We start from the raw sequence: 72,089 nt of genomic DNA, 5'->3' as shown, positions 1-72,089 counted from the left end.
GTCACCAGCAGGGGGCACCACGTGCAGGTAGTCTCTCACTTCACACCCCTCCCTAGCCACTTACCCGATACTGCATACTGGAAGCTGCAAAATAGAAAATTAAAAACACAAACACTGGTGCACATGGCAGTGAACCCGAGAGACACCAATAGTGAACACTGGAATGCATTGTTACACGAGTTTCTGCTAATGTGTATGTAAATGATAGTTTTGCACGGTAAAGACAGAAAGCCAAGTTTCACACACTGTAATATATGCCATTCTGTATAAGTAGCTGATTGGTCTTTAAAGAGAAACTCCAACCTAGAATTGAACTTTATCTCAATCAGTAGCTGATACCCCCTTTTACATGAGAAATATAATGCTTTTCACAAACAGCCCATCAGGGGGCGCTGTATGACTGATTTTGTGCTGAAACCTCTCCCACAAGAAGCTCTGAGTACCGCGGTACTCTGGGCAAACTGACACAATGTAACAAGGTTCACAGACAGGAAATAGCTGTTTACAGCTGTCTCCAATGGCCAAAACAGCTAGCAGCAGCTACATAACCTGCCCACAGTAAAAATGTCACCATGTGATAAATGTCAGAATGTAAATCGGGGAGAGAAAAGATTTTACAATGAGCAAACACTGACTAAATCATTTATACATAATTATGGTAAAAATGAAGCACTTTTTTTACTACATTATTTTCACTGGAGTTCTTCTTTAAAATCCAGCATAGTCTGCCTGTCTATATATATCCTGCTTAATGACATAAATCAGAGCATTAACGTTGTACTTAGGGTGTGCACCAGTATTGCTCTCCTGCACAGATTACACTCACCTACTTTTCTGGGAAACTTAGGTTGGAGGCCTGGAATGAATATTTTCACTTTCCCAGCATAACTTAGTCGTGGAGAGGGCTGTTATCTGATTTTTATTATCTCAACTGTAATTGAACTGTTTACTTTTCCTCTGCTAGAGGAGAGTTCATTACTTCACAGACTGCTCTGAAAACTCATTTTGAATGCTGAGTGTTGTGTAATCTGCACATATTATAGAATGATGCAATGTTAGAAAAAACACTATATACCTGAAAATAAAAATATGAGAATATTTTCTTTGCTGCTAATCTTCTAGTAATTATTCATAGTACACAACCAATTCATTATATCATATATTTTTTTTCGCTTCAGTGTCTCTTTAAAGAGACTCTGAAGCGAGAATAAATCTCGCTTCAGAGCTCAAAGTTAGCAGGGGCACGTGTGCCCCTGCTAAACCGCCGCTATCGCGCCGCACAAAGGGGGTCCCTTCACCCCCAAACCCACCCCAGCACGACTTGGTAGTGCATTTGGTCGCTCCTGGAGGTAGGGCTAACGGCTGCAGCCCTGCCTCCAGTCGCGTCTGTCAGCGGCGCATCGCCACCTCTCCCCCGCCCCTCTCAGTGAAGGAAGACTGAGAGGGGCGGGGGAGAGGCGGAGATACGCGCTGACAGACGCGCGTGGGGCAGGGCTGCGGCGGTTAGCCCTGCCCCAACCAGGAAGCGCTCCCCCGCATTACGGAGGGGGATTTGGGGGTGAAGGGACCCCCGTTAAGCCGCGCTATAGCGGCGTTTTAGCAGGGGCACACATGCCCCTGCTAACTCTGAGGTCTGAAGCGAGATTTATTCTCGCTTCAGTCTCTCTTTAAGGCCGCTATCGAAGCATCCCGGGCCTCCATAACACCTGAGCAGTGCCACAGGCTGATTGCCTCCATGCCACACCGCATTGAAGCAGTCATTTCTGCAAAAGGATTCCCGACCAAGTATTGAGTGCATAACTGAACATCATTATTTGAAGGTTGACTTTTTTGTTTTAAAAACACTTTTCTTTTATTGGTCGGATGAAATATGCTAATTTTTTGAGATAGGAATTTTGGATTTTCATGAGCTGTATGCCAAAATCATCAATAAGAAAAACAATAAAAGGCTTGGAACTACTTCAGTTGTGTGTAATTAATCTAAAATATATGAAAGTCTAATGTGTATAAGCACATTACAGAAAACAATGAACTTTATCACAATATGCTAATTTTTTGAGAAGATCCTGTAAAGGGTCATAGCTAGGTTATAGCTAAGGTGCAAGGTAAAGTTAAATAGGAACTATATTGAAAATAACGTAATGATTAAATAGCATATTTTTTACAATATTAATTGATACGTTTTATTTAGAGTTTGTCCATTATAAAAAATGTAAACTCTTTCCTCTCCCTGATTTACGTACTGAAATATATCACAGGTGCTGACATCTTTAGCTCTGCTAGGTGATGTCTGTGCATAAAACTCTCAGTAAGTGAACGTTCTGCAAATGGAGATACTGGTTGCTTGGCAGCTGGAAACAGCTGTTATTTCCCACAATGCAATGAGGTTCACAGACAGAACTGTCAGGGCCATGGTCCTGACATCACACTGTGGGAGGGGTTTCACCACAATCAGCCAACCAGATGATCTATTTGAGAAAAGGTAAAGATTTCTCATGGAAAAGCGTTTATCGGCTAATGATTGGGATGAAGTTAAAGTTCCTTTTTATGAAGCATGTAGGAGGTTAAAAGGTTATGGTTAGACACAAGGGTAAAGACAGAGCTATCTGCATGGTGGGTACTGGAAAGCAAGGAGTTATTATTAGTATAAATCTTTTAGGCAGGATTCACTCTTATCATTATTAAAAGCTGAAAGTTTTTTTGCATGCGGGTTTTTAACGTTAAAATTTAACTTCGAATGAGAATTTTCACATGTGGTTTTTTTTCCCAACTACAACTAATGAAAGTCAGTGAGAACTTGCATGTGATTGGCAAATTTACTGTATGCTGCAGGATGTGAAGGTTTTAAATTTAAATTTTAGCAGAAGTGTGATTTTCCATTGACTTTCATTAGATGTGCAGTAAAATAATTTTTGCACATTTGTAATTCACATGCAAATTTTAATAAGTGTGAAACCAGCCTTAATGCTCTTTTACACTTTCTAATGCGTGCACAAACCTGATTTCATGCAGGCGTTGCCAAAGAACAGCATGCACGGAGTGGGTCCATTTTAGCACGAATATGGTAGGTCTACCACAAATTAACCCGATGGGAAATCGTGTGCGTAGTGCGATACAGTGTTCCCGGGCGCGTTACACTGCAACACGCAACAATGCTTTCTTAACTGTGAATGTTAGCATGAAAGTCAAGGAGGGGCCACAAAATGTATGGATATCAGGCCTGCTCTAGAAACTCCAATGCCCTGCTGTGAGAGATCGCGAAAAAGCCGCCGCATGTGTTACTGAGCAGGCGGCTGATTCCGCGTCCAGTGCGGCGGTTTGCACGCAGAGGCGTGTGTTTGGTAGCAGGGCAGAACGCAGAAAAGCCGCCGCATGCAACAACAGTAAGGTGGCTGGTTCCGCGTCCAGTGCGGCGGTTTGCACGCGGCAGCGTGTGTCTGATGTGGCTGAGTCTGTTAGTGCACATAGGCTTAGGAATACACGCGCGCGCGCTGAGAGGCAGAATTCTTATACTAAGCAGGAAGAGTCAGCTGACCACGCCGATCAGCTGACTCCAGAGCAGGATACTATTGGTTGAGCGATTAGGGGTGGTGCTGGAGAGCACTACTCCATATATAGTTTCTGCTGGTCACTTGCAAGTTGTCTGCCGTTGCGATCACTACGTGGAAGCACTCAGACCTAGTCAGATCCTTCAGTGTGTTTGAACCAGGTGGACCTGGAAATTCACACTTAGCCAGATTATTTGAATTGTATTCTGTTTATGCTTAAGCTAGTTCCAGGGTGTAGAGACCAAGGACCTCACACCCAGCTTAGGGAACTGTGTTATCATCTGTGTTATACCTCAAGCTAGTTCCAGGGTGTAGAGACCAAGGACCTCACACCCAGCTTAGGGAACTGTACTACCATCTGTGTTATCTTTCAGACTAGTTCCAGGGTGCTGAGACTACGGACCTCGCACCCAGTCTAGGGAACTGTATTATCATCTGTGTATACTTCAGACTAGTTCCGGGGTGCTGAGACCAAGGACCTCGCACCCAGAATAGGCATTGTTTGATATATGTTATGACTTATAGCTTTTCTGACTACTCCTCTGTCTTCTGATTCGGTACCTCGCATATCTGATATTCCGTTGCCAGACCCTGCTTGACTTGGATACCGAATCAGCCTTCTGTCTTTGTACCTTATCTGTCAGTGTGTTGCCGACCAGGCGTGCCCGACCTCGAGAGCTATCTCTCCCCTTAAGAGATAGTCTTCAGATCAGATAGTGACATCCACCTTTAGGTGTCACTCACTCTCTGGCCCTTCCTGTCTCCAGCCTGACTCCTCCCCTTGGAGAGCCTCACGCTGCTGGAAGGTTCCTGTGCTCCCAGAGCAGTGTCTCTTTACTGTTATCGCCTGCTCAGCAGGTGCATCACTCAAAGTATTACTGTTACACCAGACACTCACATACCTATAGGTGTCCAGAGGTTAGCAATATATCTGTATTATCGGTGATTCTGCAGATCATCAATAATCGGGTATATATCTGCATTCTTGGTGATACTGTAGACCACCAATAATCAGATTCTCTCTGCGTGCTGACACCAATCGTTACACCTGCATTCAGAACATATACTTACCTACTGTATTTCCCCTGAAAACAAGACCAGGTCTTATATTCATTATTTTCTTCAAAAAACACGTTGGCTTTATTTTCAGGGGATGTTTTATTTTAATCAGTGCTGCCTCTGTCCAGATGATACGCAAATCTGAAAGTGTCACCTGTAAACCACTGTACAAATGTTGGGTCCTCTGCATGCAACCTCCGAATGAAGCAGGTGAGAGGAACTCCCTGGACTAACACAGCAGCAAGTTTGTGGAACTATAATGATGTATTCCCCAGATTTACCATAAGGAGCTGTAGGCACTTGCCTACAGGCGCCTGAGGATGAAAAGGCGTCTCACTCCCCTCCTCGAGCCGTTCCTTCCCTCCTTCCCTATGCAGAGTCCTGATGAGGGTATAAATTCCACTGACTAGATCTCCCTTCTGTCAGGCAGGGCCGGCGCTACCATAGAGGCAGAGGAGGCAGCTGTCCCAGGGCCCCAGAGCTTGTAGGGGCCCCCAGTGGCTACAAGAGGGAAAAAAAATTTTTCAAATCGGCCTTATAGTTTTTGAGAAAATCGATTTTAAAGGGAAGGTTCAGGGACGCTGTGAAAAAAACAAAAATCCAAATCCACTTACCTGGGGCTTCCTCCAGCCCGTGGCAAGCAGGAGGTGCCCTCGTCGCGGCTCCGCAGGCTCCCGGTCTCCTCCGGTGGCACGCCCGACCTGGCCAGGCCGGCTGCCAGGTCGGGCTCTTCTGCGCTACAATGTGCGGCTCACTGGTGCGCGCTGACGTCATCGGACGTCCTCCAGGCTGTTCTACGCAGGCTCAGTAGTTCTGAGCCTGCGCAGTACAGCCCGGAGGACGTCCGATGACGTCAGCGCGCACCAGTGAGCCGCACATTGGAGCGCAGAAGAGCCCGACCTGGCAGCCAGCCTGGCCAGGTCGGGCGTGCCACCGGAGGAGACCGGGAGCCTGCGGAGCCACGACGAGGGCACCTCCTGCCTGCCACGGGCTGGAGGAAGCCCCAGGTAAGTGGATTTGGATTTTTATTTTTTTCACAGCATCCCTGAACCTTCCCTTTAAAGTTTCAAAGGAAAAAAAATACACATTTAAAAACCTGCCGATTTTAATGGTTGATAGCAAATCCACCTTAAATGCTAGAAACCCTAAATTTGCAGGATATGTTAAGGAGATCATTAGTAATAAGAGGAAAAAACAATTTTTCAAAAAGACCTTATAGTTTTTGAGAAAATCGATTTTAACGTTTCGAAGGAAAAAAGTATACTTTTAAATGCGGTAAATGTCACTTTTAGTAGCAAACCTAACGGTAGCGTAATTTTACATGCATCAAACGAAATTTCCTGACGGGGTTTCCAGGGGGTCTATACGCAGCCGCAGCGCTTTGGTCAGAGATCGCTATACAGCCGCAATATGGCTGTATGAAGATCCCTGGCATTTTTTTCTATTTTTCCAATTTTTTTTATGTTTAGAGTGTGGGAATTTTTAAAAAAAAAAAAATTATGTGGGGTCCCCCCTCCTGAAACTTTTTAACCCCTCGTCCCCCATGCAGGCTGGGAAAGCCAAAATGTGGAGCTCCGACCGATTGGGACTTCACACCCTGACTATACCAGCTGTAAAAAGGTCCCCTAATGCCGATTTTTGTTCCGGGGTATATGTTGGGGGGGCCCCCCAGGTTTATTTTGCCCTGGGGCCCCATTGTTGCTTAAACCGGCCCTGCTGTCAGGGGCACCTCTAGTTACTTAATATTGAGGGAATTTCTTGCTACCTAATACTATGGGGCACCTGTAGCTACCTATGAGAGGGAAAGAAAGTAATGGTGAATGACAGCTGGGACAGCCAGCACACTGGCAGTGCGGTTCGGTGGGGGTTTGTAGGTTTATGGAGGGCGGGTCTAGGGTGCCAGGACATCTGTGCCTATAGGCTCCTGTGAGGTAAATCCGAGCCTGTTTTTCCCTAGTTCAAAGTAACATTGGTCACACATGGCTATTTTGGAGTGAAACAAAGGAAGGAATTTGACCTGTATTAATTTTCCCCAGATATGCACTTTTCGTTTTACTCTAGGCACAGGAGCAGATGGGAGCCAGAGGTGCAACTTCTTTGTAAAACTCCACACTTAAGTGATCCCACAGAGAACACATAATTAAGCTCTACTCCCCACATATAAATGTATAACCTCCAGTACCATATCACTATCAGAATATCTTTGATGTTGTACAGATAAATAATGAATCAATGAATGTATGAGATGCAATTACAGGAGCTGGGAGAGAACACCAGGGAGTTTAACTCTCTTTGAAGAATTTATCTGAACACATTTTGCACCACTTGCAGTTTTTGACCTCTTTAAAGGTGAACATTTGCTGTAATGTAAGTATTTAATGGAAGTGGAACTTTTATTTAGTACATTGTAGAGTTTTCCTTCAAAGCAAACCAAAACTGAAAAACAAAAGTTAAAAAAAACACGTCATACCTCCCACATATTCTATTCTTTAATCTCTGCCTCCTCTTCAGAGCTCTGTTCGTCCACCTTGATAGACAAAATTCCCCATCCTCCATTTTAAAAATGGCGTCAACCCTGTGACCGCTTCTGGGTCAGCACTCTGCGAACCTATGATATTGTTCACTTTAGCATGCATGTGCATGAGCCCATCGTGGATGAGCGTGAGGAGGGAAACGGTGCAGGAGACCTGTGCAGGAGGCCTGCAAGGCCGTGGGCTTGCAGAAAGTCAAGTACGACTAGTTCTAGTCAGAACTGGAACTGATCATTGCCAGAAGTAGTCCGGGGACTTCTGAAAGAAACTAACGACGAGGTAAGTATGTAATCTTTATTTGCAGGTACATTATGTGTAAATGTATTATTTTTAAACTCAGTTCAGGTACCCTTCAAAGCAGGGTCGGGCTGAGGCAGAAGCGAGAGAGGCTCCAGCCTGAGGGCGCAATGTAGGAAGGGGCGCACAACTCACTCAGCTATCATTTTCCTATTGTGTTTGAAGCAGAGAGAAATAAGAAAAGAGGATACATGGCAGTGACTGCAAGCCAGATAACGAGAGATTAAGGTGTTGGGGGCCCTGGAACGCCTCTTAGTATAATAGCAATAAGTGTGTGACGCCTGTGGTGGGAGGGATGGAGGGGCGCACTTTGATATCTTAGCCTTGGGTGCTTAAACAGAATCTGTATTGTAAAAATTGCACAAAAGTAAACATACCGGTGCGTTAAGGGACATCTCCTATTCCCCTCTGTCACAATTTCGCCGCTCCCCGCCGCATTAAAAGTAGTCAAAAACAGTTTTAAAAAGTTTGTTTATAAACAAACAAAATGGCCACCAAAACAGGAAGTAGGTTGATGTACAGTATGTCCACACATAGAAAATACATCCATACACAAGCAGGCTGTATACAGCCTTCCTTTTGAATCTCAAAAGATCATTTGTGTGTTTACCTTCTGTCCCCTGCAGCTCTCATGCACTGAAGAGTGACAGACTGTGAGGCTGATTGTTTCTTCCTGCAGACAGCTCTGCCCCTGTCTGTAATTCCTCAGCATGTGTCAGCCCAGCTCCTTTCACAGCCTAACAGAGGAGGATTTTTATCCAGCTCTCTTCTCTCACTGATATCAGAGAGCAGAGACGCTGCTGGCTTATGTAAATAACACACACACACATGGGAGTGTGCATAGAGGGGCCTGGAGGGGGGCGTGCATAGCAGATCACACTGAAGAGTTGGCAGCCTTCCAGACACAGGGTGACAAGTCAGACAGAGGAAAGATACATTGATTTATTACAGAGACGGTGATAGTAGAAAGTGCTGCAGTAAGCCAGAGCACATTAGAATAGGTTTAGGAACTTGTAGGATGGTAGAAAACAGGATTAAATTTTTGTTACAGAGTCTCTTTAAGGACCTTGTTCCAGCTCTGCTTCAAAGAGACAGTCCATAAAAATCTGATACTTCAGTGTCTGGTAGATGTTAAAGAAATACTGTATTTCCATAAAATAAGCCCTACTTCAAACCTCCTCCCCTTCCCCCAGTTTATAAAAGCTCTATTTAGGGTAATATGTACCGTATCTTGCAACACGTGGGGACAGTATTTTATCTAGGTATGAGCGAAATCGTCCCTGGTAGTCTTACATCAAACTTCTGATCAGTGGGTAGAGAATCTCACGTAGTTAAAGTGAACCCGAGGTGAAAATAAACTGAAGAGATAAACAATTGTATTTATCCCCCTACTCCTAAAAATGACTTTTTAGCTACCCCATGGTTTTATTATATACTTAAACATTTACAAAATAAATTGAATGTTTTTGTAATGATCTGCTCTGCTGTCTGCACAGGCAGACAGCTTTTTGACCATTTTGTAAGTCTGAGTGCTGCAGGTCCCTGGAAAGGAGACCTGCCTTCACTCTGCAACTTGCTAAGCTGCTGCTCTGGTGAGGAATTTGCATACACTTGTCATGCACATTGCTTAGCTGCTTCCTTTGATGGTTAGCAGTATATATACCATTTCCTCCCAGGATCCCTTGCTGGTCAAGATGGTTTGTTCCTGCTAGACTTACCTTGAGTCTCAGCCCTCTGCATATTGTTTGTTAAGATTATCTTAGAGTAACCCTTGGGAGTGCACTAGCATTCCATCTAGCATAGTTAGGTTGTTGATTATCTGTATTGCCTAGTTCTGTCTTGTCTGTTGCGATTGTCTTGTCGCCAGCGGCGGTCGACAGGAAATCGTTCTGTCTGTTGGGATCACATTCGCCCTAGCGGTAGTGGCGGTGGTTTCTTCTGTATTCTGTCTTAAGGGTGCAAGCCAGAGTAGCGGTTGCTACTGGTTGCTCCATTTGTCTGTCTGTCTGGATCGCATTCGCCCTAGCGGTAGCGGCGGTGGTTCCTTCTGTACTCTGTCTGGGAGTGTAGGCCATAGCTGCGGTTGTGTTAAGCTTGGAGGTGTAATCTCCACAGTCAGCATACAACACATAAGCTGACGTGAAGGAGGTACACACACCAGCACAAGGGATCAGAATATCCCCAGTTTAGTGGAGGAGAGGACTGACTCCAATAGGAGATTGTGGCGCACAGAGCCGGTGCAGATCCGAACAGCCACAAACAACACTTACGTAATAACGTCTCAGCGCAAAGTAGCGCTGAGCGCATAAACCAGGACTGAGGAGATAAGAATAAGTAGACAGAATGAACGCTTGCTAGCTAGCGATTACTTAGCGACAGCAAGCGTCCAAAACCAGACAGACTGGAATGAGGCAGCCAATGCGTTGCGGCGATGGCGTGCCTCACAAAGACAGGACAGGAGAGACAGGAAATAGCAGGATCGAGATAGATGAACGTAACACAGATAAATATACAATAAGTATGTTTTCCTAGCGTATTACAATTACAGCTATCAATGAAACTATTTGTAAGGTCTGACTAACATATGTATATATCGGCAATGAACCGATATATGACATAAGCAGGAACGCTGACTAGGACTGGAGTAATACAGGGAACAGGACTCAGAAGGATTCGCTATCTCTTCGCAGAGATGAACGCAATCCACAAACAGGACCAGGAACAGGATAACTAGCTCAGCACGGGTGTTCACGATACGCGCAAACTACCAAAACGTGCTGGAAAACTGACTAACTGAACACAGGAAATAAACAGTTCGTGTACGTATATATCAGCAACACTGATATATCAACGTAACACGGATACAAGGAAAATAACAAAATGCGCAAGTATGCGTATATATTGGCGATGAACCAATATATGACACAAGACAAGCAAGTAGCAACTTCTAGAACAAGAGCAGAACTAGGAGGACTCGCTGACCCCTTCGCAGGAGTCAGCGCAGTCCACACGGACCAGGAACGAGGTGGGGCACGAGCAGAGTAACAGATACAATCTGAGACTATGATAGCCCATGAGGCATTGCAGGAAGCAGTTCTTTATACTGAGGTCATCCAATGGGAGCAGACCTGCAGATTCCCACACAAGTGAATGGTAATTAATCACAGGCTGATAGCAGGAAAAGGCAGACAATGATATGCAGCCTGCAGGAAAGGGACCGCCCCTCCACTGCAGCAGACAATGTTTGTTTACACAAAAGCATATTAAACTGTCATTAACTTCAGAGCGACTGCAGATGGAATCAGCAACTAGTTTAAGTGCAAACCAAACTATGCAAGCAAATGCATGTAATGACATTAGAACTGCTTGGTTTGCAATACCACTGCAGTCAGCAGTAAACGCTGCAGAAGTGATCATAACAGTACCCCCTCCCTTAAACGCGGCCTCTGGACGCCTATGAAAACTGACATATTTCTCCTGAACCACCCAAACCAAAAAATCAGAAGTGGGAAATCCAGCAAACTGATCTGACTGAAAATTCATGAAGGTCGGATCCGTCCGACAAAACCAAATTCCCGAATCAGTCTCACCAAAACTAGACCAATTGGAACCAGAACCTACCGAACCATGCCTGTCAGCACCACAAGCCTCAGTGTGATACCCATCAGAACCACGACTTCCAGAGAAAAGCCCCCAGAAACTCTCTGAGCGATACCCATCGCCTTCCCGGGACCGTCCAAAAACGCCAAAGCCTTTGCAATGCCCACCGGAACTGTCCCCACCAACACAAAACCCACCGTTGAACCAGTCCAAGGTACCAGGACAAGTTTCCTCAGAGATCTCCCAGAACACTTGGAAGCTCCAAAGAGATCCCCACAGGTCAGAACGCCCCTTAGGCTCACATGGAGAACCATCAAGAACCCCTATGGAACCCAGGGCAACTCTAGAGTCAGGGTCACAAGGATAAACATCAAGATCAGGGTTTTTAGGGACCAGAACCATCTCCGGGCATGCAGGCCAACCGGCAACATCAGAACATGTCTCCACTAGGGAAGGGTGTGAGCACGCCAACACAGACACACTTGGGCACTCTGGCATACGAAGCACATCTGGGCACACCGGCACAAGAGAGACTTCTGGGCATGTCAAGGAACTGCAAACCTCAAAGTCAGTCAAGGTAGGACCGAAACCAGGACTGGGCAAAAAAAAATCATCATGACTAGACTTCACAGTTACTGGATTCTCACTAAAAAATGCAGGATCAGACTTAGATGTCTCTGATTCCAGCAAAGTTATTAACAAATCATGTTCAGGGGCATTTACAAGACAGGACAAATCTTCTGATGTATGCACCGAACTAGACAGGGTTCCCATAACTTCTTCTGGACTAGACAGAGACTCATCAAATACACTGGATTGGAGCTCATGAAGGGCTGCAAAACAAGTCAATAGTGCAGCAATCCCCACTGAACTAGGCAAAACTGAGTAACTCACTGGACAGGAAGGGAATTCAGGAACTTCTGCCACACCGGCCAGAGAACCAGAATTTTCCAGGATACAGGGCTGGGTTTCAGAAACACTCATTAACCCGGACTGAAATTCTGATATTTCTATTATTTTTTCCAGCGAGTCAGAATTATCCATGTTACAGGGCAAGACTTTTGAAACATTCAGAGGACAGGGCTGGAGTTCCTCGGCTGTTACAACACTGGAGAGGGACTCAACAACATTGGTTAAATCAGACTGTGTACAGGGCAAGGTATCTAACACACTTGCTGACGAGGACAATATTTCAATGGCTTCTGCTTCGCTGGGCAGAAATTCATCAAGTTTTATTAGAGCAGACTGTAATTCCAAAACAGCTGCTAGACAAGTGAATATTACTGTAACACCAACTGAGGTAAGCAGTGCCTCAGACTGTTCTGCTAGAGGGTTTGAAGTATCCAAAGTACTGGGTGAAGCATAAGACTCTGTGACCACAGCTTCACTGGACAGGATCACCGAACAGTCCACACTGCAGGGCAAAACCATGGAAGCACCTGCTGGACAGCATAATGATTCTGTGACCTGAGTTTCATTGGAGAGATCTACTGCACAATTCATGGTACAGGGCAAGTTCACTGGAACATTTTCTGAACACGGTAATAATTCTGCGATTTCGGACTCACATAGCAGACGCTCTGAGTTATTCATGAAACTAGAGTGAGGTGTAGAAACAGGAAGATCAAAACACAATGTTTGCGCATCTAAATCACCATTCAATTGTGAAATTGGAAAATTCAGATGCTGGGGTTCTGAGATTTCTGGACAGGATTGCTGGGACTCAGAAACTGATGTAGTGCATCTATTGGCATCTGCTGGATCAGACAGGAGTTGAACTTTATTAACACAGGTAATTTCTGCAGAAGTGTTTGCAGAGACAGGCAAGATTTTTCTGGTGTCTGTTTCACTGAACAAAGACTCATGAGTACTGGCTAGGCTGGACTCAGAAGTCAGCAGGACCTCTGGGTCCTCTGCTGAGAAATTTGTGCAGGGCAAGATTAAGGAAGTATTAGTAATTTCTGTCTTACTGGGAAGTAACACTGAGTTATCCATGGTACAGGGTGGAATTACAGGAACTTCAATTTCACACAAAAGGAGCTCTGAATCACTCGCTGAATCAGCCAAAGGTGCTGAAGCAGGCGAGTCCTCAGGAACTGAGGAAGTGGAACAATCTCCACTTGACAGTGTGTCTTCCCTGGTATCAACTGATTGAATCGCATAAAAATCGTCCAGAATCATTCTCCACACATCGATCAATGGAGCCACAAAGTCATACCCACACACACCAGTTTTTATTAGGTTATAGGCAGACTTAATGCATGCATTCAATACTAATTCACTTTTTGCACTGTAAAACTGACAAAATGAACTTGCATCTTTCTTCCATTCATAGACCAGGGCTTCCATCTCTCCTCTCTCAAATGGAGGATCCCATGCATATTTAACAGCTGAGCATTCCGGCTGATCATAGTTTGCAAATGTGTTAGTGGCAGAAACACACATTGGGTTATTTAGCAGGTGATTGGCCGATTTCTTATTCCTAAGGATCTCCAATACCTGTAGCAAGTGTTGAACTGTAGTGTATGCAAATTTCCCTTGCTGCACGAATAAATTGATCTGTTCAATACTCTGTAATATATCTTCATAATCATATTCAGATAATTCATTTAAACAAGAACTTTTATTTTCCCTGGCTAGCAATGAAAGTTCATTAGTAGTTTCATAGGTCCATTTGACTCCCCTGAATGGTGACTGAATTTCATTATCTGCTACTGGCGGAGTCTCATTACAGATCTGATGCGCAGTCGCTAAGGGCAACGACTCCGCTGATTGTAACGCCTTTCTTTTGGAGCGTTTACGTTTGGCTTTAGACCCTGCTGCCTTAGCAGAAGAAAAGTTATCAGAACAATTATCTGCTTGCTGACTATTTTTGTAGGCAGTAGAAGGAGCAGCTGATTGACAAGCTGCCAGGAGCTTATCAAAAGGGCTAGGCAAATCGGTTTTGCGCAGCCAGTTATGGATCACAAACGCTAGAAATTCCAGTGGTCTTTCTTTTAAATTGGTATGATCTAAGACATCGTAGGCCCACTGAAACAATCTTCCCTTAAATAAAACATAAACTAGCTGGGAGGCCCACGTTGAAACAGGAGTAGCCTGGAGCTCGGGATTGGCCAGGAACCTGGTACATTCAGAAAAAAACTCATTTTCTGTTTCAGAATTGAGCTTCTCAAATTTCTTAAAGGAACAGGAACCATAACAAACAGTGTCATTTTTGCTGGGAACCCCCCCCCACAATGGGGATTGGTAATGGGGCTATCATAATGTTAAGCTTGGAGGTGTAATCTCCACAGTCAGCATACAACACATAAGCTGACGTGAAGGAGGTACACACACCAGCACAAGGGATCAGAATATCCCCAGTTTAGTGGAGGAGAGGACTGACTCCAATAGGAGATTGTGGCGCACAGAGCCGGTGCAGATCCGAACAGCCACAAACAACACTTACGTAATAACGTCTCAGCGCAAAGTAGCGCTGAGCGCATAAACCAGGACTGAGGAGATAAGAATAAGTAGACAGAATGAACGCTTGCTAGCTAGCGATTACTTAGCGACAGCAAGCGTCCAAAACCAGACAGACTGGAATGAGGCAGCCAATGCGTTGCGGCGATGGCGTGCCTCACAAAGACAGGACAGGAGAGACAGGAAATAGCAGGATCGAGATAGATGAACGTAACACAGATAAATATACAATAAGTATGTTTTCCTAGCGTATTACAATTACAGCTATCAATGAAACTATTTGTAAGGTCTGACTAACATATGTATATATCGGCAATGAACCGATATATGACATAAGCAGGAACGCTGACTAGGACTGGAGTAATACAGGGAACAGGACTCAGAAGGATTCGCTATCTCTTCGCAGAGATGAACGCAATCCACAAACAGGACCAGGAACAGGATAACTAGCTCAGCACGGGTGTTCACGATACGCGCAAACTACCAAAACGTGCTGGAAAACTGACTAACTGAACACAGGAAATAAACAGTTCGTGTACGTATATATCAGCAACACTGATATATCAACGTAACACGGATACAAGGAAAATAACAAAATGCGCAAGTATGCGTATATATTGGCGATGAACCAATATATGACACAAGACAAGCAAGTAGCAACTTCTAGAACAAGAGCAGAACTAGGAGGACTCGCTGACCCCTTCGCAGGAGTCAGCGCAGTCCACACGGACCAGGAACGAGGTGGGGCACGAGCAGAGTAACAGATACAATCTGAGACTATGATAGCCCATGAGGCATTGCAGGAAGCAGTTCTTTATACTGAGGTCATCCAATGGGAGCAGACCTGCAGATTCCCACACAAGTGAATGGTAATTAATCACAGGCTGATAGCAGGAAAAGGCAGACAATGATATGCAGCCTGCAGGAAAGGGACCGCCCCTCCACTGCAGCAGACAATGTTTGTTTACACAAAAGCATATTAAACTGTCATTAACTTCAGAGCGACTGCAGATGGAATCAGCAACTAGTTTAAGTGCAAACCAAACTATGCAAGCAAATGCATGTAATGACATTAGAACTGCTTGGTTTGCAATACCACTGCAGTCAGCAGTAAACGCTGCAGAAGTGATCATAACAGGTTGCTACTGGTTACTCCTTCTGTCTGTCTTGTCTGGATTGAACGCTTGCTGTAGTCTCCGTGAGGGAACCGTTTAGCAAGCGTTCGCGTTCTCTTTTGTTTTCGTGTTTCTTTGGTTAGTCAGGGTTGGTACGCTTTGTCGCTATTGCGCTTAACGTGTGGGGACCGCGTGTAGTTAGTCCTGTCTGTTCCTTTGCTCTGTCTTATTGTGTGTTCACCGTCGCTGGGTGGCGACTAAATTGGTGGACACACATACATTCTGTCGCTGTGCTCACTCTCTCTTTCTCAGGGCTGTCTTGCCCTGCATTGTTGCAATTCGTACAATTCCCGTCTGGCATCTGTGGTAGTGCCGAGGGGTTGTTCCTCTCCACTCCACAGCTCCATCTGCCGGTGGGAATTTCCCTCTACAAGTGCATTACACCAAAGCTGGGTTCTGTTGTTTCGTACGCTTGTGGAGGATTTCTGTAGTGTCAGCGCGCATCTTGTGCGCTGACCTCGGAAATAATTCCGCAACCGTTACAGTTTTGTTGCCTCTGCTCAGTGACAATCTATTAAGTGTCCCAGAACTAAAATACATGAAATATTGACCTTTTTTTAATCTGCTCTCAGAAGTTGTATTCTGGTAGGAAAAAGTTTTATGGCTGTAATTAGCTTATCAGTGAGGTTTACTGTATTCTTGACAAGGTACCAACAAGACAGAAGCTGTCACTTCCATGCCTAAAAATGAACTCTTTCAGGCAGCAAAATACAACAAGTAAAACAGCCTGGTTATTTATAGGTTTTGCACTGTACATACTAATGTTTATTTCATCATGTCACACGTCGCCTCAGGTCCACTTTAAGTGTAACAGGTTCAATCAGTAAATGTTCTCAATAACATGTTTTATTGGGTCATCCTTGATTAATTCTAGCACAAAGGGAATTAGAGAGAATGGGGGAACCACCGAATCAGTAGCGTAGCTAAGGAGCTGTGGGTCCCGATGCAAGTTTTACATGGGGGCCCCCCAAGCACTCTATGCACTAACATAACAATTAAACATAGCAAAGAAATGAACAGCGCTACTTAAAAACAGATGAGTGCTTACCTGCAAAAAAGTGCAAACCCCACTCATGGGATAAAAATACACAATGAGCATACACATGACCTGTCTACCACTTGGAGGATGTTAGTTTCCACTAACAGCTTGCATGCAATTTGTTAGGTACTCGTCCCTCCCACTGTCGAAGAAGTCTTTCCTCCATGGGAGGTGACCTAACACTAACTAAATTCTACCTATGCATATGCATAGCCTGGGCGCGCTACCAGTAAAATTGAGAATTGCGCAAAAAAAAAAGTGGGATCAGCGCATCACCAGGCCGCCTCCGAATGGCCTCAGCTCAGAGATGCGCTGAGCCCCCGCAGAGACTACAAACGCACCTTGAACCCAAACAGAGGCTCTGCATATACACCAAAGGAAAACTATTAAGTGGGAGCAGCTGACCAGAAATAAATCAATCAAACATAGCAAAGAAATGAACAGCGCTACTTAAAAACAGATGAGTGCTTACCTGCAAAAAAGTGCAAACCCCACTCATGGGATACAAATACACAATGAGCATACACATGACCTGTCTACCACTTGGAGGATGTTAGTTTCCACTAACAGCTTGCATGCAATTTGTTAGGTACTCGTCCCTCCCACTGTCGAAGAAGTCTTTCCTCCATGGGAGGGGACCTAACACTAACTAAATTCTACCTATGCATATGCATAGCCTGGGCGCGCTACCAGTAAAATTGAGAATTGCGCAAAAAAAAAAGTGGGATCAGCGCATCACCAGGCCGCCTCCGAATGGCCTCAGCTCAGATATGCGCTGAGCCCCCGCAGAGACTACATACATAACATATACATAACAATTGATACGGTGCACTAAAACCTGCCAATGGCAACTACAGTGTCAGAGGTGCAAGAAGGGGATGGGGAACAGTTTATTAATGATTACCACTATTCAAAGTATCTATAGAAGAGATTATTATGAGTACAGGGCCAATAGAGAGCTAATACTTTGGTTGAGGGTGGGCCCCTCTGGCCCAAGGGCACCGATGCCGTTGCAACCTCTGCACCCCCTATTGCTACGCCACTGCACCGAATTGCGCATGTATAGCATGGACCAGCTGCATATAGCAGAATCTCTGTATGTATGGGACTGAGTATTGCAGGGTTAGGTCCTGAAAGGGAAGGAGTCTCTCCTGACGAGTGATATGGTGAAGAAAGACTATCCTCTTTCTAATCCAGAAGTGAGTATCTGGGAGGGTCAGAAGCATCTTTTACAAGATCAGTAATGGCACATTCCTCTTGGTTTCAGGTTTCCATTGAAAGGCAGTAAGAGATTCTGTCTAGTATAGCATGTATGTCAGCCCTCCATAAAGCCACATTAATCCGTGTGTTTGTTCCTCTGTGTGGTTTTGTAAGAGTCTATTGATCACGTTCTAGAGAGAGATCCTGCAGATGGAAAGTGTGGCTGGAGCTTCATACGTCAGTATCGCTCCATTCTTTGGTGAAGAAACAATGGAGGCTGAATGTTTTTCAACTAATTGTTGATGATGTCATAATAGCAGTAGTTATTCCTGTACTGAAGATCAAGACTTAGCTTTGGACATTTGTGGGACAGCACAACGCAAGTAAAAATACACTTATATAGGAGTATATCTGAAGCCCAGAGTTGGCCATACTAAGAGATCTTCCCTCAACAGTTCTGCAAGTACATTTAAGGGGCACTATAACTCTTAGAACTGTGCTCATCTGTGTGTACCCCTCATGTACAGCAGTACCCTCTGCCACGTAAATAAGCCCCCCCTCTTCTATGTGCTGTAGTGTTCCCTTGTGGCCACCATTCCATTTTAAGATCTTCCATGTACACTCCACTCATGTCCAACGCTTCCCCTTTACATGTGCATCTCCCCATGGTCATCTGCCCCTCTTTTTCATATGCAGCCCCCACCACCACCACCACATGTGCAACATCTCCTAAAAAGAAAGACAGTTAGTCATATAATTTAACTAAGCCCAGCTTCCAGTTATTTTTGGGGAGCAGCAGCAGCGGGAACAAAGTTCCACCTGGGACCCATTTGAGTATCTGGCTTGGAGCTACATATATTGGTTGACCAGGTTAGCACCCGAGAGCACCCAGTTTTGAGAAAGTCTCCCTGACTCTTGCATCTGCCCTCCCTACATGCAGACATTCTAGTATCCCATGCAGCTGCCCACTACGTGTGACGTGCCACGGTTTTCTAAAGGGCAGTAAACAGAGCACACCACGTGTCAGCCGTGTGGGTATAAACACTACCATTCACTTCCATTACATATCAGACAGATGGTGTTCAGCAGATTGGCAGCTGAACCATGCAGCAAGTGTGCAGTTCAGCCACCCATGTGAATACAGCCTCATGGTGTTACAAGTATCTTAGCCATAGTTGGGTCATAAGGTTGTCAGCAGTGGGGGCAACTTGAAATATAATGCGGCCTGATTATTTCAACGGCCTATCTAATGTCTATGTATGTAACGTGTAGTATATGTATCATAGTCTAGGGCCCGGAGGATCCCACGCAGACATGGGGAGAACATACAAACTCTGTGCAAATAGTGCTCTGGCTGGGATTTGAACCAGGGACCCAGCGCTGCAAGGTGAGAGTGCTATCCACTACGCCACCATGCTGCCCATACTATGCCACTGTGCTGCCCGCATGCCACCATGCTGCCCATTTCTGGAAAGGCCTCAAGGCCTGGGTCTTGGGCGGCTGGTGCTTAAGGTGTGGCTAGACATGGAAAAGAGGTTGCTGATTATGGATTAAAAAACCTGCAATTGGAAACGAGAGGCTGCATATGGGGAGCAACACATGAAAGAGGTGAAATGCTGTTCAAGGTAGCTGAACTTAAAACATAGGGACTGCTGTACATGGATGATACACACAGAAGAGGGGGCTACGTATGGAATAGGGGGGGATTGTTGAGCATGGAACTGAAGTCACAAGAGAGTTGACCTAGGGGCGAAAAAAAAGTATAAATTCCACCTTGGAGACATTTTGTGATGTGAATTTTTCAATGATGCCTGTAAAGTACAGTCTTCTATTTTGGAGCTATTCAAATCAGGGATGGTCGTAGTCAGCCAACTTTGCTACGCTGGAAATACGCGTAGTTTTACGCAATTACGCTTCGCCAAACTACGGCTTCGAAAACAAATATTCGTTTCGTATGCATTTCGTAGAATATGCATTAAAATACGCAATTACGCGTAAAGCGAATCGTAGTGTATGCGGATACTTAGGCCCGTATGCAGAAAATTGTACGCATTAATTTCTTTATTAATGCATATAATGGGAACCCTTCTATGCGTACATTCCCTTTTCCAATGCGTAAATTTGTATGCATACAATCGCATGCGGAAAATTAGCTGCAAGTAACGCATTCGTAGTTCACTACGCAATACACATGTTAACTACGCATAGTGGGCGTAAGCTACGCGTAGCGGTACTTCGCTACGCGTAAATTCGTAAGCAAAGTTTTGAAACTTCGCCTATGAACTACGATGCGTAGATGCGAACTACGATGCGTAAATTCGCACTGGCGTAGTTTCTGCTCATCCCTGATTCAAATGTGGAAAATAATTACAACTACTGTATGGCAAGAGTGTCCATGTGATGTGCTTACTGTTTCTCCACTCCAAAGGGCTTTTCCAAACTTCATTTTAGGTTGCATTGCAGACTACAATAAGACTACAATAATAACCAGGGGTAGAGACGAGAGTGCTGGAATTTATCTTGTGTGCCGATAGCGTGATATTGTCATTCATGGAAATATTTCAGGCAGATTTTCTTTTTTTGGAGAAGTTTTCTGAGGACAATGATTGTGTTAAATGGATGCTCCATATATATTTATTAAACATGGAGTGAGTTGGAGCGGCAGTGTCACTGTCTTTTGGCATCACACCGTGTAGATAACATGCCAGGTCTAAGTCAGTGCTCAGTATTTTCCAATCAGCTCTTGGCGCAGGTTGCCGGCGATCTGCATGCCAATTGTGTGCAGAAACAGATGCGTGAGATCATAAGCTCCATTTCAGCTGGGAATTTTTGGATAACAACAGTAAAAAAACAATTTGAAAATATTTGGACTGAACCTATTATTAATCTCCTCCAGTAATAATATCCTTCAAACTTTACTCCTAGCAGTGAGCTACACATTAGTAAAGCATTAAAAGGAATGTATAATAAAATGTTTTTTTGTTTTTTTTTTACTTTAACTGTACTAATCTATTAGGTTTAGTAATAGTGAAATAGTTCTGTAAAATATATTTCTGTTAGATTTACCTGCCAGATCAATTTTTCCAACATGTCCAATCTTAACTTTGATTTTCCGATCGAATTCTGTAGAAGTGAATGGAAATTGATCAGAAAATCGATTGAGATTAAGATCGGACATGTTGGAAAAAAATGGATCGGCAGGTAAATCCTAACAGAAAATTGTATCGTGTGTACCTAGCAGTAAACAGCCAAGACACAGCGAGAGACAGCTTGAGATAAGGTTTTACTGCAGGAAATTTTAAAGAGTCATTAGCTCTGATTTGTTTTATAGCTTAAAAGATGGTGTGGTTTTAAATAGACACTGAAGCGAAAAAAAACCCTTATGATATAATGAATTGTATGTGTAGTACGGATACCTAATAGAACATTAGTAGCAAAGAAAAGAGTCTCATATTTTTATTTTTAGTTATATAGCTTTTTTTTTATAACAATTGCATCATTTTCTAATATTTGCAGTTTACAAACTACACTCTGCATTTTAAACTATGAAACAGAGCAGAGCTGATGAATCTTTGAACTCCCTGCAGTAAAATCTTATCTGAAGCTGTCTGTTACTGTTTCTGTGGTGTATAAGTGCTTCAGCAAATAGTCCTGTAGCTGACTGAATTAGTCGGAGAGCTCAGAGAAGCTCTTTTGCATAAATAACAAGTGACGTTTCCTAAATCTTCCTGTACTGAAAACAATATGAGACTTTTCTTTCCTACTAATGTTCTATTTCTTAACTGTACTACACATACAATTCATCATCTCATAATTTTATTTTCACTTCAGATATCCCTTTAAAACTGTAACTGTAACAGTATGATGGAATGTTATAAAAAAAAAGTTACGGTATATAACTGAAAATAAAAAACTAAAAAAATATGAGACTGTTTTCTTTGCTACTAATGTTCTATTCATTACCCGAACTACACATACAATTCACATTATCTTTATTTTTATTTGTTTGCTACAGATTTGTTTTAAAGTGTACCTGAACTGAGAGGGATATGTAGGCTACCATATGTATTTCCTTTTAAACAAAATCAGATTTCCTGTCTTGCTTATCCTCTGCATTTAATTCTTTTAACCATAGACCCTGAGCAAGCATGCAGATCGGATGTTTCTGACTGAAGTCTGACTGATTTATTGCATGCTTGTTTCAGGTATGTGATTCAGACACTACTAGTGCCAAAGAAAGAGATCAGCAGGGCGCCAGGCAACTGGTACTGTTTAAAAGGAAATAAATATGCAGCCAGCATGGCACATGATAAGTTGACTGGCAGGAAAGAAAGGCTGTTTTAGGACATCGTAGTGCAGACAAGATGGGGTGCAGGCTGATTCACAAAACATACCTCATGAATGATCTCACCTCACTTATTAACTCTTGGTTTATCTCTCCTTATATGACTTCATTCATCATTTATCTTATCTGTCTTAAAGAGAAACCGAGGTGGGTATTTTAAACCTTAAAAGGACACAGAGGCATGTTCTGTGCATGATGACATGCCTCTGTGTCTCTCTATTGCTGCCTCTAGTTCCCCCGGGGTCTGCTGTGCCCCTCTGTAAAAAGCGCCTGGCTAGTGACAATCTCTTTGTAGCTATCCTTCTATTTACCTGTGGCATGTCATTCGCTCCGCGCTCTCCCCCGCCTCTGTCCCCACCGCTGCCTGCGCTCCCCCGCCTCTGTCCCCGCGCTGCCTGCGCTCCCCCGCCTCTGTCCCCGCCACTGCCTGCGCTCTCCCGCCTCTGTCCCTGCTGCTGCCTGCGCTCCCCCGCCTCTGTCCCCGCCGCTGCCTGCGCTCTCCCGCCTCTGTCCCTGCTGCTGCCTGCGCTCCCCCGCCTCTGTCCCCGCCACTGCCTACGCTCCCCCACCTCTGTCCCCACCGCTGCCTGTGCTCTCCCGCCTCTGTCCCCACCGCTGCCTGCGCTCTCCCGCCTCTGTCCCCGCCGCTGCCTGCGCTCCCCCGCCTCTGTCCCCACCGCTGCCTGCGCTCCCCCGCCTCTGTCCCCACCGCTGCCTGCGCTCCCCCACCTCTGTCCCCACCGCTGCCTGCGCTCTCCCGCCTCTGTCCCCGCCGCTGCCTGCGCTCTCCCGCCTCTGTCCCCGCCGCTGCCTGCGCTCCCCCGCCTCTGTCCCCACCGCTGCCTGCGCTCTCCCGCCTCTGTCTGCACTCCTCCGCCTCTGTCCCCGCCGCTGGCTGCGCTCCCCCGCCTCTGTCCCCGCCGCTGCCTGCGCTCTCCCGCCTCTGTCCCCGCCGCTGCCTGCGCTCTCCCGCCCAGGGCCGGATTTGTACTTTCCAGCGCCCTAGGCTGGCTGTCACCAACCGCCCCCCCCCCCCCATTCTGTCCAACTCTGACTAGTTTGAACGGGCCCCCCTCTGTTTTGCTGCTTTGCCCTGTTCAAGTTCAACAAAAAAGCAGTGCATGCTCTGTCCACTCCATGTAATTTTGCGCTCCTGTCTGCACAGCAGGCGATAGTGTTCTGGGCTTGCATACTACAGAAATGATGCTCATGTATGAGCACTCAGCAGCACTTGTCAAGTACACATACCCATAACACTCCCTCGGCTCCTGTGCACCTGCATACAGGAGTGCAAAATCACAAGGAGCCCCAGTGGACAGCGCTGCTTCTTTGTCCTCTGTGCTACTTGCTGCCGTCAGAGCCACAAATAGGGGACAGTGCAGCACAATGGAGAAAAGCCCATCCAAAACAGAGAACAGTTAAGTAGAAGGATCCGACACTACACACACTGGCATAGATGTAGTGTAATGCTAGGTACACATGATGCAATTTTCTGACAGATTTACTGTCAGGTCGATTATTTCCATCATGTCTGATCTAATTTCAATTTTTCGATCAATTTGCTGTTCACTTCTATGAAAAATCATTCAGAAAATTGATTGGAAAGCAGATCGGACATGTTGGAAATAGTCGATCTGACAGTAAAGCTGTCAGAAAATTGCATCGTGTGTACCCACCATAAACTCAGGTGTACTTTACACAGTGACAATTTAGCACTTAAGACAGATTTTAAAATCAGTCAGCAGGAAGTTTTGTAACAGAATAACACTTTTTATTGGCTAACCAAAAGAAAAACAGTGAGCCTTTGGTTAATGAGCCATCTTTAGACTGTGTTACTGTATACAAGATGTTAGGCACTCAGCTATATATACAGTCAGCAGGAGATGCATTCATTGTTTTGTAAATATAAATAAATGTAACACAGTTGTCATTCTATTTCAAAACATCCTGCTTTCACTGATGGTCAACACAGTACTTTGCTGGCAAAAAAAAAAGCCAGAAAAGAGTTAAACTGTAGCAGAAAGAATGTTGTTGTCATTCTCTAGGAGGAAAAAAAAAAGCCATAAATTCAACAGATCTGAGGACTTTAACAGCACTGACCTACTAGTAATAAACTATCATCAGTCAGGGAGGGGGAGAGCTGCTAATTCCTGCCCATGAATGCGTGCTGCATGAAAAAAACGAATCGGAACTCAAGAGTTCTGCTACTTGAGACCATATATTTTTCTTCTCACAGCAGATTGTTTGTCCCCTCTCATCATACAGGTGACAGCAGATGCTGACTGCCATAACACACACTTTGTACAAGTAAGAGAGATGCAGGGATCTCTGGAATTCAGGCAGACCAGAGCAAAGCAGGAGAGGTGATTTACTTTGACATGTGACCTCTTATCTCTCCAAGTCCTGCGCCCTGCTAATTTTTATCGCCCTAGGCCATGGCCTCTGTGACCTTCCCAGAAATCCGGGCCTGCTCCCGCCTCTGTCCCCTCCGCTGCCCGCCTCCGTGAGCTTACTCCAATCGGAAGCTAAACCGTAACCCAGGAAGTACCTCATAGGTCGCAGCTTGGCTTCCGATTAGAGGAAGCTCACGGAGGTGGGCAGCGGCGGGGACAGAGGCGGGGGATCGCGGATTGAATGACAGGCTGCAGGTAAATACAAGGCTAGCGACAAGGAGATTGTTGCTAGTCTGACGCTTTTTACCAGGAGGCACAGCAGACACCGGGGAGAAGGGGGGGTGCTAGAGCTGGCAATACAGAGACACAGAGGCATGTAATTGTGCACAGGACATGCCTCTGTGTCCTCTTAAGATTTAAAATACCTTCCTCTGGTTTTCCTCGTCTAAAGGCCTGATTTAAGTTGGCTGAGGTGTCCCATAATGACCACCTCAGACAATAATCAGACATATGTATGGCAACCCACAAGAGATCAGCTGGGTGGATCTACTCACCCCCACCAATCCCATTGTTCGCACCACTTCCCCTCCCGCCGTTTGACATCCCACATGTGCCGCTCGTTGTCCCTCTGTCATCCTTGGTAGTGGGAAATCTCTGGGTGGTCTTGAGGCTTCCTGGATCCTCATACAGGCTAGAGTTCCCAGCGAAGGGTCCCTCTTGAGCACTGGTCAAGGGCATTGACTTCCTTGTTCACCCTGGCTGCTCTGTACACTCTGTCGTGCGATGTTATCGGCTCTCCTCATCCCTGCATCAGGGCCAGATTTACCAAACGGCACTGTAGGCACATGCCTACAGGTACCTGATGATGGAAGGGCAGCTCACTCCTCTCCCCAAGTGCTTCTTGCCTTGCAGAGTCCCAAGTGGGTGTAATTGAGAGGTTACTCACCCGGGTCTTTGCATTCCACTGACCAGATTTCCCTTCAATTGGGGGCACCTTTAGCAGCCTAATACTTGGGGGCAACTATAGCTACTTAATACTGAGCATAGCTCTGGCTACCTAATACTAAGGGGCACCTGTAGCTAACTATGATGGGCAAGGGAACTAAGGGAGGAGAGGAGTGACAGTTAGGTCAACCAGCACCCTTGTGGTGTGGTTCAGCAGGTGTTTATAGGTTCATGGATGGCAACGTCTAGAGTGCCAGGACATCTGTGCTTATAGGCTCCTGTGATGTAAATCCAGGCCAGCCCTGCATAGCAACAAAATACAGTGCTAGCCAAGAGGCTAGTAACTAGTTTTTTCAGCCTAAGCCACAGCCTAAGCCACTCCTCTTGGGAGTACTCACCTCGGGTGGGGAAAGCCTTCAGATCCTATTGAGGCTTCCCCTGTCCTCAAATCAGCTATTTCCGCCTATTTCTGAGCGGAGAGCTGCAACAGCGCCCCCGCTGGAGCCAGAAAAGGTAAATATTGCACAGCCTGACAAATTGTTGGCTGTGCGTTCCGTGGGCTGCAGCGAGACTGCCGTGGGACACAGGAGGACGGGGGAAGCCTCGATAGGATCCAGTCCAGAGGCTTCCCCCTACAGAGGGGAAGTTCCCAGGGAAACTTTTTTTTCGTAACAGAGTCTCTTTAATGAATGACGCATACTCAGAACTCTCTTGGCTGTGGGAACGGGTGATGTGCGCAGCCAGGTCTGCGTATGTGCAGTAGTCTGCGACTCAGCCAAGTCGTGGACTTTACGGGGCTGACAATAGAGTTGGGCCGAACGGTTCGCCTGCGAACGGTTCCATGCGAACTTCCGTGGTTCGCGTTCGCGCCCCGCAGGCGAACTTTTGCGGAAGTTCGGTTCGCCCCATAATGCACCATGAGGGTCAACTTTGACCCTCTACATCACAGTCAGCAGGCCCAGTGTAGCCAATTAGGCTACACTAGCCCCTGGAGCCACTCCCCCCCTAATAAAAGGCAGGCATCGGCGGCCATTAAGGTCACTCGTGTGCCTGCGTTAGTGAGAGTAGGGCGAGCTGCTGCACACTCTCTCTCTCATAGGGAAAGATTAGTTAGGCTTAGCTTGTTCCTGGCTGCATACCTGTTCTGTGAACCCACCACTGCATACCTGTACTGTGAACCCACCACTGCATACCTGTTCAGTGAACCCACCACTGCATACCTGTTCTGTGAACCCACCACTGCATACCTGTTCTGTGAACCCACCACTGCATACCTGTTCAGTGAACCCACCACTGCATACCTGTTCAGTGAACCCACCACTGCATACCTGTTCTGTGAACCCACCACTGCATACCTGTTCAGTGAACCCACCACTGCATACCTGTTCTGTGAACCCACCACTGCATACCTGTTCTGTGAACCCACCACTGCATACCTGTTCTGTGAACCCACCACTGCATACCTGTTCAGTGAACCCACCACTGCATACCTGTTCAGTGAACCCACCACTGCATACCTGTTCTGTGAACCCACCACTGCATACCTGTTCAGTGAACCCACCACTGCATACCTGTTCTGTGAACCCACCACTGCATACCTGTTCAGTGAACCCACCACTGCATACCTGTTCAGTGAACCCACCACTGCATACCTGTTCTGTGAACCCACCACTGCATACCTGTTCTGTGAACCCACCACTGCATACCTGTTCTGTGAACCCACCACTGCATACCTGTTCAGTGAACCCACCACTGCATACCTGTTCAGTGAACCCACCACTGCATACCTGTTCTGTGAACCCACCACTGCATACCTGTTCAGTGAACCCACCACTGCATACCTGTTCAGTGAACCCACCACTGCATACCTGTTCAGTGAACCCACCACTGCATACCTGTTCTGTGAACCCACCACTGCATACCTGTTCAGTGAACCCACCACTGCATACCTGTTCAGTGAACCCACCACTGCATACCTGTTCAGTGAACCCACCACTGCATACCTGTTCAGTGAACCCACCACTGCATACCTGTTCTGTGAACCCACCACTGCATACCTGTTCTGTGAACCCACCACTGCATACCTGTTCAGTGAACCCACCACTGCATACCTGTTCAGTGAACCCACCACTGCATACCTGTTCAGTGAACCTGCCACTGCATACCTGTACTGTTCAGTGAACCCGCCACTGCATACCTGTTCTGTTCAGTGAACCCGCCACTGTATACCTGTTCTGTTCAGTGAACCCGCCACTGTATACCTGTTCTGATCAGTGAACCCGCCACTGTATACCTGTTCAGTAAACCTGCCACTGCATACCTGTTCTGTGAACCCACCACTGCATACCTGTTCTGTTCAGTGAACCCGCCACTGCATACCTGTTCTGTTCAGTGAACCCGCCACTGTATACCTGTTCTGTTCAGTGAACCCGCCACTGCATACCTGTTCTGTTCAGTGAACCCGCCACTGTATACCTGTTCTGTTCAGTGAACCCACCACTGTATACCTGTTCAGTGAACCTGCCACTGCATACCTGTTCTGTGAACCCACCACTGCATACCTGTTCTGTTCAGTGAATCCGCCACTGCATACCTGTTCTGTTCAGTGAACCCGCCACTGTATACCTGTTCAGTGAACCTGCCACTGCATACCTGTTCTGTGAACCCACCACTGTATACCTGTTCTGTTCAGTGAACCCGCCACTGTATACCTGTTCTGTTCAGTGAACCCGCCACTGTATACCTGTTCAGTGAACCCACCACTGTATACCTGTTCTGTTCAGTGAACAGTTTGGTGTGTCAGTGTGAAGCAGTACCTTAATTACACTACCTGATTGATGTATACACATGCAAGATGTTTTAAAGCACTTTAGGCCTGTCATTTAGCATTCAATGTGATTTCTGCCCTTAAAACGCTGCTTTGCGTCAAATCCAGATTTTTCCCGGGGACTTTTGGCGTGTATCCCACTCCGCCATGCCCCCCTCCAGGTGTTAGACACCTTGAAACATCTTTTCCATCACTTTTGTGGCCAGCATAATTTTTTTTTTTCAAAGTTCGCATCCCCATTGAAGTCTATTGCGGTTCGCGAACTTTAACGCGAACCGAACCTTCCGCGGAAGTTCGCGAACCCGGTTCGCGAACCTAAAATCAGAGGTTCGGCCCAACTCTAGCTGACAATGGCACAACGGAGCAGACTAGGAGGACAGCGAGAAAGCAAACGTACTACAGGGGGCTGGAGGAAGCCCCAGGTAAGTATAAACTCTTGTGACTGATTCTGCTCAGGTATCTTTCTAGAGGACCTCTGTTGCAAGAATCTTAAAATTTAAAATACATGTAAACACTTGCAAACAAGAAGCATGTTTCTTCCAGGGTAAAATGAGCCATAGATTACTTTTCTCCTATGTTGCTGTCATTTACAGTAGGTAGTAGAAATCTGTCAGAAACAAAAGGTTATGAACTACATCCAGCACACAGAAAAAAACAGGGTTTTATATAAACAGTTTCTCTATTTATTCTTCAATCACTATGGCCTCAATTCACTAAGATTCTGCTGGAGCTGATAAGGCAAGAGAAAACTTACCTCCACACAGTGAGAGAGTTATCGTATCTCTTCATTCCTTAAGTTACCCCCTCTGTAGTTAAGTTACCTCCTCTGTAGTTAAAGGGACACTGTAGGGGGGTCAGGAGAAAATGAGTTGAAGTTACCCGGGGCTTCTAATGGTCCCCCACAGACATCCTGTGCCCGCGCTGCCACTCACCGATGCTCCGGCCCCGCCTCTGGTTCACTTCTGGAATTTAAGACTTTAAAGTCTGAAAACCACTGCACAGTATGGTCTGTGTCTGCGGCGTGCGCTCCTGGTGACATCAGGGGAAGCGAGGAGACGGCAACGCAGGCGCTGTGGTTTTCAGACTTTAAAGTCTGAATTCCAGAAGTGAACTGGAGGCGGGGCCGGAGCATTGGGGAGTTTCCTCCTCTGTAGTTATTTTCACACGCAGTTAATTAATGGCCTGTCTTTAACTTAAGAATTCTGGAGTTATTTTAAAGACAGAAGAGTTAACTTTAATTTTGCCTGAGGTAAAATGTTTCCTGAATACTACATGCCTTATCACCATGGTGATAACTCTAGAAACGTAATTGAAGACAGGAGATAAGCTTTGTGAATTGAGGCCAATGTCTTCAAAATTGCGGACAGGTTGCATGACTAAAATCTCAGAGTTACAATTCACATCATAAAATGGATTAGTCCATCTCTTCATGGGGGATTTTCAGCAAGGCTCTTAATCTTTATAAAGAAACTCCATGAAAAATATTGATACAAAGATGCTGGCATCCTCCCTGCTCATTGCACACATTTTTGGCAGTTGGACGGAGCAGCTGTCATTAGCAAAGTGCTTTTGCAAATAAAGAAAACCCTGAGAGCCCCCCATGAGGAGATGGGTTAGTCCAAAATTTGTCAGTTCTGTCAGATTTCTACTGCTTACTGTAAGTGACAGCAACATAGGAGGAAAGTAATTTATGACTCTGGACGAAACATACGGTACTTCTTATTTGTATGTGTTACATGTATTTTACCTTTTAAGATCTTGACGACAGTGGTCCTTTAAGGGTCATACAACAAAAATATACAATTCTCATAGGTTCTTGGTGTGTCCGCCTGGTGGATCGATAATTTATTTATATCAAAGACAACTGCACTTTTTAAGGGGCATGTCTGTACATTTGTATGGTCAATAAACTCCAAAAGTAAACAATGATATCCATTAGTATGTGTATAAGCCCATATATAGTATACATTATAGTTTTCATCTGCAAGTCGTGGAACGGCCGATGTGTCTGGTATGTAGCTGAACTTTTCTCATTTTCTTGGCTTTTGTAGAGGAGATTTTTCTTCCACATTTGGACAGAATCCTCAGCATTGTCTTTACAGAACAAGGCAAACAAAATCCAACATTTTTCCAAATCTACAAAAAAATTTGATGATGTATCTGTTTGGAGACGTTGTCTGTCTTCATTGTATCCATTTTTAGTTATTCTACCCAAAATAAGTCTTCCCTGTGCTCTCCTTCCCCCTGCAAATGTGGTGGAGTGTTATTTATGAATCCCAGCTGTGGAATGTTCCTTTATAGGTTGTCTTAATTGCATTAGTTTTATTAGCTGTTAAGCAAGTGACAAGCTGACAGCAAATAGCGGGTCTAGTGCAGAGGTGGTAGGGTAAGCTCTATAAGACTGGGAAATTACCGCTGTAATGCAGGGGCCAAGCACTGCGCCCAACACATGGCCACCTCCGCTGATAGACTTAAACGAAATCCAAAGCGAGAAGAAAACTGAGGCTTCCTACTCTGCAGTGGCAGGATAATGTGTTGGTTAAGGGCTCTGCCTCTGACACAGGAGACCAGGGTTTGAATGTTCGACTCTTCCTGTTTAGGAAGAGTACCTATTCAGTGAGAAGACCTGGGCAAGACTCCCGAAAGGCTCATACACACGTCCTAACTATCTGCCCAACTATCTTCTAAACCAGATGTGTTGGAAGATAGTTGGGCATGTGTACGGCTGGCAAACCACCAACTGATAACAGGTTATTTGTCAGATCCAACTGGTGGATCAACCTGCCCAACTATCATGCAGGTTGTAATGTGTGTACAAGTCTTTTGAACAACTTTGTGTTGTGCAGTTTTTCGTTTAGCTTGCACGCATAGTATTTAAGTGAGTTGCTTGTTTAGTTGATTGGCATGTGTGTCTTTACTTGTTGTTTAAACAACTTGTTGTACTGTATGTTTTTTGTTAATTAGTGGTTAGGGTCTCTTCCATTGGACTACCTCACCGTGGTGTAAGAGTCAAGTTTGGAACACTCTGTGCAAGTGCCTATATTTAGGCTCTGCACACAGGACGGGATTCTAGACTTTTTGCTGCCTGAGGCAAACTTGTGAACAGCTATGAGCTCCGGATTAATTCCGAATGGGTTTCATTCGGGATTCAGCCAGATAATTAGTGCAACTCAACTGAACGGGTGGGTGAGCGGGGGTTAACTTACCCAGGCTGCAGTCTTCTTTAAAGAGACACTGAAGCGGAAAAAAAATGATGATATTATGATTTGTATGTGTAGTACAGCTAAGAAATAAAACATTAAGATCAGATACATCAGTGTAATTGTTTCCAGTACAGGAAGAGTTGAGAAACTCCAGTTGTTATCTCTATGCAAAAAAGCAATTAAGCTCTCCGACTAACTTAGTCGTGGAGAGGGCTGTTATCTGACTTTTATTATCTCAACTGTAATTGAACTGTTTACTTTTCCTCTGCTAGAGGAGAGGTCATTACTTCACAGACTGCTCTGAAAGACTCATTTTGAAAGCTGAGTGTTGTGTAATCTGCACATATTATAGAATGATGCAATGTTAGAAAAAACACTATATAACTGAAAATAAAAATATGAGAATATTTTCTTTGCTGCTAATCTTCTAGTAATTATTCATAGTACACAACCAATTCATTATATCATATATTTTTTTTCGCTTCAGTGTCTCTTTAATCGGATAGGACTTTTATAAATGTTCATTTTGCAAAAGGTAGTTAAAGGATACAGTGCCCAAATGAATATGAGAAGCGGGAAGAGCAGGCATGCATGCTGAGCTGCCCTGATGCTCACTGCTCCCCCCATTCTCCATTCTGACCCCTCCCCTGCCTGTAATTGCCCTCCGGTCAGCCGGGTTGGGCATCACTGCGCCTGTGCTGGCCCGGAAGCACGCATTCTAAAATATGCAACTGTGGCCGGGAGAGCTCTGTACATGTGTGTGACGTCACAATGACACCATGTGCATGTGCAGACTGCTCTCTGCCGCGGTTGCATACTTTAGAACGCGTGCAGCCGGGCCAGCACAGGTGCAGTGATGCTCAACCCGGACGACTGGAAGAAAGTGCTGGAGGGCAATTACAGGCAGGGGCAGAATGGAGAACAGGGGAGCGGTGAGCATTAGGACAGCTCACCATACATGCCTGCTCCCCCATTTCTCATAATTATTTGGGCTCTGGTATCCTTTAAGTAAATCTGAGGCAACTTAGTCTGAGTACTTATTTGCTTGCATGGAGCAGAAAAGAAATAAGGAAAAATGACTGGGTCTCCACCTGGATTTTATGCAAAAATTCTGGAATTTATTATACCATAGTACAATATTACACATGACGTTTCGGCCAGCGGCCTTTATCAAGTGTTAAAACAAACTGAGCAGATGCTCAAATTTAAATCACACAGTATTTCACAAAACACACCCCAAAGGGGTGGGCACAAGCTTAACAAGAGAGATTTAAAGGGACAGTGTCCTAAAACATCATAAATTACAAAAAGCATTTTAAACTAAATTCCTCATTAAGTCCATTTGGAACAAGCGTATCCAACCTATTAATCCATCTACTTTCCCTTTGAAGGAGTATAGTCTTGTTGTCCATCCCTTCACCCACTGTAACCTTGTCCAATACGCACCAGCGTAAATCGCCAACCACATGATTGAATTCATAGAAATGCCTACCTATGGGAGAATCACATTTTTTTTCAGGATCATTCACATATTTCTTATATAACCTAATGTTACTGCGATGCTCATTTAGCCTTACTCTGATGGGTCTAGAGGTTTGCCCTACATAACCCATCCCACAGGGGGACGTAAAAAAAAAAGTAAGACATGAAAAATTCCCATTCAACCTAACCTTTGTGCCCCTCCTGGGATGGGCCATGCAGTCTCCCTTAATGATGCTGGGCGTAACTAAGACCCACAGTGCCCCCCTGCAGAAATTCTGAGCGGTTCCCCCCCCCCCCCCCCCCCGGGGCCCGCTCAGGGCCGTTTTGGGGTGCTGGATGGGGTCGCAGCATGAGGGGAAAGCTATGGCCACACTCGGCGGGGAGGGCTCCCCTCACCTCGGGCTCTCCCCTCTGCCCTTCCCTCCAGTTTCAGTAACTATGTGTGCAACGTCGGGCAGCGGCAAACATACCTTCCGTGTGTTCCAGCGCGGATGCTTCTCTCTCTAGTGTCTGACACTACTTCCTGTTTATACAGGAAGTCGCGTCAGAGGCTAGAGAGAGAAGCATCCGCGCTGGAATGCACTGAAGGTATGTTTGTCTGCCGCTGCCCGCTGCTGTACACATATAGTTATTGAAGCTGGAGGGGAGCGCAGAAGGGAGAGCCCGAGGTGAGGGAGAGGACGGACGGACTGTCCCCACTCCCCGACGAGTGTGGCCATAGCTTTACCCTCATGCTGCGACCCCATCCAGCACCCCAAAACGCCGGGGGGGGGGGGGGGCTGCAGGCCCCTATTGTTACGCCCATGACCCCAAACATGGGAATGTGCCAAACTTTTTTGGTAAAAATGTCAGTGTCTGCTTTGGATTTTTCTTTAAATCAGCCCTAACCAACCTGTCTCTGATACTGTTACCTTTTCTGTAAACAAAACTTGGGGGAGAATAAAAAACTTTCGATAAAAGAGGATCTGCTTCTATCACTGACCAGTTGTCCAGTATAGTTTTTTCACTAATTGGGCATGATTATCATATGTGGAAATGAACTGTACACCTATATCACGATCCTCTCTCCGTACTCTCCATCTCAAACTTTTTCTGTCTAGTCTTGCCACTGCATCCGCTATCTCCACTACCTCCTCCCTCCCATAACCTCTTGCAACAAAATTCTCAATTAACCTATCTGCCTATGTATAGTAAGTCCCATCATTTGAAGTAATTCGTCTGGAGCAAATAAATTTGCTTTTTGGGAGGCCCTTAAGCAAGGGATGGGGATGGCAACTACTCGCTAGTAGGTCATTGTTTCGATCAGTAGTTTCTCTGAACAGATCAGTATGAAAAAAAATTCCATCAAAAGTAATATCTACATCCAAAAAGTGGAGATTGCAGGGATGAAACTCCAGTGTAAATGTAATGGTTTCATGGCATGAGTTTAAACCATCAAAAAATTCCTTCAAACTTTCCCCAGGGCCTGGCCAACAAAAAAATAAATCATCAATAAAATGACAGTAGCCTCTGCCATATTTCAAAAAAATGTCATTGGCCAAAATAAACGATGGTTCAAATTCCCCCATGAAAAACATAAGCCAGCTCGCCAGCAGAAAAGATACAGGCCCATAGCAATTCCCTTTTTCACCTGAGTTTTCACCTAGGAGATCATTTTTCATGTTCTATTTAAAATAACTTTCCAGTACTTCTCAACTGAAAAAGTACTGAGAAGTAAGTGAAAAAGTACTGTCAAAATTATTTTGAGTATTTTCTTGCTTTCTGGTGGCTTAAAAGGCATTTTATTGACAAATTTAAAAATATCACCTAGGCGAAAACTCAGGTGAAAAAGTGAATTGCATATGGGCCACAGTATTTTGATAAGGTGTGAAAACATCTCCTGTGAGAAAGCTTAGAACAAAAATTAATTGAATAAGGGCCAATGATGCACTATATGCGGTAATTTTACCGTATCTAATGCCTGGGGATTACTGCACATTAACCCTTTAGTGCTGTGGGTGGTGAACTGCAGGTTATTATAGCAATGTGTGTGTTACTGCGGTAATGCCTGTGGGGCTAAAGGGTTCCTAAGGGGTAATCCCCCAGTGTTAGTTACAGTAACATTTTTGTGTACTCCCTGCACATGGCAGCTTTACCACAATATAGTGCATCAGGCCCAATGAGTTTGGATGGGTTGCTGTGAGTTACTACACTCTGTTCTCATCATCTTATGGAATAAGCATGAATGTTTGTGAAGAGCCAATAATTGCTGGATTCCTCCCAGCATCCCACACGCTCCTCACTTGTATTGCGTGTTCTGGGTCAAGTCTTCCAACAGATGGGTTTGTTTTTCCATTGTGTAGGTGCTTTGCTTAGTATAATGGGACACACAGCTGTCCTGCCAGCCTGTCTCTCGTTGACTTTCACAAACATCACTTGCTGATCGCTGACATGTATGTTCATCCCTGGAGGAGACAATGCTGTCGTGATGAGTGGCAGAAACTGGGATAAAGCAGAGACATCACTTATGGCAAATAGATGCCTCATTTCACTTCAATTATATAATCACTTTCATGGTGTCTAATGCAACACCTTTTCTCTTATGCAAAATTGAGTGATGTATGGGCACCTTAATCCACACATGTCCAGTAGTGTACAGGTGTCTTCATTCTACTGGGCATGTGTAGATTTTCTCACGCATGCCCAATCTGGTTGCGTTCATCCACGTTTGAGAGCATGGGCAGGAGATGAAAAAGGCTTGATTGTTGGAATGACGGAATGTGTGAGGGCCCAGGAAGCCTTTGGATAATATAAAGGCTTCAAACAACTAAGGTAGGTATCTGTCAGACTTATCGCTCTACCAGCGAATGTCGGCCCAGCGGACAACCAGTTATTTTCCCTGGCGCACGCGCGCGCTCCTAGCCCTTTTTATATGTGCAGCGGGGCTGTAGCTTCAGCACTGGCGCGAAGGTCAGGGTATTTAAACCCTGACCAATCAAGTGCCCAGTGCTGTTGCATGGAGTCACAGCCACGTTTCCATGCTGTTCCTTCAGCTCTGTCAGTCAGTCCTGTCAGTTCTGTCACGCCAGCCCTGTCAGTCAAGTCCTGCAAGCCAGTCCTTTCCCGCTAGGCCTGTAAGTAACGTAAGTCCAGTCAGTCAAGTCCTGCCAGCTAGTCCTGTCCTGCCAGTCCTGTCTTGCCAGGCCTGTAAGTGACATAGGTCCAGTCTGTAAAGTCCTGCCAGTCAGTCCTGTCATGCCAGTCCTGTCAGTCCTGCCAGTCCGTCCTGTCAGTCCTGCCAGTCAGTCCTGTCACGCCAGTCCTGTCAGTTCTGCCAATCAGTCCTGTCACACCAGTCCTGTCAGTCTTGCCAGCCAGTCCTGTCTCTTCAGTCCAAACAGTCAAGTCCTGCCAGCCAGTCCTGTCAGGTCAGTTTGGTCAGTCAAGTCCTGCTAGCTAGTCCCGTCACGTCAGTCCTGCAGGTCAGTCCATCCAATCAGTCCTGTCACATCAGTCCTGTCCCGCCAGTCCTTTTACACCAGTCCTGCCTTCAGTCCAGTCACTTCAGTCTTTCTCCTTTCCTTAAGGCAAGGTTAACCCCCCGCTGCTCTTCTCATCTCTGGTGGGGTAGTCCTAGGGGTCATGACCTGGTGGAGGGCAGCAGGAAGCAAAGAAGTCCACCACCCATTAGGGGTGACAGCTCATCAGGATGAAGACCCATGCTCACTTAAACCCACAGGAGGTGGGAGTGCCCACACCAATCACCAGCGCCAAGATCAGAACCCTGATAGTATCTCACTATCTCATCCCCGCCCTTCCCACTACAGGTTTGAGACATAGGGCTTGATTCATTAAGCTGCACTGCTAAAGCAGAGCAGCATAATGTGAAGGAGCACTCGTTAAAATGAAGGAGCGGCCGCTATAAATGCCATACATAGCAACGCTCGCGGCTGTGTAAGGAGCGTGCCTTCCTTACTTACGCACGTTGCTTACATAGCAACGTGTGTAAATTTAAATGCGGGTGGTCCTGTGAAGTATCGTGACTGCAATACTTCACTAGCAGCTGCTACTATGTTAATTAACATAGTTTCTATGTATAGTAACTATGTTAATTAACATATTAGCAGCCGCTAATGAAGTATCGCGGTTGCGAAACGTCACAGGACCACCCGCATTTAAAGTTACACACGTTACTATGTAAGCAACGTGTGTAACTAAGGAAGGCACGCTCCTTACATAGCAGCGAGCGCTGCTTTGTAAGCCGTGCATAGCGGCCACTCCTTCACATTAAGATGCGCTGCTTTGGCAGAGCAGCTTAATGAATCAAGCCCATTGACTGCAACAAGCTTTCCCACTGATAGCTTTAAAAACTGGCACTTTAAACATTGTTACTGCTTTGACTTTGCCATGTATTGACCTGTTTTCTTTATTTGATTCTACTTCGAGTTTCATCTTTCTCTTGGGATTTCTCCAGGTTTGGCAGTGAAATGTGTCTGCTGAAAGGTAAGTGACAAGGTTAATAAGGGGTACAGCAATCAGTTATTTCCTGTAATTGGTACATTTAGTATGTAGGAGAAGTTACTGGGAACTTGAAGAGTGTAAGAATGAAATATGTAGGAGGCTTGCTATACAGCGAGTATTTCAAGAGACAGATTAGTTCCCTTAGAAAAACAACATATAATGTATGACTTGCTAGAGGGTAATAATGCGATGGAGGAGGGACTGCCTAGCCTGATTAGAGGAACACAATATCCACAGAACAGTTGTTCAGTACCGTCGTACAGGGAGCGGGATGATGACGAGTCAACAGATATCAGGGTGCGTTCAGAAGAAGTGGGGTAACTAGGCAGGGCCGTGCAGAGGATCTTTTCGTGGAGACTGGAGGGTGCTCAAGTTTAAAAAAGCCCTTCCCCTCCCCCCCCCCGAAATGCACAGTAGTATGAACAAGTAATGGAGGACCTTCCCCCCAGCCCCTTTGCCCTGCGGTGACATGTGACACCCCCCTTCCCCCAGAAATGTGTGATAGTACCAAACAAGAGTAGTAAGGCCACTGTCCACCTCCATTGTCCCACACCAGGCCCCTGACTGACCCCTCCACTTGACACACACATTCAGTCACAGAGGTGCTGGCTACATTCAGTGGTGTGGAGTCAGTCAGACCAGTCACTGGTGGCCGCATGTTCCTTCTTCCTCTTTTCTCACTCCTAGGCTGCCGCATCTCTGCTGTCATGACGTCAGGATGGCAACAACGTTACATGACACACGCGGTATGCAGTTGCTTTGGTGACGCCAAGCATTAAGGAACTTCCTACTTGTTGGCACCTGTGCCGTCTGGGTCCTTACATCTGTTGGCGACCAGTGAGTATGTTAATTACTAGAAGTCTGAAGCAGCCAGGTACTGGGGGTCTAGGATAGTAGGTCACACAAAGGGTAAGAGGGGGGAGGGGTGCTTGAGCATGTATTGTAGTCTAGGGGCAATTCGGGGGAAGCCAATTAACTTATTTGTATGTTTTTGTAACGTGGGAGGAAACTGAAGTGCCTGGAGGAAACCCAAGCAGACATGGGAGAACATACAAACTCCATGCAGATAGTGCCCTGGCTGGGATTTGAACCGTGGACCACTTACTCTGATTCACCACTCTGACAATGCAGCTGTCCTTGGTAAGGTTTGAGGCTCCATATCAATAGAGTACTTGGGGCCCCATGTAAAACTCGCTCTGGGGCCCCAGGCTCCTTAGTTACGCCACTGGTTTCTCCCATAGTTGAGGTGTAATATTGACACATTGATTACAGCATTGCTACAGTTCTTTGAGATTTGAGGGCATTAATTTATGTACAGCCTTCCTTATGTCCCGCCAAAGCATTTCAACTGAGTTCAGGTGTGGACTTTGGCTGGGCTGTCGCAACACTTTGTTCTTTTCTACTACAGCTATTCTACAGTATTTAGATTTGTCCTGATGCATGAACCAATTTTGACCAAGCTTTAGTGGCCTCAGATATGACTCTAGAATACTTTTATATACTGACTTCAAGGTGCTCATGTCCTGTGGCTGCAAAACAAGCTCAAATCACCAGCCCTCCAACACTGTACTGGAGAGTTGGTGTGATGATACATAGGGGTGATGATGATATGTACAGTAATATGCAGGACATAGCAGACATATTATATCTTGTGGAAGCCATATCGTTTCATTTTTCATCTGCTGTGTATCTTTCAGAGGGGTATGCAGGCCAATCTGGCTTCCTGGAGTTCCTTATGTAAATGTTAATTACCTCTGCATTCAATTGCCAGCAGGACAAGCTACCATTGTCTGCTTCCAATTAGGAAGGAGGTAATTAGATAACGAGCCCCTCTTTTGTCTGGCATCATGGATGGATAGTGTACTGGTTAAAGGCTCTGCCTTTGACATGGGAGACCAGGGTTCAAATCCTGGCTAGGTCAAGTACCTATTTAGTAAGGAGTTCAAGGCAAGACTCCCTAACACTGCATGGTGGCCTCCTGAGCGCGTCCCAGTGGCTGCAGCTCTTGAGCGCTTTGAGTCCGAAAGGAGAAAAGCGCTATACAAATGTTTGGATTGGATTGGATTATCATGCAAAGGTGTTGCCTCGCTTTGATCTTTTTATTCATGTAAACCGCTACCTGTTGGCCAAAATACAATCGGACTAATTGAGTCTGCAAACTTCAAAGGCTATCAGGAAACTCTGGAATTTACATATGACAGCCTGCTGGAATGTTGAAACCTTTGATATTTGCATGTCACAGAAGTTGTCACCAATGTGTTTGTCACCTGTAACGGGGAGCAGAAAAAAGCCTTGACATTTGCATGTCACAGCTAGCCCAGATGTGACAGGGGGCTCAGCAGACGGTGATGTCACACTTTGGGGAAATTGCATTAGATTGTGGGACTGAACATCCATTGCCCGGGGCAACAAATCGGGCGATAAGAGCCAGCAGAAGACTCTCACAAATAATCTTCTCCTGAGGGTAGCACATCGCTAGAGATTATCCCGATCGAATCGGAAAGTTCGTGTCCCTCCACGGTTGGACATTTGCGCTGGTAAAGGTTCAATTTCCATTTATTCCCGTTTTATTTTTAAGCAAATTGTCTTGTGTATCGTTGTAACTTTTACTTTGTTTTTGTAAATCTTTTGTATATATTATTTTCTGCATTGTTCCACTTTTTCTGGAATATTAAATCGTTATTTAATAAGTTTGACTTCTGCTGTACTAAGCTTATGCTCATAGCCTAGAAGAGACTGCAGTGTAACTTGTATTACAAAGTCAGTGCCTGATTGCACCTTGCTACTGTATGATTGTACTGTGTTTGTGTGTGTGTGTGTGTGTGTGTGTGTGTGTGTGTGTGTGTGTGTGTGTGTGTGTGTGTGTGTGTGTATGGCATTCCCGTATTCAGCCTAAAGCGCAAAGCTGACCCGAATACGAAAACGTGGATTGCATGCAGATCACTCGACAGCATAGTGGAAGTGTCTAGCGGCTGCTAGTGGTGGCAGTGAGAAGTGTTTGAGGGGTCACAGCCTTGTGGTAGCTCGACTAAGGCTGCTCCCCCTCTCGATCTGGTCAAACCCGCAGTCAGGAACCGTATCTGCAGGCTTGCCGCGGGGCCGGTTCCTGACAGTTGGTATGAGGTGTTTGTGCTCTGGTTTTCACCTGGTTTTCTTGGGCTTTAGATTATGGGCAAATTTCTTCACTTTGGCCTTGTCTATCCAAAACACATTGTTCAGGAAGTCTTGGACAGGTGATACTTTGCACAACTAAGTTGTGCTCACATGTTCTTTTTAGAGAGAATAGGTTTTCTCCTGGCAGACCTGTAGGCCGGGGGTTCCCTTAGCGTTCTCCCAGGCCGTACACTGCATACTCCCATGGTCGGCTCAACTGTGCATGTGAGAACGTGGCCCCGTGCGGCCTTGGTCATGCTACCATAGCTGGGAGAATTCTGTGCCTATACAGTTACAAGCCGTAACCAACTATGCCGGTGCACAGTGCTCCTCCCAGCCATGGGAGCGTGACCAAAGATGCGTGTGGTCAGGGCCACACATGCTGCTCAGCAGTCAGCAACTACCGGAGCTGACGGAGGGAGAACAGAATACCCCAGTAAGACGTCGAGGAAGCCCATGGCCTACACGGGGCTGGAGGAAGCCCTGGGTGAGTATAAATGTTTGTACTTGTTTTATCATAGGTTTCCTTTAAACCCTGAGGAAGTGGTATGAGAAAACTTAATTTTTCACACACTGCTCCTGCATTTTGTTATTAAATAATGACACAACGTAACATGTCATGTGGTGTTCATCTGAAATCATATTTACCTAATTAAATAAGACTCGCAAAGGACCAGATGATTGCTATTATGTCGTCGTCCCTCCCCCCCCCCCCCCCCCGCCGCCTTCCTGTCTCACTGTTGGTACATATCTCCATAACTTTCCCATTTGCTTCCTACAAGCTATATACCCTAACCTGCAGACTTCCTCTGCATTATATATCCCCTTATACTCTTTAGTGCTGCTCACCCATATTATACTTTTCCCACCCCAAAGCTGTACACTTACCTCTCCCCATCCGCACTGTGCAATCTCCACAAAGCAGTACTGAATACAGTGTGGGGGACGAAATACATTCTACAAATACTGTTCCCATTCTCTGTTCTACTTGATTATAATGTTCAACTGCATGATCAGCTGACTCCTGTTAGCCGGAGCTAATACTTACTGGGCATGTGCGAATTCTAAATCGAGCATGCTCAGTAAAAGGGGCCATTGGTGCCCAAAGGAAAGAAGATAGGCATGCTCCCTTTCACTGGGCATAAGTGGTCCAGAACTCATACTTGCCCAGTTCAAATGTGCTGCATCACAGCCTGGTGGACTTCCAGGACTCCATGGAAAACCAAATATTCTGCAGAACTCGGGACAGGAGGAATTCTGAGGCAGAACTAGCACAATCTGTAGTAAATACTTTGTCCCACAATATAGTAAGTTTAGACATTTTCTATCTCCTCAGGTTTGCTCAGGAGCATTGCCAGGATCCAAAGACATCTGGAGCACTTTTGGGCACTCCAGCCAAAAAGTGGGTGTGATCACGCAACTGGATGTGGATGTGGTCATGGGTGGAGCCAGAAGCCAAATGTACATAACTTATCAGCAGTCAAAGTATGCCTGCCTACCAAAATGTTGGATGAAGCCCCCCTCTCCATGAATACAAGTAAACAAAATGCAGCATATCACATAAATAGGCAGTGTCACTTAAATATAGTTCAGGGGCGGACTGACAACTCATGGGGCCCCCGGGCAATAGGAGATTATGGGGCCCCCCATACCAGTGTTTCCCACCTTTCACGTTCTTTTTTTACAGGCTAAGATATAATAATTTACTGACAACAGATATTTTATAATGATAAAAGCCCCTGCGCCCTGCGTAGCGCGGCGCCCCGAAAAATGGGTGTGGTCACGCAACATAATGTGGGCGTGGTCATGGGTAGGGCAAAATATACATGACCTTAGCAGTGGTGTAAAAGATCTGCCGGGGAAGTTTGAACTCTGCCATAGTGTTTCCCCCCAAAATACATGTAATCTGACAGCATTTCACCAAAAATCCATGCAATATGGCAGAGGTTCTTCCAAAATACAGATAATATGGCAGTCGTTTCCCCAAAATAGACGTAATCTGGCAGCAGTGGTTCCCCAAATACACATAATTTAGCAGCGGCTCCCCAAAATATGCGTGATCTGGCAGCGGATCACCCAAAATACATGTAATCTGGCAGCAGTGGTTCCCCAAAATACACATAATCTGGAAGCAGCGGTTCCCCCATTATACACAATCTGGCAGCGGTTCCCCAAAAATACACATCATCTGGCAGCTGTTTCACAAAATACACTTAATCTGGCAGCAGCAGTTCCCCAAAAATAGTTAATCTGGCAACAGTTCCCAGAAAATAGGTGCCCCCTGTATAGGTAACCAGGTCAAAAGGTATCCCCAGTGGAAGTAACCAGGTCTATAGGTTTTCCCAGTGCAGGTATCCAGGTCTATAGGTGTCCCCAGTATAAGTAGCCAGGTCTATAGGTGTCCCCAGAATAGGTAGCCAGGATTATAGGTGTCCCCAGTATAGGTAGCCAGTTCTACAGGTGTCTCCAGAATAGGTAGCCAGGCCTATAGGTGTCTTCTGTATAGATAGCCAGGTCTATAGGTGTTCCCAGTATATGTAGCTAGGTGTATAGTTGTTCCCAGTATAGCCAGGTCTATGGGTGTCCCCAGTATATGTAGCCAGGTGGATAGGTGTCCCCAATATATGTAGACAGGTCTATAGGTGTCCCCAGTATATGTAGCCAGGTGGATAGGTGTCCCCAGTATATATAGCCAGGTGGATAGATGTTCCCAGTATAGCCAGGTCTATAGGTGTCCCCAGTATATGTAGCCAGGTGGATAGGTGTCCCCAGTATATGTAGCCAGGTCTATAGGTGTCCCCAGTATATGTAGCCAGGTCTATAGGTGTCCCCAGTATATGTATCCAGGTTTGTAGGTGTCCCCAGTATTTGTAGCCAGGTGTATAGGTGTCCCCACTCCCAGTATATGTAGCCAGGTGTATAGCTGCCCCGAGTATAGCCAGGTGTATAGGTGTCCCCAGTATATGTAGCCAGGTGTATAGCTGCCCCCAGTATAGCCAGGTGTATAGGTGTCCCCAGTATATGTAGCTAGGTGTATAGCTGCCCCCAGTATAGCCAGGTGTATAGGTGTCCCCAGTATATGTAGCCAGGTGTATAGCTGCCCCCAGTATAGCCAGGTCTATAGGTGTCCCCAGTATATGTAGCCAGGTGTATAGCTGCCCCCAGTATAGCCAGGTGTATAGGTGTCCCCAGTATATGTAGTTAGGTGTATAGGTGTCCCCAGTATATGTAGCCAGGTGTCCCCAGGAGGGGAGGCAGCCAGTGAAAGGGAGCGGTGTGCAGAGCGTGGGGAAGGGGGGAAGTTTCCCCCCCCTTCCCTCACCTTGGGGCCCCCCTTCCTGGCTGTCCCCACCAGAATACTGAAGTGTCGCACTGTCGTACAGCGGCTGACAGCGGGCGGAGACTTACTGCTGTCCAGCCACCGGAGGGAGCTGTGATCTGTGCGCCGCAAGTCTGGTCTACTCAAGACCAGACTTGCGGCGCACAGATCACAGCTCCCTCAGCCGGCTGTAACAGCAGTAAGTCTCCACCCGCTGTCAGCCGCTGAACGACAGTGCGACACTTCAGTATTCCGGAGGGGACAGCCAGGAAGGGGGGCCCCAAGGTGAGGGAAGGGGGGGGGGAAACTTCCCCCCTTCCCCGCTTTTCCCATAGTTCCCTTTCACTGGCTGCTTCCCCTCCTGCCCAGGGTTGTCTAACGGGGCCCCCCCTGAGCACGGGCCCTCGGTCCGTGCCCGAGTGCCCTAATGGTCAGTCCGCCCCTGATATAGTTAGTTGGGTTCTGTGCTGGCTTGTCTGGCTTTCTATTGGACGGGCGGGCTGGCCTGCTACCAGGTTGTCTGGCAGTCTTCCCATGCTCCCACGGGCCTCCCATTCAGGCACCACAACTCCCAGCATGCCCCCATAGAAGTACCACAGCGCCCTGGCCTGCATGGACCCATAAAGGCACCACAGCAACATGTCTGCAGAATCTGGAGATCAAGTGGCTGGAGGTGAGTACTGCTGCCCGTACCCGCTGCCTGACTCTGCCTGGGGGACATCTAGAATAGATTCGTGGCATGTGCCACTGATCTTTGGGGCTAGCAATGCCCCTCCCCACCATACAGGACCATACATTCCCCACTTGCCTGTACATCCCCCTAAACAACTAATCCATTACAGGATCTCCTTTACATCCTTTTTCCCACCTCCACTCAGTTTCATTGCTTACCAACTTAAAGCAGCATAGCAGCGTTGGCAGCTCTGACTGTCTGTTTGCTGCCTCTTCCTTTACTTGTAGCCAATCAGAGCACATCAAGTTAATTGAGTGTAGGCATGCATGGATGATGAAGGAAGAAGAGACAGAAGGGGGATTATGCAACAAAGAGGTGGGCTGGAACTTGCATGAGAGGAAGATGATAGGTCCTATTCAGCTGTAGAAATCCATGATGATAGCTCCACTAGTAAAGGGAGTAGTATTTAGAAATGCTGTGAAATTGTCATCCACAGAAAGAGACTTCATCATGTACTGTATATGACATAATGAAGTCTCTTTCCGTTTTCCAATACAGCCAGAGTACACTTCTCTGGTTAAACTCGATGGACGTATGTCTTTTTTCAACCCAAATAACTATGTAACTTAAACGCTACCGTCATAGTTCTGTAATAGGGCAACAGGAAATTAATGTCAGTATACCCTGTCAATATACTTCAAGAAAAAAGATCAACATATACACATATAGTACTAGCCCAACTAAGAAATTATTAAGTCCCTTTCTGTTTTCTAATACAGCCTAAGTAAAAAAAAAAAATCTAAGCAAAAGAGCTTGTTAAACAGCTTGTTGAATTCAGTATGTTTCCGGAAAGGTAAATAGAAGCTAAAAGGCTGATATCTGTCCTGGAGGAGAATGATAATAAGGTTTCATTGCAGGAAAGTTCACAGGGTCATTACTTCTGCTTCTTTTCAGCTTAAAAGGCATAGTGTGGATTCTAAGCTGTAGCTATGACAATATGAACTTTAAAATAATGCTATAAAACTGAAAAAAAAAGTATGATACTCTTTTCTATACCATTATTTATCATCTGTCTTACACATACAATTTATTATCTCATAAGTTTATTTTTACTTCAGGTTTTAGGTGTTTTTCATTATCAGAAGTTGTCTGTCACTGCCAATATAGGAAGTTGGAAGAACACGTAGCCTTAATGAAAACCCGAGCGGGCTTTTTTTTTAGTAGTAAAAAACATACTACCTGATCTGGGGGCAAGCCGGGATCAGGTAGCATCCATCCCCGCCGTGCCCCGGCCCTCTGAAGCTTGTAATGGCTTACTTTTGCTTTCAGGGGTCATCAGAGTTCACAACACTGTATTCAGAGCTCTGTGCTTTCATCCGAGAAGCAGAGAGCTCAGAGAGGCAGGGAATAGGTTGGGAGATAGGCGGCGAAGTGACAGTGAGAGAAGGTAGGAGAGTCGGCCCAGAGTGGGCGTTTTGTAAGACTGCCTCTCCTGCAAGGGACGCCCCTTCCCTGCAAGATTGCGGACAAACTGCATGTGAGCAATTTCGGGGGGTGGCGGTGCAGGGTGGGGGGGCAGCAGAGCAGGGACAAGGTCCTCCAGCACCCAAGGCTGAGACACCAAAGTGCGCCCCTCCATCCCTCCCACCCAGCTGTCGCACACTGAGTGCTATTAGATTAAGAGGGCCACAGGGCCCACAACCTCCCCAACACCTTAATATCTAGTTATCTGGCTTGCAGTCACTGCTATGTATCCCCTTTTCTTATTTCTTTCTGCTTCATACACAATTAGGAATGACAGCTGAATGAATTGTGCGCCCCCTCCTACACTGCGCCCTGAGGCTGGAGCCTCTCCAGCCTATGCCTCGGCCCGGCCCTGGGGGGCAGAGAGCAGCGCATGAGGACACAGAGGCATGTCATGGACAAGGGAACATGCCTCTGGGTCCCATCTATCCCCCCACCGTGCCACCTCAGGTACACTTTTAAGAGGAGCTGTCAGCCATACTATCTCGGACCCCCCCCCCCCACCCCCCACATATATAAGTAGATAAAAACTTGCTCTACTTACATAACATATGTATTACACTGTCCACGTTGTGATTTTAGTGATGTTTTTAAAGTAAAAAAAGAGAAAATTCTTCTTAGCATTTTCCATTTTATCTGTGGCTATTTTGAAACCAATTCTGATGTCATTTCCTCCCTTAATCTCCTCTGCCTGATTTGCCCGCCCTTCACTATAGAAAGAGCATTGTCTCAGCATGAGAAATTTTGGCCAATCAGAGAGGAACAGAGGTGTGGGAGGGGAAAACAGGAGGGAAGGAGGCCTCAGCCAATCAGGCTGCATTAGTTAAAGGGAACCTTAACTGAACGGGGGGTAAAGAGTTTTACTTACCTGGGGCTATTACCAGCCCCCTGCAGCAGTCCTGTGCCCTCGGCGCCGCTCTGGAATCCTCTGGTCCCCCGCTGTCACTTAGTTTCGTTTTTGACGACTCACCAGTCGCCGGCCGCCATGCGTATTATTGGACGCATTCACCAATGCAATTAGCGCTATTGCGGACCGCAACGCGTACAAAAATACGCGTTGTATTTTTGTACGCGTTGCGGTCCGCAATAGCGCTAATTGCATTGGTGAATGCGTCCAATAATACGCACGGCGGCCGGCGACTGGTGAGTCGTCAAAAACGAAACTAAATGATAGGGGGGGACCAGAGGATTCCAGAGCGGCGCCGAGGGCACAGGACTGCTGCAGGGGGCTGGTAATAGCCCCAGGTAAGTAAAACTCTTTACCCCCCGTTCAGTTAAGGTTCCCTTTAAGTCTGAGGGGAAAGTAGAGAAGCAAAAAAGGACAACCCAGCATGCCCTGCAACTTCCTTTGTGCGGCAATGTACCAAATAAGAGTCAGGTAAACTGGGGAATGATCATTTATCAACAAGAAAAGTAATAGTGATTTTAACTTTTGGATTGCCTGGTTAGCATCCTTATTACTTGTTTACCAGATAAAATTAAATAATTGATTTTTAATTTTATGCCCGACAGTTACTCTTTGATGAAAGAGAATCAATCTATCAGAAGAGGAGATAAGTACTGTTTGCATTCTAACAGGAATCTTTCTTATATCATCCCTATATAGTTCATTAGCAAAGCAAGCTACTTATGAAAAACATTGCCATGTATGTATCTCCATGTTACTAAGTAACCTCCATGTGCCATAAGGAGACAATATAGCAGAGCCTGAGGAGTTAAACCAATTATTTTGTTGATTAAACCTCTTATTTTGCTGTCTGGCTAAGTTCCCTTGAAAATTTCACTCCCACGTCTCCTCCTACTTTAACTTCTACAAACTCAAAGCTGTTATAAAACTTGAGGCTGAAAATACTTAAAGATTACGCGCCAGAAGCTACTTTACAAGCTCTCACTCTTACTACTAGTAGACCTAAGCCCGTTAATATAACAGGCTCGAGGTCTCCCTCACAAGTCCCCTCCCGCCCCTGTGACCACCGCCATCACCGCATGTCAGCGCGCATTAGTGCGCACGCGCCCGCCCGGCCCCGTCCTCCTCCCGTCCCAACGTCTGTCTGTGCTGCACATACTCATTAGCGCAAAAGCACGGACACAGGGACAGGGGACGCAGAGACGCTGTCATGATATATAGTACAATGCAATATATTATTCAGGATACCCACTTTTTACAATATGTTTTTCTGGTTTCAGCATCAGGAGCACTTCCTACATCTCTATATTGCTGTATATTGGTTTGTAACCTCGCCCTCCCAGTGATGCTTAGCCTAGGCTGTTTAGATATTCCAGATTCTATTCCCAGATCAATCTGGAAGGTCAGGTATTATTAGTACTGGCGTGGGAACTCTCAGTAAACGAACATTCTGCAGAGATCACCTGACAGGACTAAAGTTGTTGCCAAATGTGATAAATTTTAGAATGTAAATCAGGGTGATGAAAGATTTTACAATGAGCAATGTAAACATTTCCAGCATCTAAAAAAACAAAAAATAAAAAAAATAATAATAAAAATTTATAACAGCAGAAAAGTTAATTGAATAGGGGTCAAAGTGAGCATGCCATCCAGAATTGCGCTGGCATGCTACCAGGGCCTGTTCTAGACTTTTTGCTTCCTGAGACAAACTTGTGAGGATGTGCCCCCTTGATTTGGAATGATCGCACAGCACCAGACTGTTTACTCTGCTTCAATTAACCATTTCTGCCGCTGGGACACGAGCCTCACGTCCACAGCGGCAGCTGCTACTGCCGCAGGGACGCGCTAGTCACGTCCCTGCAGTTCGGGGTGCTGTGCACGCGATCGTGCAGGCAAATGCCCGCAATCGCGATGCTACCGGTAACGGGGGATTGACTGCAGGGGACAAAAGTCCCCTGAGCCAATCCGTTCTCGGAAGTGTTCATTCTTAAATAGAGCCGCTGCGCTTCCTCCCGCTGCTGATTTCCGCTGCTTACCGCCACCAATAATTAGATTTCCCCGCAGGCCACCGTGATCGTAGGCTTCCATTGAAGCCTGTGTCACCTCCCTAGTTACAATGTAGCAACACATTGCTTCCTGCTGTGTAGGTATTGTACGCAAAGAGGAAGTACTCAATGGGGACATCTTGTGGCCAAATAGTAAAATTACTCCTATAGGCATTAGGGATAAAATATTTTTTCATATGTATGTTAAGAGGGTATATTATTATTAAATTATGGGGTAGAAATTAGTTATGGATGTAAAACTGAAAAAATACACCTTTATTTCCAAATAAAATATTGTCACCATACATTGTACTAGGGATATAACTTTAACGTTGCAATAACTGGGACAAACGAGCAAATAAAATGTGTGGATTTTAATTACGGTAGCATGTATTATTTTAAAATTATAATTTTTTCCATTTTTTTCTTATTATTCCTGGTAAAATGCATTTAGAATAAAATAATTTTTTAACATAATGTATAACCCAAAGAAAACCAAATTGGTGGTGGAAAAAATAAGGTATAGATCATTTAGTTGTGATAAGAAGTGATAAAGTTATTGGGGAATGAAAGGGAGGAGCGCTGAAATGTGAAAATTCATCTTGTCCATAAGGTGAAAAATACCCGCGGGCTGAAATGGTTAATGTTCTCACATGACATGCTGCAGCTCAACACAATAGCAAACTTGCTGGCTGTGAGTCTGTGAGTCTTGTTCTCCTCCTACTCTGACTGCATGCTGTTAGTGTAAACACGGTACAAAAATGCTGCCCCTGTAATCTCTACCGCCTGATGCAAACGTTTCACCTTGCCTTATGAGAGAACCGGCCCTGACGGCATGCTATTTAGGCAGCATTTCCTCGTCCAACTCGGGGGATGTGGGGAAATGCTACACATGGAAACGGACCCTTACAGGGGCGTAACTACAAATCATGGGATCTCACCAGCAAAACTTTGATGGGACACCTTAATGTTCACAACCCTTTCCCTTGCCTCCCCCTAAAGACCCTCACAGCCTGGGGCCATCTTACAAGGGTCATATATCAAGTGTGGCCATCAGGATCTTCAATCATAACAAGTGTAGCCACAAAACCACCTGATCTGCAGTATCAGAGGAAGGGAAGGTTAGAAGATAGCCCCCCCCCCCCCCACAATTCTAAGCCCCCCTGCAGTCACAGGGGGTGCTCCCCCCTAGTTACGCCCCTGTTTGCAAGTATAGAAAGTATGAGAGGCAGAGGATCAGCAGGACAGCCAGGCAATGTGCAACCTAAGGGAGGTTTGTTCATTGTGTGGGCTTTTGGGGTACAGCAGGCACACAGTGGCGTTTCTAGAGGGGTACAGGCATGGCTCATGCCACAGCACCATGGGCCCCATGCCTGCTCCCTCATCTGTCATTCTGAACCGCCATACTGGGAGGTTCCTCACTTCCTATATTGGGGGACAACTCTCGTAATCTTTAGTGGGGGAACACCTCTTGCCACCTATACCAGGGGCTTCTTATATTGGGGGACACCTCTCACCACCTAAACTAGGGGGCTACTTATACTGGGGGACATCTCTCACTACCTATGCTGGGGAGGCTAATTACACTGGGGGGACACTTCTCCTTAACTATACTGAGGGGACACCTCATTACCTATACTGGGGGAGGGGCTGCTTATATATCTTGAGGGAAGTGGCTATCGTATATTCCGGCGTATAAGACGACTGGGCGTATAAGACGACCCCACCAACTTTTCCAGTTAAAATATGGGATATACTCGCCGTATAAGACTACCCCTCTTCCAATGCACACCAAATAAAATAAAAAAATCAAATACCGGTGATATTTATAAACAGACACTGGTGCTGTAAGTACATGGCTCCTGCAGCCATGTACTTACCTACAAGGGGCTGCTCTATAGATGAAGTGTGGGGACTCACCCATTGTGGAGCCAGGCGCAGAGGATAAGAGGTGGGGTGAAGATAAGAGCCGGCTATTTTGTAGACATTGCTCAGAGTTGCAGAGATGCAGAACTCTTGTTTCTTTAATATGTACATGGAAATGAATATTGTCTGCTGCTTGTGTTGAGCTGCCAAAACATCACAGCCACACGGGTTGCTATGTGGATCTCTCCCTCTCGCTGTCACACAAGCGTGGGACAAAGCAACCCACTAACACGACACGCAGCATGTTCTGGACTGGCTCCAGTGACAGGTGGAGAATGATTCCCATAGAAACACAGGATCAGCATAGGAAAACATGCTGCAGTTCCCACTCTAAACACTCACAGTACATCCAGATGCCCACCTGATATTGATTAATATTGGACAACCCGCTAGTTGCTCAGCATACTAAAACCACCATCCATCTAATCAGTATAAAATGTGTGCAGGGTAAACATTCTGGAGATGACTTACCTATAATGATGCAAAGAAAAATGAGTACTTGCAGGGCCGGTTCTAGGCACAAGGGGGCCCTGGGCAAAAATTACATAGGGCCCCACTAACCCACAACCCCCCTACCAGAAGCAGATAGTATTAGGCGTTCCCCTGGGGCCCCAGAAGAAGCTAGCGGATTACCCGGGCGCTGGTTTTGATAAATCTGCCCCATGTGCAGTACATCTAACCACACTGCACTGCACATAATGTGAATGAGGCCTGAATGCTGCAATTATACGACCCATTCAAGGTCAGATTTATTCAATTTCTGCGCATAGATCAACTTTCTTGTGGCTTTCCTTCCATGTGCAGCAGTCCACTCCCCTACCATGATCAGACACCTCGCCCATGTATAGCAACTTCTCTTTTTGATGTACAGTTTCCTTGGATACCAGATCCCTTCTTCTATGTGTTTTTTACCATTTGCAGCTTCTCATTTCCATTTGTATCCTTTATTTCAATATGTAGCCACACCTCCTCCATGTCCAGCCCATTGGGCAGTAGCCGCCCCAGGCCTGGGCCTTGTAGCCTTTCCAGAAATCTGGCTTTGGTCCCATCAGAAGACCATTCACAAATCTTTTCTCTGGCTTGTGTGGGATGAGCAGGGGACTCCTTTTTCTCCTGCCCTTGGTGAAATTCAGGTCTCTTTGTGCCCTCCCCTGCCAGTCACTGTGACTGTTGCCATGGCTACTCTGTTACCTAACTGCACTTATCTAGCTCTCTAGCCTGAATGAGGACACTGTGTTTTGATTCAGTGCTCTCCATTGTCTTCCCAGTTTCATTGTCTTTACAGGTTTTGGACTAGTCCATCTCTTTATAGGGGATTCTCAGCAAGGCTTTTATTCTTTATAAAGATATTCCCGAAAAAGGATTTAAACAATGATGCTGGCCAGCTTCCCTGCTCCCTACACAGTTTTTTGGCAGTTGGACATTGCAACTGCCATTCACTAAGTGCTTTTAAAAATAAATATACTGTATATCCATGAGAATCCCCTATAAAGAGATGGACTAGTCCAAAACCTGTCACTTCTGTCAGATTTCTACTACCTACTGTAAGTGACAGCAACATAGGCTCATTTTACTCTGGAAAAAAATGTACTTCTTATTTGTCTAAGTTTGCACATATTTTAAATTTTACAGTTTTTGGCTGTAGTGCCCCTTTAACCTTTCTAGCATGGATACAATATAAACATTGTATTGGATCCAATATAAAAAACACTTTAAGTGTCAGGTCCTTTCTGATGCTGGATGGCCAGTCACTATCTTAGATGTAGTTTGGGGTAAAACTATTACCTCCCAGAGGAGGTGTGAATGGAAATTTGTGGGGTTGTAGGTGCCCAGAATTTTAGAATAATAGTTTTGTATTGGTATAAAAGGTTCATAAAAAGGGGGGTATTTTCTTACCTCTCCAGAAGATAGTACAACAGTTCAACTGGATTTTTTTTTTATTATTCAAAACTCTGATAGACAACATGTTTTCCGGGTACTAGCTTGCTACCTCAGGCATTGTAGGCACGTGCCTACAGGCTCCTTATGTAGAAGAGGCGGCTCCCCTCCCCAAGTGTCCCCCTACCCATTGGGGGGCTACTTAATACTGAGGTGTAGGCACATCTGACTCCCTATACTTGGGGTGGGGGACACATCTACTACATAGATTAATGGGGTTACCAAACGGGGAGGAGGGATGCCTACCTAATATGGGAGTGTGGCCTGAGTTGAGGGGCAGGATTTAGGACGCCAGAACGCCTGTGCCTACAGGCTCCTGAGCTGTAAATCTGGCTCTGGCCTCAGGTCAATATACAGTGCCTTGTAACAGTGTGCACAGAGTATGATCAGAGGCACCCATACTCTATGCACATTGTTACAAAGCCCTGTGTATTGATCTGAGGAAGCGGGCTGGTGTACTATCTTCTGGAGAGGTAAGAGAATACCTCTCTTTTTATGAATTTTTTTAATGAACCTTTTATACCAATAGAAAACTAATATACTGACATTCTGGGCACTTCCAACCCCACAAATATCCTGATAAACTTTTCCAGGATGCAAAACTCTGCTAACTCTGCTTGCAGTCTATTTGTACTGCCCTGTGCCTAGATGCAGGCCGGGCCGAGGCAGAGAGGCTCCAGCCTAAAGGGCGCAGTGTAGAAGGGGGCACACAACTCACTCAGATATCATCTCCCTATTGTGTTTGTAGCCAAGAGCAGAGGCGGACATAGGCCCGTGCAGGCCGTGCAGCTGCATAGGGGCCCCATGTCCTCTAGGGCCCATGAAATTGCACCAGTTAGGGCCTGATTATCCTCTAGGCTTTTCTCCATGTATTTCTCTCTGAAACTCAAGAGAAACAGTGATAATAACTTGTACCCTCATCAGATACAAGTTTAAAATGTGTGCTAAATTAATACAGTACCTACAAAATGTGACCTGGCTTCATGTACTTTTATGTCATCGGAATTGTTTGGATCCCACCATGATCTGTTATGACCACACCCACTCACATGGGGCCTTCTTCATTTATTCTGCACAGGGGCCCATCGTTGGCTTTGGCCACCACTGGCAGAGATAAATAAGAAAAGGGGATGCATGTTAGTGACTGCAAGCCAGATAACTAGAGATTAAGGTGTTGGGTGCCCTGGGGTGCCTCTTAGTCTAATAGCAATCAGTGTGTGACGGCTGTGGTGGAGGGATGGAGGGGCGCACTTTGGTATCTCAGCCTTGGGTGCTGGAGGACCTTGTCCCGGCTCTGCCCCTCTGTCAGCTTATTCAATTGTCTCCACTGAGCTCACATCTTCTTCAGACTCACATAGCTCCCGCGGTGGCCTAAATGATCCACTGTCCTGCAGGCAACCGTTGATTCAGTCAGCGGCTACCATTTTCCTCTTTTGTCTACTTCCTGTAATTAACTAAAAACACTATTGTACACACTGACCTCATCGCCCACATAAGCGACATTTTATATCTTCTCCCCGTTTTGTGTAGGAGGGTCATAGGACAATCGCTTAGCAGACAGCGACAGCCTGTGTGTAATATTTTCCGCTTCCTTCTGCTGAAGCATAAAACAGATTTACTTCTACAAATGTATATTTGATGAAATTGCTCGACTCACTCATGCTGAAAACACAGGGATGATAATTATGCTTTTTATGTCTTTGCTCTCCCTCCGAGCCTATTTGTCAAGCAGAAAATGCGTTCCATCTTTGAAGATGGCTTTCAGGTCAGAAGCGATATTGTCGAGGTGCCTCATTCTCGTTTCTCCCAGAAGCCTCTCTAATGAGCTTCTCCCTCAAATGTGATCCTCGCCTAGGTAGACAGGGCCGCTGTTCCCGAATTCTCTGTAGGAGGAAACACGAGCCTGCAGGCCTTGTTCCATTCTCCCTAATTATGTTTGTGAGCCTTTTGCAGCTGACGGTCGGCCCTTGCCCCCGGGCCACGCTTTTGAATTCAAAGTACCCATTAATGTCACGTGAATACAAAAAAAGTCATAATTAATATAGAATGCTCTCTGGGGATATGAATTAAACATAGACATCTTGCGGATCATATCACAACATTTCAGATGAAAATAGGCTACATCACAATCCACGTATTATATTGGCCTTCAATCTTAAACGCTTTTACCAAGGATGTTTGTCCAATAAAATGGATCAGTGATGCAAATGTAGAGCTTTATTTGCTCAGCGCTAAAAGATCTGACAAGTCCTAGCTTGATAAATATGGCCTAGTGTAACGATCAGTGTCAGCTAAGAGAGAGAAAATGATTATTGGTGATCTGCAGTCTCACCAAGAATACAGATATATACTCGATTATTGATGATCTGCAGAATCACCAATAATCCAAGTATAACTAACCTCTGGACACCTATATAGTGTGAGTGTTTGGTGCAACAGTAATGACTTTGAGTGAGACCACCCGAGGAGCAGGTGGTCCTTGGCAGTATGGGAAATACTTCCCCCTGGGAAGTGCAAAAACCTTCCAGCAGCCTGAGACATCCAAAGGGGTGGAGCCCAAGGCTGAAAGTAGGAAGGACCTGTGAGTGAGTGAGTGACACCTGGAAGGTGGATGTCACTAGTAGGTCTGGAGACTAATCTCTCAAAGGAGAGGGATAGCTCTCAAGGTCGGGCAGGCCAGGTCGGCAACACACGGGCAGATAAGGTACAGAGACAGAAGGCTGATTCGGTAACCAAAGGCAGGCAGGTTTGGCAACAGGTAATCAGATATGCGTAGGTACCGAATCAGAAAGCAGAGGGATAGTCAGGAATGCAATAGGTCATAACAGATATCAAACAATGCCTAGTCTTGGGTGTGAGGTCCGTGGTCTCAACACCCTGGAACTAGTCTGAAGTATAATATGATGGTAACACAGTATCCCTAGTCTCGACACCCTGGAACTAGTCTGAAGTATAACACAATGATAACACAGAATGCCTAGTCTTGGGTGTGAGGTCCGTGGTCTCGACACCCTGGAACTAGTCTGAAGTATAACACAATGAATACACAGAATCCCTAGTCTTGGGTGTGAGGTCCGTGGTCTCGACACCCTGGAACTAGTCTGAAGTATAACACAATGATAACACAGAATCCCTAGTCTTGGATGTGAGGTCCATCCCTGGAACTAGTCTGAAGTATAATACAATGATAACACAGAAGTAATCTGGCTCAGTGTGAATTCCCAGGTCCTCCTGGTTCTAACACACTGTGGGATCTGACTATGGTCTGAGTGCTTTCACGTAAGTGTTCCCAACGGCAGACAACCTGAGACTGACCAGCAGTAACTATATATAGAGCTGCGCTCTCCGGCGCCACCCATCACCGATCAACCAATAGCCACTTGCTCTGAGGTCAGCTGACCAACCTGGTCAGCTTGTCCCTCCTCGTTTTTCATAAAGGTTCTGCCTTTCAGCGTGCGCGCGTATTCCTCAACCCGTGTGAACTAACAGACCCAGCCACACCAGACGCACACTGCTGCGTGCAAACCGCCACGTTGGATGCGGAATCAGCCGCCTTGCTGCCAGTACACGCGGCGGCTTTTCCGCGATCTATTACACCTAGGGGGTTTCTTACGGTTCCCATGGGCTAGAGGAGATTTGAAACAGGTGCATAACTAGGGGTAGCATCCAACTACTGGGGGCCCAGAGGTGTGGGGGGCCCCAACTACTAACCTTCCCTCCCTCTGATACTCCAGATCAGGTGTTTTTGGCTACACATGTTATGGGTGTGAAGATCCTGATGGCCACACTTGTTTTATGAGCCTAGTAAGAGGGATCTCCAGGCTATGAGGGTCTCCAAGAAGAGGCAAAGGAAGGGTTGTGAACATTAACCACTTGCCCCCAGCGGTTAGGATATCTCTGTCCCTTTTTCCATCCTTTTTCCATCCTTTCACCCCCAGGGAGGGAGATATCCGCACCTCCCGCGCTCCCGCCGCTGCCAGCGCTCCCGCTCGCTTGTGCGTGCGCTCCCGCTCTCGTGCCCGCTCGCCCGGAGATCAATGAATGGGAAAAAACGTTCCCGTTCGTTGATCTAAGCCCCCGCAATGATCAGCTGCTTCTATGAGAAGCAGCGATCTTTGTGAAAAAAAACAGTTTCCCAGCCTCATAACACTTCCTGCAAGCGTACTTCCTGTACGCTTGCAGGTCGCATAAACAAAAAGTTACTGTAAAACTACACCCTAAAGCATTTTTCATATACAAATACAATAGTTTTACACTAAAAATTAACTCATTACCTCCCACACTCCCCAATGTATTTATTTTTGTAATAAAAAAAAAATACTATAAAAAAAAAATACATAAATAGTTACCTTAGGGACTGAACTTTTTAAATATTTATGTCAAGAGGGTATAACACTGTCACTTTATTAACGATGGGCTTGTAATTAGTGATGGGCGAACACCTGGATGTTCGGGTTCGGGAAAGTTCGCCGAACATGGCCGAGATGTTCGGCATGTTCGGGCCGAACCCCGAACTTTCCGAACATCCAGCTTTTGGGGGCCATATGGGGTCGCAGGCATAAGGGGGGAGCATGCCCCGATCGCGGGGGGGGTCGGAAATTCCCCCCACCCCCTCCGCTAGCGCTCCCCCCTCTGCCCGCTTCCCCATTCAAAAGTTTAAGCAAAGTACCTGTAGTGGATGGCCTGGCAGTGGGCGGCACTGTGGAGTGAGGAGGAGGAGTCCGGAGAGTGACGAGTTGAGGGAGGCCGGGCAGCGGGCGGTTCAGCGGAAGTACCCTTGTGGTACTTCCGCCCTTTCTCTGACCTCACGCCCGCTGCCAGGCCTCCCTCAACTCGTCACTCTCCGGACTCCTCCTCCTCACTCCACAGTGCCGCCCACTGCCAGGCCATCCACTACAGGTACTTTGCTTAAACTTTTGAATGGGGAAGCGGGCAGAGGGGGGAGCGCTAGCGGAGGGGGTGGGGGGAATTTCCGACCCCCCCCCCCCCGCGATCGGGGCATGCTCCCCCCTTATGCCTGCGACCCCATAGGGGGGCAGTATTCGGCCGAACAGGGCTCTGTTCGGCCGAACAGGGGCCCTGTTCGGCCCTGTTCGGCGGCCATTAGAAGTTCGGGGCGAACCCGAACTTAAAAGGCCGAACACCATCAGGTGTTCGGCCGAACGCGAACATCACCCGAACAGGGTGATGTTCTGCAGAACCCGAACAGTGGCGAACACTGTTCGCCCAACACTACTTGTAATTAGGGATGGACGCAAAACTGAAAAACATGTACCTTTATTTCCGATAAAATATTGGCGCCAAACATTGTGATAGGGACATAATATAAATGTTTTTATAACCGGGCCAAATGGGCAAATACATTTCATGGTTTTAATTACAGTAGCATGCATTATTTAAAAACTATAATGGCCGAAAAGTGACAAATAATGATTTTTTTTGCACATTTTTTCCTATTTTCCCATTAAAACACATTTAGAATAAAATAATTCTTGGCATAATGTCCCACCTAAAGAAAGCCTAATTGGTGGCGAAAAAAACAAGATATAGTTCATTTCATCGCGATAAGTAATGATTAAGTTATAGATGAATGAATGGAAGGAGCGCTGAATGGTGAAAATTGCTCTGGTGCTCAAGGGGTAAAACCCCTCAGTGGTGAAGTGGTTAAGGAGCCCAATCAAAGTTTTGTTGGAGGGCCCCATGATTTGTAATTACACCCCTGGTTTGAAAACTTAAATCGTGCTTCTAACCAGACTTGGATTTATTTTTTAAATCTGCTATAAAGTTGCTGGACACTGCATTTCTTACTTTGGCTATATTGGACCATGCTCAAAGGAGGGTACATTTTTGGATGAGAAGATGTGGTCACGTTCAAGCAACCGGGGACAGCAGTGGCTGGATAGTGTACTGGTTAAGGGCACTGCCTATGACCTGGGAGACCAGGGTTTGAATCCTGGCTAGAGTCAGTACCTATTCAGTAAGGAGTTCAAGGCAAGACTCCCTAACAATGCAGGGTGGCCTCTTCAGCACTTCGCAGTGGCTGCAGCTCTTGAGCACTTTGAGTCTGACAGGAAAATCTCTGTAGAAATGTTTGGATTATTATTATTAGATGTCTACAACAACCATGGCTTAAAACAAAGGTAGTCAACTAGCTGGAAATGGAGGACCTCAAGGCTTCTGACACCACAAAAGGGATGCACATTACGTAATAAACTAGATTGTGAAGAGGTGCTTTGGTGATGGTCAATTATTGTAGTGGCTACCAGCACAAGAAAACAATTGCCCATTATTGCTATCTTTAAACAAGTTGAGTGACTGTATCAAGCTGAAAGGTTCTTCATAGTCACCATCCCTGGACATGGTCTTAGAAGACCTCACATTGCTGGTTTGTACAATGGGATCTTTTCCAGAGGAAAATTATACAATTTTCCACATTATCTCTATGGTTTACCCAGGAGAAAAAAAAACACTGTAGGTCATCTCCAGTCTTCTCCTCCACCTTCCGAAATAAACACAAGTGATGAAGCCAAGCATTCTTGTCTGTACACATATCATTAGTTACTGACTGATGTTGCCTGTCGGGGATCAGTACCCGATCCCTCGGGCAACATCGCTGGGCTGGACTATACAGACGCGTGTCAGCTCTGGGCTCTTTTACACCAAAAACCGCAAAACGCAATTTCAGACTTCTTTTGCATTTCATATTTTGCGATTTTCATTATGTTGGCCTCAAAAGAAACGCAGGAAAAAGGCAGCAGAATTGTGATTCCCTTTTTTAAAAAATTCAGAAATGCATTCAATATAAAAGCATTCCCACGATTCCAATTGTAGGGATAACAGAGTACACACACGTGACATCACGCGACTGGCGGGGCAAGCGGCGTGGATAAAGCATTTGGCCGTCGCTTTGCTAAGTTGATACGCCGGGAGGATCGCTAGCCAATCAACGGTCATTCAGGGGCTGCTGAACACTGGTTGGATTATTTCTGAACTGGTCGTTATCGGCTGCCTCAGTCTTGCGTGTGTACGCAGCTTAAAGGGAACCTTAACTGAAAGGGATATGGATGTTTCCTTTTAAACAATACCAGTTGTCAGTCCTGCTGATCTCTATGGCTGCAGTAGTGGCTGAATCACACCCCTGAAACAAGCATGCAGCTAATCCAGTCTGACTTCAGTCAGAGCATCTGATCCCCATGCTTGTTGAGGGGTTGTGGCTAAAAGTATTAGAGATACAGGATCAGCAGGAGTGTAAGGCAACTGGTATTATTTTAAAAGGAAAAATATATATCCTTCTCAGTTTAGGTTCCCTTTAAGAGATATCAGCAGTAGTTGTGCTTTGTGGATCATTCCAGCATCTTCAGTCTCTACGTAGCTTCAAAAACTGTAACCCAGATACGGCGTATGAAGCAAGTGACCCGCATGAAGCCTCCTTTCTGTCACAGATTTCCAGAGCTCCTGGAGGATTCTGATCCAAGAACGGCATCTGCCAAGCTGTTGGAATATCTCTGGAGCTCCATTCCCAGCCCAGCTGCTCCGCTGTGAAGAAGTAAAAATGAATTAACAATTAATAGGGCCATGAAACATTCACCAGAGTAACACACAGAGCCTGATAACAGAAACACGTGTGCTAAATGTACCACTTTACCTCCTGGACATCTCCTCTTCCAGCTCAGCCACAAGAATTTCACAATGCTTTTTATCGGATTGGGTCTAACAAATGCCTGTGTACATTTTCAATAATCGGGTGCCCAAGCGGTGAGTTGGGTGCCTGATGCAGATTGGCTACTACATAGGAAGTGTGACCAATTGTAGACAATCAGCTACAACTAGTGGTCATTTGGGGGAGGTTAGTGTATGAAAGCGTGGTAATATTGCCTTGCACAGACATCGCTAATAGTGTGAATCAAGGTACACAGTGGCGGAAGTAAGGGTAATATTGTACAATGTCTGTGCATGGCAATATCACGGCAATATCACCGTTCTTTCCTGCATCAGGCCCTTGAAGTATTAGGCTTTAGGTTGGGGGGCATGCTTTAGTCACTAGGAGGAGAGCGGTCGTCTTGGCACCATGGTTAGTGTAGGAATAAAAAGGGGGAGGGGGCGTAAGTGTTAGACATTAGGTGGGGAGGGGGGGGTGTAGGTTTAGCCACTAGGAGGGGCAGAGAAGGTTTAAGATGAAATGGTGCCCATTGCAATGTAGTATCTTTGGCTCTCCTGACAGTCTTTTTAATAAGCTGAGGTGCGAGGAGAAAAGATAGCAGCCAGGCCCTTTCACACCCACTAGGCCCAGGCACCTGCCTAAGTTGACTTGTGGATGATTCTGCTCTGAGGAGGGTTTGAGTGAGAATAGGTGCCTGCTAAGTGCATAGTAAAATATTGGTAATGCATTCATATTTTTTACTAGTGCCACCAACCAGCACCCAACTCATGGGGCAGGACACAACCTCGCTTTTTTATATTGAGTGTTTTGGTTGTTTCTTTTAAGAGCAAACTAGTTGATGTTTTTAGGATGGTTTATTGTTAATAAACATGGATTCTTTGAAGGTTTTCATTTATAAATGCCAAAGTATATCCAAAGGTACATTAGGCAGATTCCTTTACTGTTTTAGAAGACTTTTCACCACTAGTCCAAGTAACTTATCTGAGGTGTAATATACACACATTTATGTGCATAGATAATTTACTTACTAGTTGGTGCCTGTGCTGTCCAGTGACTTATTATGGGCATTACAATGGTTTTATTACATATACAGGATGATGGTCATTATTGTTTTGTTGATTTATAAAGTGGGGGAGATGGGGGGTTCGGTGGAAGTTCCTAAATAGTTTCCGGTAAATAAAATAGTTTATCCCCCCCCCCCCCCCCCCCCCCCCGATGTTATGAACTACAGGTACTGGTATTACTCCAGGGACAGAGCCCCATGCTTGTAAGATTTAGATTTCCATCCGAGTCATTGGTACACCATGACCATGTTAGATGAAGACTTACACAAAAATATTTCTTTTAAACTGTTAACCCAAATATTATTTGACATCACCAGATAGAGTAAACATGTCTGACATCTTTTCTGTATTTGAGGTGTTGCAGAGCCATGGTGGATATGAAGCAGAAACAGAGAGCATTCATCAGGTTCAGAACCAAGGAAGCAGATACTGCTCCTAGTATCCATAAAGGGTTCCGAAAGGTGTATGGTGAGCTGACAGATGTGGAGAGTAATGTGTGAAGATGGATAAAAAAAAAAGTTTGAACACAAAAATACCTGAACACTTGCACAGGACAGAAGGAAAACAGAGAACTGCACCCTGTATGTATTCAGAGAGTTTAGCCTGTCTAATCCCCCTTCGTCTGTGTCTAATCATAATTTGATCTCACCTGACTTCCATGGCAGATAAACTCATTTGAAAGCACAGGGTGTTAACAATGTAAGCAGGAAAGCAGGACAGCAGGAAGTAGACACACTACAGATTTATTGCAGGATTTGTATCAGCTGTAACAAAGAAATGTTTTTTTTGTTTAAAGGTTATTACGCTGTTTTGTATCTTTAGAGCAGAGAGGAAGTTTTGAGTTCAGGTCCACTTTAAAGGTGGCAAAATCAGAGGCACAGTGGAAAGCTGCAAATACCAGGCAGTCACCAAGGAAAAACATAAGTTTAAGTTCTCTGGGCTACTGGACATGTTTTGCCATACCTCCCAACTTTTTGAGATGAGAAAGAGGGACACTTAAGCCATGCCCATGCCACACCCCTGATCACGCCCCCCCCAGTTGCGCATACCATAAAGATTTCATTAGAAAAATATGTTGTTTTATTATTCAAACCACACGGATCCCTTCTATCCTGGTTCATTTTCCTTCATACTAACATTTTAAAATTAGTAATATATCAATTTAAAGGATGGGAATAAAGTTTACAGTCAATCAAACACGTTTTTTTAGTAGAGAAATATATATATTTACATAAAAAGAGGGAGGAAAGAGGGACAGGGCTCCCAAAAGAGGGACAGTTGGGAGCTATGGTTTTGCTTTAGTTATTTGCACCTGTAATAAATTATAAACCAAGCCCACTGTTTTCTGTGCTCATGGTTGGTTGTTAGACGCCCATAATGACATTATTCAACCAACCAAATAGAAATACTAGCTCTCTAGGACAGGAAATGATTGTACGTTTTATCTATGTTCCAGCTAAAGGAACCCACACCACTGCTAAATTTGGATGGGGAATGGCAGTTTAGGCGTCAAAACCTGACCTTGCCCCAGGCGCAACTTGGTCTAGATCCGTTCTTGCTGAGACTGCTTTGGTTAAGAAGGTTGTTTTCACTAGAATGTCCTGCATGTGGGTGGACACTTCACAGTAATTACATTAAACAGCTTCTGGTGACCTATGACACTTGGCCGGATTAGTTGCACCATCTTGCAGAATCAGGACAACCCCCTCACCTCAGTGTGGTCCACAGGCATGTGCTGTGCTGTCCGTTCTGCTTTGCTCGCAACCATTTTTCTCAGCGCACTAAAAACTGTGCATATTTCCCAGTAGTAGTGGTGTAGTGGTTAGCATTCTTGCCTTGTAGTTTAAATCCCAGTCAGGGTACTATCTGCATTGAGTTTGTATGTTCTGCCTGTGTCTGTGTGGGGTTCCTCCAGGAACTCCGGTTTCCTCCCACATACCAAAAAACATACAGATACCGTAAGTAAATTGGCTTCCCGCAAAAATTGGCCCTAGACTACGATACATACGCTACACAATGCATACATAAACATATGGGTAGGGATTAGATTGTGAGCCCCTCTGAGGGACCGTTTAGTGACAAGACTATTGATAATCTGCACAGCGCTGCGGAAGATGGCTCTAAATAAATACTAAATAATAATAAAGTCCCCAATTCCTTCTCCCTACCTTTTACATGTTGATAGTCTAGGGCAGACTTTCTCAGCCAGGGTTCCTCGAGGACTCTGCACTCTGCAGGGGTTCCTTGGCATTTTCCCCCATTGTGGGGTAAGTATAATAGAGCACATTATACTAGGGGGTACTGTAAGTAGAAGCACTAAATTGGGGGTCAGAATAATAATGAGCAGGGGCGCCTCTAGCCTTTTTGTCACTCCAGGCGAGAAAACCTGTGGAGCCCCTCCCCGTTTGGTGCCTCCTCATGAAGATAATCGTAATGCGGCAATCTTTCACCAAAAAATAATTATAACACAGCAATGTTTCACCATAAAAGAATCGTAATGTGGCAGCGTTTCACCATAAAAGAATCGTAATGAGACAGCGTTTCACCATAAAAGAATCGTAATGAGACAGCGTTTCACCATAAAAGAATCGTAATGTGGCAGCGTTTCACCATAAAAGAATCGGAATGTGGCAGCGTTTCACCATAAAAGAATCGTAATGAGACAGCGTTTCACCATAAAAGAATCGTAATGAGACAGCGTTTCACCATAAATGAATCGTAATGAGACAGCGTTTCACCATAAAAGAATCGGAACGTGGCAGCGTTTCACCATAAAAGAATCGGAACGTGGCAGCGTTTCACCATAAAAGAATCGTAATGTGGCAGCGTTTCACCATAAAAGAATGGTAAATGAGACAGTGTTTCACCATAAAAGAATGGTAAATGAGACAGTGTTTCACCATAAAAGAATCGTAATGTGGCAGCGTTTCACCATAAAAGAATCGTAATGAGATAGTGTTTCACCATAAAAGAATCGTAATGAGACAGCGTTTCACCATAAAAGAATCGTAATGAGACAGCGTTTCACCATAAAAGAATCGTAATGAGACAGTGTTTCACCATAAAAGAATCATAATGTGGCAACGTTTCGCCCTCCCAGGCGAGAAAACCCGTGGAGCCCCTCCCCGTTTGGTGCCTCCTCATGAAGATATTCGTAATGCGGCAATCTTTCACCAAAAAATAATTATAACACAGCAATGTTTCACCATAAAAGAATCGTAATGTGGCAGCGTTTCATCATAAAAGAATCGTAATGAGACAGCGTTTCACCATAAAAGAATCGTAATGAGACAGCGTTTCACCATAAAAGAATCGTAATGTAGCAGCGTTTCACCATAAAAGAATCGTAATGTGGCAGCGTTTCACCATAAAAGAATGGTAAATGAGACAGCGTTTTACCATAAAAGAATGGTAATGAGATAGCATTTCACCATAAAAGAATCGTAATGAGACAGCGTTTCACCATAAAAGAATCATAATGAGACAGCGTTTCACCATAAAAGAATCGTAATGAGACAGCGTTTCACCATAAAAGAATCGTAATGTGGCAGCGTTTCACCATAAAAGAATCGTAATGAGACAGCGCTTCACCATAAAAGAATCGTAATGAGACAGCGCTTCACCATAAAAGAATCGTAATGAGACAGCGTTTCACCATAAAAGAATCGTAATGTGGCTGCGTTTCACCATAAAAGAATCGTAATGTGGCTGCGTTTCATCCATAAAAGAATCGTAATGTGGCAGCGTTTCACCATAAAAGAATGGTAAATGAGACAGTGTTTCACCATAAAAGAATCGTAATGTGGCAGCGTTTCACCACAAAAGAATCGTAATGAGACAGCGTTTCACCACAAAATAATCGTAATGTGGCTGCGTTTCACCATAAAAGAATCGTAATGAGCCAGCGTTTCACCATAAAAGAATCGTAATGTGGCTGCGTTTCACCATAAAATAATCGTAATGTGGCAGCGTTTCACCATAAAAGAATCGTAGTGAGACAGCGTTTCACCATAAAATAATCCTAATGATGCAGCGTTTCACCATAAAAGAATCGTAATGTGGCTGCGTTTTATCATAAAACAATCCTAATGCAGCAATGTTTCACTAGAAAATAATATTAATGCAGCAATGTTTCACTAGAATATAATCCTAATAGAGCAATGTCTCACTACACAATAATTCTAATGCAGCAATGTTTCACTAAAATATAATCCTAATAGAGTAATGTTTCACTATAAAATAATAAGAATGCAGTGTGTCACCAAACGAATGATCACCTGTAAAAGGAAAAGCATTTACTCACCTGCAGAAGACTCCTCTCCCTGGGCGCAGCTCCTCCAACGATCTTCCTGCAGCCAGCGGCTGCAAAAGTCCCGCGCTGACAGGCAGAGAGCAGGGCTACAGGAAGATGGCGCCCGAAGCCCTGTACTGGAGACACAAATAGTCTCCGGTACAGGGCTTTGGGCGCCATCTTGCCGTAGCCCTGCTCTGCCTGCCGGTGTAATGTCTGATTGCGCTGCCCGGAAGCTCCCTTGCACACTGAGTAGCACGCATGCTCAGTGGGAAGTTAATGATGCTGCTGGAGGTAAAATACTAAATATCTCCGCTCCCACACCTCTTACACTCCCCAAATTTTCAGGGTAGGGAGGGGACCCCCCGAACTACCTCTATACCAAATTGCAGCCCACGAAACCCGCTGGTTCAGGAGATAGATTAGAGAAATCTATCTCGGGAACCAGGGGGGCTGCAATTTGGTATAGAGGTAGTTCGGGGGGTCCCCTCCCTACCCTGAAAATTTGGGGAGTGTAAGAGGTGTGGGAGCGGAGATATTTAGTATTTTACCTCCAGCAGCATCATTCTATAGGATATGTGGCCGCACAGTCTCCTCCTGCGCATGCGGGGCAGCACAAATCCACAGGCAGCGTAATCAGACACAACACCGGAAGACTAAGCAGGCTGGAGCGGTGAGCTGCGGGGATGAACTGGCGTGGCGTCTAGTAGACGCCGCGGCCAGTTCACCACAGGAGTCCCAGTCTGGCGGGGGAAGGTGGGTGCGTCCCCTCCCCCCACCCAGCTCTCCAGGCAATAGCTTGTCCTTTCCTGGTGACTGAAACGGCCCTCATTATGAGCACAGTATAATGAGTGGCAGTGTAATATCATTTAGTGAAATTAACAGCCTCACCTACTTTTAAAGACCATGCCTCCGGAAAATAAGTGCAGGGGTTCCTTGAGATTAAAAAATTGTTTGCAGGGGTTCCTTGAGATCCAAAAGTTATTTGCAGGGTTCCTTCAGGGTAAAAAGGTTGAGAAAGGCTGGTCTAGGGATTTACCGGCAGGCCTGCACTCCCTCCTGAGGAACTGGGGATTGGGAAGTGAAGGAGAAGAGAAGGGGGGGGGGGGAGCTGTAAGAAGTGAATTTAGAGGTAATGCAGGCAGGTTTTTTTTTTCTTTGTTTTGATTTGTTGTTTTTCTTCTCCTTTGCTGAGCTTCAAAATGTCATTCTTACTAATAAAGATAGTCTGAGTATTTCAGAAAGTAACCTCAAATGAATGATGCAAAATAGAAACCCAAGAAATGAGCTTTATGATGAAGTCCTCTCTACGCCTGATTCAGCCGCCCGCACCAGACCGGCGTCTTGCTCCAAATTCTTTTCTGCAAGTTTGCAGAAAACCATTTGCCGGGCTTTCAGCAGCACTTCCCGGCGTGCAGCTTTTTTTATCCCCCCAGGGGAACACGGAAGCGTGACGGTAGACGACCTTGGAAGCAACATGTTGCTTCCGGAATCTGCTAAGGGCCCTGCAGACGGCAAAAATCAAGAAAAAAATGTGGCGTTAATGCTGGTAAACAATCCTACCAACGGCTGTCCATTCATCTGAACCGTCCGTGTGAACCAGCCCTTATCCTTGTGCAGTTGGGTGCAAGCTTAGTGTAAGGGACAAGTTAAAAAAATAAAAAACAGTACTATAAATGCTAACATTTATTGTATCAAAATGGCCCAGTCTATAGAAGGTGCTGAAACAGCTGCTGTCTGCAAGTTGTATTAGTATAGATTAGATCTGTAAAATGACTAGGTGAAAGAAAGGGTAGAAGGGGGCCATGGAGGGCCTGAGGAGGGTAAGCTGGCTGAATTAAATTTATTTACCCCTCAGGAGAGGAGATTAATTGGGAATGTGGAACGCTCTTCCATCAGAATTAGTTGTAGCAGATACAGTTAATAACATTTCATAGGGAGCGTTGAGCGGCTGGATAGTGCTCTGCCTCTGATACAGGTGACCTGGGTTAGAATCTCGGCTCTACCTGTTCAGTAAGCCAGCACCTATTCAGTAGGAGACCTTGGGCAAGTCTCCCTAACACTGCTACTGCCTATAGAGCGCACCCCAGTGGCTGCAGTTCTGGTGCTTTGAGTCCACCAGGAGAAAAGCGCAATTTAAATTTTCTGTCAATTTTTTTTTAAAGGAACAAAATATCAAGAGGTACCTACATTTCCAATCGTAAATACTAGAAAGATGATCCAGGCATTTCATGCTATAGCTATTAGAGGAAGTGAAAGATTTGGGGTTCTTTAAAACAGCCCCCTGCTTTGTCTTAAAGTGAACCGAGCACCTTTTTAGCACTCAGGACATTTCAATAGCACATGAAAAATGCATGCTAACAATCTGTTTCATTATTAAAATAAACTTTCATTTTACCTTGTATTTTACAATCAAAGTAGTTTTATTAGCCTGTTTCAGCAGCCTGACCGTCCGCAGAGATCTCAGGAAACTAATTGTTTTATTGAGCTAATTACCCAGAAGAAAACCATACCTTTTCATCAACAAAGGGGGTGGGTAATTAGGACTGTTTGACACACACAATGTCCTTGAAGATGCAGTCCTAATTACCCACCCCCTTTGTTGATGAAAAGGCATTGTTTTCTTCTGGGTAATTAGCTCACTAAAAAAATTAGCTTCTTGAGATTTCTGCAGATGGTCAGGCTGCTGAAACAGGCTAAAAAAACTACTTTGATTGTAAAATACAAGGTAAAATGAAAGTTTATTATAATAATGAAACAGATTGTTGGCATGCATTTTTCATGTGCTATAAAAATGTCCTGAGTGCTAAAAAGGTGCTCAGTTCACTTTAAAGTGGACTTGAACTCTTGCACAGGACACAAGAAAAAAAGAGACATGCACCCTGTGTGTTTTTAGAGAGAAGAGCCTTTCTAATCCCCCTCATCTTCAATTAATCATTGATCTCTCAGCTGTGTCAGCACAGAAATGCGGCAGTCTCGACAGACACAGCTAATATGTAAACACACACGGGCCTTTATGCAATTCACTTTTTCTCCTGAGTTTTCTCCTGGGTGATATTTTTAAATTTGTCAGTAAAATGCCTTTTAAACCGCCAGTAAGCAAACAAATACTCAAAATAATTTTGACAGCACTTTTTCACCTACTTTTTGGTACTTTTTCCATTGCAAAGTGATATAAAGTTATTATAAATCGAAGATGAAAAATGATCTCCTAGGAGAAAACGCAGGTGAAAAAGTGAATTGCATATGGGCCCAGGATGTTAACCCTATGTCGGCTTCCATGAATCCAGAAAGTAGACACACTGCAGATTTATTGCTGGAGTTCTTTAGCTGTAACAAATATTTTTTCTTTAAAGGTTATTATGCTGCTGCTTATCTTTCAGAGCAGAGAGGAAGTTCTCCGTTCAAGTCTGCTTTAACAAATTGCAGATTTTTTTGCATTTTGTCCCAGTGTTTATAGCCATATAAACGCCAAATACTCCATAGTATAACAGGCATTCAGGAGGTGATATACTGTATGGTCTGAGATGCTTTTTGACCATTCCATAATATGATACTGAACAATCACCACTTATACCATCTATCAATGTTCCATAGAATACTGTACTTGTATAAAAATAAAGTGTCCCTGGGGGGTACTTACCTCAGGAGGAGGAGACCTCTGGATCCTATAAAGGCTTCCCCGTCCTCCTCCGCCCTGTTCTAGCACTGGGATTCCAAAAAAACCTCTTCTACTGTGCCTGCTGTCAATCAAGTCCACGTTGTCCGCAGCATACGGCGCAGTAGTTCTGTGCTTGATCAATACGCTGCGGCAGTGGTGCTCATCTGAGCTAGGATATCTGAGGTACTCTGATATCCTAGCTCTTTTTTCACTATTCACTCGGATAGCAAGCAGATAGCACCACCAGCTCGGATAGCGTCATGTCTGACAAGCGAATCAGAGGGCTCCCAGCCCTCTGACTGCAGCCAATCACAGAGGGGGAGCCTGGCCAAGCCCCCCCCCCCCCTATAAATACTGGACGCCATCTTGCCTCACTCGTCCTGCTTGCGACTTACTGACTAACTGTACTGAGAGATTGCTCCAGTGCTTTTTGTCTGTGCAAGTGCATTTATATTGTTCTAAACCAAGAGTTTTTACACTCCAACACTTGATATTCAACTGTATTGCTTTGTATTGTAGATAGATTGTATTTTAGGCAGTTTAGTTTGTGTGATTAGGGACTAGGGAGGGAGACTGTCACTGGTGCTGCTGCAGCTGCAGCTAGCAGCTAGGCCCTCTGCCTAGGCAAGGCAGCCTGCCCTGCTCTGTGCTCTAGTCTCTAGTTACCTGTGCTCTCACCTGTCCTACTCTACTGTACTACTACTTCTGTGTTAGATAGATTTGTACTATTTTGTAGTTAGCAAGGCCCAGCTTTACTGCTATACCTGTCCTGTATCTGCTCTAAGTAATCTAGTCACACCTGTTTTATTATTTAGCTAGATTCTTCTATTGTTTAGTTAGTAGTACTGTAGTGTACTCTAGTCTGTGTATAGGGACCGTCCGTCACCGCGTTACCTAGGGTCTGTGTGTGCACAGTGCACGTTTGCGCTGTCCGCACCCTCTCGTTAGTGCTACACCCGTCCTATTGTTTATATTACTTGAATTGTGTATTCGCTGAATTGTACTGTAGTCTGTGTATAGGGACACTGTCAGTCAGCGTCAGCTAGGGTCTTTGTGTGCGCACTGCGCACTCTCTCGTTAGCGCTACACCGATCTCTGCTGTAGAATACACCTGTCCGTCACCTCACACACCCACCACCACTAGTCCCACCCCATTAAAGTACCCCATCTGTCCCACCCGCCTTTACATACATAAGTTTTTTTTTTTCATTTGTATAATATTAAAAATATACGATGGTTTGGGCAGGGGCAGCAAAGGCAGCAAAGGCATCGCCAAGAGAGGAGGCCGTGGGCGTGGCAGCTGCGCCACCACCACCATGCGCAGTTCTGCGTCTGCACCAGTGGCTATTCCGCCATTAGCCACTGGCCGTGGATGCCTTGGCCGCCCAACAGCTGGGAGTCACGCTGCAGAGACACAGCAGCAGCAGCCGCGTGTGGCGCAGATGTTCCTCCCACCGCCAGGTTGTAGCCGTCCTATTGAGGAGAAGGACGCAGACTCTGTGGTGGAACTGATGGTGGATGAGCAGGCCACCATTACCTCTGGAACCGAGTCCTCCACCCCCACCACCACTCCTGTTCGCAAGAGCAGCAGCAGATGACCAGCACTGCCTGGGGAGGAGGAGGAGGAGGAGTGCAGTTCTCCAGCCCCAGCGGGCGACATCAGCACCCTGTCACTCAGCACCTTCTTATCCCCAAGCGCAGTGGGGTTATGGAATGCTGTTGCGGCAGAATTGCCGGAAGAAGGAATGCTCATGGGCACTTTGGGGGATGATGCTTTGGACAGTCAGACAGTGGTGACTGTCCATCCGCCCATGCATGCAGTAGGGGAGTTTGTGGGATCCCAGCAGGACATGTTTGCGGAGGGGGAGGATGATGATGACAGGGTGAAGGACAGAGACTGGGTGCTAGGTCCTGGGAGTGGGGATGTCATCAGCTCTGAGGAGGAGGATGCGTCTGTGGGCTTTGCTAGAAGGATCAGCATCGCAGGCATGGGCAGGATCACAAGTGGGCGTGGTATGCAGGCCACACAACGTGCTGATCCGGAGACGAGTTCTGCCAGTGCCACCACCAGCCGCACCAAGAACCCCCCCCAACCACCACAGGGAGACCAGCGGCAGCAGCACCTTCCAGCCAGAGGGGCAACTTCACCTCCCCAATATGGAATTTTTTCACCCTGCCATATGTGGAGTGCAAGTATACCACCTGCAACCAGTGCCGCAAGCAGCTCAGCAGAGGGAAGGAGCCCTCTGCTTTTGGCACCACCTCTCTGGTCAACCATCTTGCAGGGAAACACTTTCAGGAGCATGAGGAGTTTGTGAAGTT

At 45.7% G+C, this 72,089-nt stretch overlaps 1 long non-coding RNA gene across 1 annotated transcript; it reads left to right on the top strand.

The window, feature by feature from the left end:
- Positions 1 to 52,609: 52,609 nt before the first annotated feature.
- LOC137519611 (uncharacterized) lies at positions 52,610 to 62,283 on the top strand. Its single transcript, XR_011021031.1, has 2 exons — positions 52,610 to 52,697; positions 62,171 to 62,283. It is a non-coding gene; the product is annotated as an uncharacterized lncRNA (long non-coding RNA).
- The last annotated feature ends 9,806 nt before the right edge of the window (positions 62,284 to 72,089 follow it).

Source organism: Hyperolius riggenbachi, chromosome 5 (genome assembly GCF_040937935.1).
Source record: "Hyperolius riggenbachi isolate aHypRig1 chromosome 5, aHypRig1.pri, whole genome shotgun sequence".
Taxonomy (NCBI): Eukaryota; Metazoa; Chordata; class Amphibia; order Anura; family Hyperoliidae; genus Hyperolius; species Hyperolius riggenbachi.
Note: the sequence above shows the minus strand (reverse complement) of the source record. Positions and strands in the feature narration are given on the sequence as shown.